The sequence below is a fragment of the Leptodactylus fuscus genome, chromosome 2 (genome assembly GCF_031893055.1).
Source record: "Leptodactylus fuscus isolate aLepFus1 chromosome 2, aLepFus1.hap2, whole genome shotgun sequence".
NCBI classification, from domain to species: Eukaryota; Metazoa; Chordata; class Amphibia; order Anura; family Leptodactylidae; genus Leptodactylus; species Leptodactylus fuscus.
The window spans coordinates 124,841,131-124,913,219 of NC_134266.1; the positions used below are offsets into that span (position 1 = coordinate 124,841,131).

Sequence of the window (72,089 nt, forward strand, 5' to 3'; positions counted from 1 at the left end):
AGAATGAGCATCTCACTTCTTTTTTTTCGAGAGACGGAAGAAATGGCTCCCGGAAAAAAGAACTGACCAGCTCCCATTGATTTCAATGGAAGCCGTCTTTTTGGTCAGGATTTTGAAGCTGATACAGCCTCAAAATCCTGACAAAAAAACTCCATTTGAACTTACCCCCAGTGTGTCAAGAGTGGGAGAAGAGGGTTGCATTGACAATCCAAAACAATGGGCAGCACTTTGAACACATTTTATAAGTGGTCAGAAATATGTAAATAACTCACGAAAGAATAAAGTTATGTTAAAACCAAGCACACCATTGTTTTTCATGTGAAATTCTCAACAAGTTTTATGTGTCACATGACCCTCTTCCCATTGAAAAAACTAAAGTTGGATCCAAAATGGCAGAGTTTAAAATGGCTGCCATGGTCACCACCCATCTTGAAAAGTTTTCCCCCTCCCATATGCTAATGTGCCACAAATAGTTAGTTGATATCACCGACCATTCCCATTTTTTTTAGGTGTATCTATATAAATATCCCACCCTGTACAGTGGAATATAGAGACAACATTTGCATTTAGCATGGTTGCATTTGAAACTACCTCTAATGGAGTCAGTAGTTAACGCCCTGTCCCGTTTAATGGTGGGCCTCAACCTACTAGGTGGCAAAATATTTGTCAGAGTTTGTACTCTCCCATAAGTAATGGTGGGACTTGACGGAAAGACTTTTTTTTTTTTTTTTAAGAATAGTACCGTTGAGGATAATCGGCCAATATTATTTTCTTAGATTTAGAAGGAACATCAGGCGGTACATCAGGCTCATACACCACTCTAGAGGACTCCTCTCCAGGCATTATAACAGACACATACACGGTCCTACCTTGATGAGAAAACCTCTAGACTAGGAGCTTTTTAAACTTGCTTGGTCCACCTGTATATCCAAGAGGGAAAGAGGTTGCAGAAGATTTGAAATTCCACTTCTGTTGGCGCCTTTCCTGATATCAACCGTGAGAGAGTCAAGCGCAAAATGTAAGTGACACCAGTCTGCATCCCAGCATAGAACACATGCTCTGGGTGGGAATGCAGGGGACACTACAGGCCAGGGAGCCTTTGAGGAAGGACTGAGGCCTACACCATTCATCTCCACTTTACCACTGGTGAAGGAGGAGACTGCACTTTCACGTATAGTGAGTCAATCTACATTTAAAACAAGGGATAACCAATAAATTTGATCACATTTGGGAACCATAGCTGGATATGCTGGTTTGACACCTTGATACTGGAGAGGGAACTGAGGGAATCCTTTGTTCCTCCAGGTTTTACCTTAAATATTGATATGAAACATAAAAAGAAAAAAAGAGGGCGGCACAGCTCTGTCTCAAAGATATTATATGCATCGTGGTAACATGTTTCCCCTTCTGATTAACTCTGTCCGGCCTAAAAAAGTGCCGGCTGACACGGTTTTCGGCGGTGCTCCAAAAACCCCAAGAGAAACAAGAGTAATAACATATGAGGGAAAAGAAGATGTAGGGGTGGGCACTCACCAATCAGTAGACGAACAATCTTCTTGATAAAAGTAGATCCTTTATTGGGTGCATACATAAAATTCAGGGAGGGAGTGACAGCATATTGGCAGAAAAACGGCAAGAGCCGTTTCGTGTCCAAGCAGACACTTTTTCAAGCCTAAAATGCAATTTTATCAAGAAGATTGTTTGTCTACTGATTGGTGAGTGCCCACCCCTACATCTTCTTTTCCCTCATATGATATGAAACATACTGTATGACAGTAAATTAGTTGCACCCTGCCTCTAATAGGAACATACAATGGACTTATGAGAAGACTACCTTGCCATACTCAACAGGTGATTTCTTTTCACAAAGCTTTCCTCCATCTTATTTGTTATTTTAGACTGGAGCTAAAGCTTCCATTTTGCTTTTAAGATAAAATAATCCTTTAATAGTCCTACAGTGGGAAAATTTCAGCATGTTACCACGGCATGGTAATACAGATACAGGATAATACACAGTAATATATTACAGACGTAGGCACAGATATGCTGAGAAGAGAAGATATACTAGTCCATAGCAGCTAAGGAACAGAAGAAGAAAGGAGGAAGACATCATAATCATTTAGTTTCCTGTATGGAGTGATCTTCGCTTGGTATGATGTAAATTATACAGCCTGGTCGCGGTTAGTAGGAAGGACCTCTGATAGCGCTCCTTCTCACACTTGGGGTGAAGCAGACGGTCACTTACAGTGCTGCCAAGTGCCATCAAGGTCTCATACATGGGGTGGGATTTGTTCTCCCACATGGAGGTCACCAAAGACAGTATCCTTCTGTCACCCACCACCTGTACTGGGTCCAGGGGGCTCCCCAGGACAGAGCTGGCCCTCCTAATCAGCCTGTCAAGTCTATTTCTGTCCCTGGTTGATATACTGCTCCCCCAGCAAGCCACACTGAAAAAGATGGATGAAGCAACCACAGAGTTGAAGAAGACCCTAAGAAGTGGCCCCTGGACTCCGAAGGCCCTCAGCCTCCTGAGCAGGTAGAGTCTGCTGTGGCCCTTTCTGTGCAACGCCTCCAGGTGATCAGCGCAGTCTAGTTTATTATTGAGGAGCACACCCAGATACTTATAGGTCCTGACTATCTCAATGCATGTCCCTTGGATCTCCACTGGGGTCGGAGCAACTCTCCATTTACTAAAGTCCACCACCATCTCCTTGGTCTTCCCAGCATTAATCCTGAGGTGGTTCTGCTGACATAATTCAACAAAGTCCCAGTTTAAGTCTCTGTATTCCCTATCGTCACCATCAGTGATAAGGCCTACTATAGCAGAGTCATCGGAGTACTTCTGTAAGTAACAGCTGGAGGAGTTGTGCCTAAAGTCAGCAGTGTACAGTGTGAAGAGAAAGGGGGCAAGAACTGCACCTTGTGGTGCCCCCGTACTACAGATCACAGTGTCAGACACATAGTCCCGGGCTGTCCCATACTGAGTAAACTGTCAGATGCAAACTCAGAATGCTGTCTGCACCTGCCACTGTTCTATTTTTCTGTTAGTTTTCTGATCCTATGATGGATGAGAACATAAAGTAAGTAAGGTTACAGCTTTGTCCCTTTCATACTCTATTCTTCTAGATCACACGCTGTTGCAACAAATCTGTAACCCTTTCATATACCAGTGGTATTCTAGTTATGAACACAAAGACAAAGAACTAGCAAATAGTTGGTTTATTTTGTATATCCACAATGACTGGACAGGTTTGAATTGCAATGAACATAAAGTGACCAAAAAAAAAAAAATAGAAAAAAAAAAAATATGTTTCCATTCTGAGAGTTAACATTTAATATGCTGGAAACCGGATTGGTCCACATGGAAGGCAAACAAACTGCGGCAGCATGAGAGCATGTTTTTTTTTTTTTAAATAAAAAAAACCCCTTGAGCTTTAAAACTGAAGAACAAGTCTTAAAATCATGTCTGTCAGAAGAAGGGATAAATACACTATTCACACAAAGTAGTACTAAAGGTGCTGAGTCGGCAGACGCTCTGGAGCACCTTGATATGTAAATGCATCAGACTTCTCAAATCTCCAGTTGAAGAAAGACTGTTGTAGAATCTAAATTTTTTATAACTCCACTTTAATAAGAATGCTCGGAAAAAGTAAAATATATATGCATGTTACTTTCTGTAATATTACTACTATTTGGAGTTTTGCCCAAGACTGGTTAACCAACATTCACTACGGAACAGCATTTTGGTCTAAATGACTTTTTGGAAGAAGAAAAAAAAAAAAAAAAAAAAAAAAAAACTTAAAAAAAAAAATTATGTACACATTCACAATATATAAAAAAAATCCCTACTGCATGTACTCCAACATGTGTTGGCTAAATACACTAGTTTGTGACACGCTAAACTGTGAATATTTAAAGGTGTTTTCTGGGCTAAGATATGTGATGACCTATCCTAAGGATAGGCCATCAATATCAGACCAGTGAGGGTCTGATAACTGACATCCCCACCAAACACCTCTTCTCAGCAGCATATACACATAGAATGAAGCATGAGGAAGACAGTGCAGCACCTACGCAGAAGAGTATTGAGTCATTGCAGCTTAGCTCCCAATAAAGGGATTGGCAGTAACCTGGTCTGGGCACTACACAGAACTGCACGGCCTGCTTCATGTTGCATTCACAAATGTATTAGCTGATGAGAGCAAGGGATTCATGGTGGTGCCAGGTGTAAGGCCTCCAGCGATATGATATTTGTGATCAATCTTGTCATTGATGTTTTTAGCCCAGAAAACCCCTTTAAAATAACAGTTTCACTTTGTTGAACTATATTCCAATGCCAACAGCCTCAGCTAAAGTAACCTTTAATTTAATTTAGCATTTCATCAACTTTATGCAAGAAGAGGGACAACCGACAAGCACGCTAAAAAAATAGAAATGCGAGACCTTACATGAGGGGGAAAATGGGATTGTTCTTTGTATTTCAGGTCCTTAAAAAACAGCTCCTTGTAGATGGAAACTGCCGTCGGGCTACATGTACATTTGCTTTACGTGAGCCAAATCTGCCATCACTTCTGCAGTCCATTTTCCTGGCAGAGCATGACCATCTATGAAGAAAGCACTGCACCCCAGTGCATTTATAAGACTCTGCCTCAACCAAATCACATGTTTTGTGGCGAGGAAGCATCATATCGTAACAGTCTCTGTCCTGAATATATTGGTAAAGGTTGCTCGTCTGTATTAAGAGTCTTAAGCTGGTAGCCAATAGCCCAAATGGTTTGCCACTGGTCCTTTAAGGTCATCTCTAGCCACAATGTTCAGTCTTTAGCTTTACGTATTCAAAGGTAGAGGACCAGGACTTCTGTAGAATGAAATCAGGTTTCTGAACACCATAGCAAACAGGTCTTTTATAAAGGATTTCTGAGATCCACTGAAGAATAGGCCAAGGAGCTGGAGGGGGTTAATGGCATAAAATAGGAAAGGAACCATTATTCACCTACTGAACCTCCAATCTTGCAGCACATTCACTTTGGTGCTCTGATGAACTTTGTTGTACAGAGAGTCCCTCTAGGTTTAGCAGGCTGCATTGGTCTCACGTGTAGATAGCATATCACTGTGGCAGCATAAAAATAAACTGAGTATCAGAGTGACAACACTGGAAGAGAGGGAGAGAAATCAATAGGAGACTAAGGCCAGAGCAAGTAGCCACCGGCAGCTAAATCTCTAATTCAGCAAGAAATGTTTTAATCCGGTCTGTGATTAATAGAAATTGAGAAAAATTCATTTTTCTGCTGCAGCTTCTTATGTTGAAGATGGGGACACATTAATAATCCTAAAAAAAAAAATATAAATAAAAATAAATTAAAGTCCCAACTTAATTTTATATACAAAAATAATCAAATAAATTAAACAGGGAGCACGAACAAGCACAAGCATGCACACATATGTATATAGGAATATCAAACAAGTTCAGTGAAGTCAACTCTGTGTGCAACTTGTGTTACTTCCCTATCTGTGAATGAGGTGGAATTTATATGGTTACCCCTCGTTCACATCTGCGTTGGTATTTTGTCCATGGGGACCCCCTTAAAGGGGTATTCCCATGTCGCATACTCACCAGTCTTCATTGTTGCAAAATCTTCTGTCTTCCTGCTTTGTTGCGTCATTGGTGGGCGGGGTTACATATGTAAAGCCAGCAGCGAGATGCCGCTGGCCCTGCGTGCACGCTCATAGACCAGTCTAGCCTTCACAATGCGAATACAGACCCGGCATGCTGGCTTCATGCAGGGCAGGAGCATAGCGATGTTGCAGGCATCTGTGCTGGTGTCTAACCCTCCTCGGCATCCGCCTCTCTATTACAGCGGATGCCGGGTCTGTATTAGCGGCCCCTTCCCCCCAAAGGGTAAACTGCCCCCCCCTCCAGGCTCGCTCCCATGCACTTAGCCCCTCCTCCCTCAGAGCAGCAGATACATCACTTGACTTATGACCAGATAAGTCAAGGGATGTGTCAAAAAAAACCAAAAAACGAATAAAGTGATATAGTGGACAAACAAAGCAGTTTTGCTGAAGCAGTGTATTTAGGAAAAGTCTTACATTCACATTAACAAGCAGTATAGATAGGATCCTTGTGATGGGACAACCCCTTTAGCGGAATACCAAATGCAATTGCAAGCGCTGTGCAGTAAAAGCACATTGACTCCATGGGGTCTGTGTGCTTGCCGAGTGCTGCCCGCACAAGTCATGTGGACAGGAAAGTAGATCGTGAACTACTTTCTGTCTGCATGTTCTGTGCAAAGATCTGGCAGCAAGCACATGGATCCATTATAGTCTGTGGAGTCCGTGTGCGATAGCTCTTCACCGGGGGCACGGAATGAGAAAGTCGAAAGTGCGCTTCCTAGAAAAGGCAACTCTGCACAAAGCAATCTGGTAACAAGTAGAAAAAAAAAAATCCAGGTTGATTTTAATACTTACTGATCGTGGCTTCTTGTTTAGCTTGAGGTCAATCCTGAAAAGAGAAAGGAAAATGAGTAAGAGGAAAGGCTAACTCAATAATAATAAAAAATAAAATAAATAAAAAAAGTGTCCCATCTGAAGGATGAATTAACATATGCCATCAACTAACTATTTATCAAGATGCCATTTGTAATTACAGTTGTACAAAAACAGAACAAAAAAAAAATAAATTATAGTTTAAAGCTTAAAAGGCAATGTGACTTAAATTTTTTTTTTTTTTATCCTGCCATTGCGAAGGGACAGTCACAAAAACATAACTTATTTGGTATAATCTGGCATTACTTTTAGAGCCCCTATGAAGCCACTTACACATGAGCAAGGAAGCGCGGGCGTCACTCTGTGCTGGATCGCGAGATATTGAGACTGAAAATAGAGTAGATGGTCTTCAACATACAGCAAATATAGAATTAAAGTTATACGGATAGATTTCATAAAGGTAATAAATATGCTTGAAGTTACTTTTTGTGACGGTGTCCCATGATATATTACAAAATAAGCGTAAACTGCATTACTTTTGTTGTATAATTAGTGTAAATCTTAAGTGTTATTCCAGTTATAAATTTTGCATAATTGAATAGTGCGTGTGAGTATAATAAACTCTGAAGATACAGATTTCTTTACTAAGATATATTACACACATAGTAGTCTATAAAGATGAGAGTTGGGTGATTGGGGGGGGGACGGATGACTTCTGTAAAAAACACAAAATATCTGTTACCCCCAACTTCTGCTACTGTGTGTGTGTCAGGTAACCTTCAGTGCTCAGAATGAGGAGTTATGTCAACTATATAGCTGCCAATTGCCTCTTACTCCCTTCTCCATAGATTTGGGTGAAAGCCTAGATACAGATCTCTATGTGAACAGTCTGACTGAAGAGGTGGAGGAGGGAAGCAGCCTGGAAGTATACCATCTTTACATTTACCCTCCTCTCATTTTAGGAAGGCTACAACAAGAATTTGAGTTAAGTTACTCTAAGTTACACTATGAGTTGACAGGGATTTGACGTTTGTACCTCTGTATAGACAAAACGGCAATCAGTAATAGCTGTAAGCAACGCCTACATAACATACATTTTAAGATCACTTGCAGTCCACTTAAAGGGTATCATTTTATAATTTGGGTTAAGTGTTAAACATGTCGTCAAAACTCTGTGTTGTGACTGCTAGAATTATTACACGTGAATGACTATGGAGGTGGCCTTTTGATTCGCTTCCCTGGTTTATTCCTTTTCTGGGTAGATGCAGATACAGTAGATTCTGCTACCTCAGTCAGTATCTATACAGAATGGGACTAAGCCAGAGATAGAACAGGGAAGGCAGTCATGCCTGGAAATCATATAGTTGCCATTTTCTTTCCTATGGAGAGTTCAAAATTTACACTCGGCCTATGGGAAGTAATGGGTAAGAACTGAAAGAGTTGCATGAATTAAAAACAAAGGTTTGTGGCATTTTATATTTTTGTTAAGTCAGCTCTTCAAATCTCCACTGATTTCCAGAATAATGAGACTACAGAAAACCTGAAGGGGGTCTTTGTGAATGATAGGATCCCTTTAACATTAGACACACTATTCTTTCTAGATACCACGTCGGAATAGCCTTAAGAAAGGCTATTCATCTCCTACCTTTCGTTGTCTTCTGCGTGCCGCCATTCACCTACAATCTCTGTTCTTGTCAGTATGCAAATTAGCTCTCTCACAGCACTGGGGGCAGGCCCTAACGCTCAGACAGCACTGGGGGCATCCCCAATGCTGCGAGAGAACTCTCTCCAGCGCCACCTCCATCTTCTTCAGCAGCATCATCTTCAGCCTCTTCTTCCAGCGGTGGCTTGTAATTTCTAGGCCTCGGGCAGAGCAGACTGCGCATGCCTACAGGCAACGAGAAAATGGCCGCTTGCACAGTATTCTGCCCAAGGCCTAGAAGTTACAAGCCACCGCCGGAAGAAGAGGCTGAAGATGACGCTGTTGAAGAAGATGGAGGCGGCGCTGGAAAGAGTTCTCTCGCAGTATTGGGGATGCCCCCAGTGCTGTCGGAGCGCTGGAGCCCGCCCCCAGTGCTGCGAGAGAGCTAATTTGCATACTGACAAGAACAGAGATTGTAGGTGAATGGCGGCACGGAGAAGACAACGAAAGGTAGGAGACAAATAGCCTTTCTTAAGGCTATTCTGACGTGACACCTAGAAAAAAATAGTGTGTGAATGATAGGATCCCTTTAAGGACACTTTTTTTTTTTTATGTAGTTAAAACCAAACCTAGATATGGATCATAAAGGGGAAAAAGCAAAAGTGGCAAATGGATCTTCCTTCTGAAGGCTCCAAACTGGATAGACCAGTCACACAAATATGCTTATAAGTAGTATCAGCCACTTTGCTCAGTAGCCAGCCATAATATGATATAATAGAGAGACTAACAGTAAGCAAGAATAAGTCTGTGCATCAGCCTGTGCGTTAGAACTGTGTCACTTATCCTAAAGGACACCTACTAAAATTCAAATTATTTGCATTCTAGAAATCAGTTGAATCCCATGCTTTGTCACATATAGGGGAATCTGCCTTCCTAATCTCCCATTCATTTCACTGCCAGTTAGGTACTTTTGCTGTAGCTGAACTTAGACCAAAAAAAAGGTATGACCTCTTCAGACTGGATCCTGCCATGGAAACCCCCTTTGAAATGAAAGGGGGGCTGAAAAAAAAAATTGCTTTTTTGCAGAGATTTTAGCAAATATTCATTAGCAACAGTGTGAAAAGGAGAACTGCTCAAAAAAATTTAGGCACAAGACTAGACACATTAAATTTGGAGACCCAACATAAGGCACTGTACAGATCAATTCTAAAAGCACGATTCAAGCATGCATTTAAAGACAGTACTAGCACATAATAAACAGTTTTCTAAACAAGATCAGTTGTACAGACTGAAGAATCACACTTACTCGAAGTCATAATCATACATGCCAGATGGACTGAGGGAAGCATTAAAGAGAAAAGAAAGCAATAGGAATTAATGCACCGATTAATGGAATTGTGTGATTAGCACAAAACAGAATGCTAATCTGAAAAACCAATCAAATGTGCTGGATTAGAAGAAAGGCGGATGTAAAGCAAAAATCTTCAAACAATGTAAGCAAACATGGTTGAAAGCGTTCCTAAAAACATTTAACCCTTTCAGGACCAAGCGTCGCTGATGCCCCAATGCTCAGGCCAAATTTAGCACTTTGGAATGCATTGTAATATCTTTACATATCTCAACTATTTTTACCATGTTTTTTTCTGGACACATAAAGCTTAAATATAAGTAGTATTCGTTAACAGAGTTGAATTTTTTTTTTTCGCTAGAAGTGGAAGAATGTTATAAAATGTGAAAAAAAAAAAACACAAAAAAAACAAATTTTGCTTCTGTTACTTAAAACAAAATGGTTTTTTACATATACTGTTGCATACAGACATATTAGGGGGCGTTCACACTACCGTCATTGTCCGACAGGTAGTGTCCGCTCCTAGTGTCCGTTCAGAATCTCACATGGACATTAGCAGCAGACACTAGCTGTGTCTGTGACACTTTTCATTCATTTAAATGGCGATCAGGTGCGTTCTAAAAAAATAAAAATAAAAAAATAAAAAAAAAGTTCTAAGTCACTCCTTTCCCTAGAATACATATAAAGGCGGGTTCACAGCACCTGATCTCAGTTATGCAGGTTTCCGTTTTCTGTCGGCAGAAGACAGAAACCGACATTCAGTGTCTGTCGGTGTGCGTCTTCTGCTGCCCATGGCAAAACCGTTTTTTTTTTTTCCCCGGACACAAAGTCCTGCATGTCAGACTAAAGAAAAAACTGTTTCGCTGCGGAGAGCAGAAGACGCTCACCGGCGGACACTTTTCAAACCCACGAATGTTTCTCGGGCAGGAAACGGAAAACTGCATAACGGAGATTGGGTATTGGTGTGAACCTGCCCTCAAAGTAGAAAATGACTGTGAAACACATACACATTAGGTATCCCTGTGTATGAAAGTGCCCGGTCTACTGAATATAGGGTACCTGCAGTTCTTCTATTCCGTCAGGAAGGGGTTAATAGGAGCACTGCAGATACCCTATATTCAGCCAGGCTGAATTCCAAGTGGGGGTAAAAAAAAAAAAAAACAGTCCTCAAGTTCAGGGAAGGGGCAGACAGACAACCAAAACACCCTCTCCCCTTCCCCAGCATCTACTGCACCCAAGAACTCGGCCATTTTAATTTTTGAAATTTTCCAGTAGCTGCTGCATTTCTCCCCTAGGCTTATACTCGAGTCAATAAGTTTTCCCAGTTTTTTGTGGTAAAATTAGGGGGGGTCGGCTTATACTCGAGTATATACGGTAATTAAAAAAAAAATTAAATACTCCAATACCAAAGGTTCTAGCCCCACCCCCGACAACAATACAATATAAAAATTACTGTAATGGAGAGGAAAAACTATTTTAAGGTTTTAGTAGCACTTTGTGCTATAAAGAAAAAAAAAAAAATCATTTTAGATATTTTTTATAATTTAAATAGATAATAAAAAGAGAAACTTGAAAAACCGACATGTTTTCCTTCCTCTTGTTTATATTTTCCTGGATAGAAATATAAAGCGAAAATAAAAACAAAAATAAAGCCCTATGTGTATTACTGAAAAAAAGAAAATTATTTCAATAACCCAAATGAGAAAGATATTATAGCACTCAAAACAGCACATACGATAAAAAAATGTTTCTGGCCCAGTAAGTGGTTAAACTGTTGAACTGTGCTGTGTTTCCTTATGCACATACAGAGAAAAGGTTCTTACTAAACATCCCATACTTCCTGGTAAGTAACACTTCGGCTGTATCAAAAGTGACTGTCACTCACATCAACAAGTCACAGGGCAGCTTTCATTGTTCAGAACAATACAAAATGACAACCAATCTGTGATGGTTACTATGGACAACTAAGACAGTTTTGATAAATCTGTCAAATAGTTTATGGGATGCTCACATGGCCTATTTTTGACAGTTACCAACCATATAAAGGACCGTACAAAATCAAAATTATATTTAAAAATTCATTGTGATCAGCAGATGTAGATGGAACAGCAGCAAATACATGGATGTAGACCAAAACACAAACAACGGACCAGGCTTATGGATACAAAATGGACAATATATTATAATCAAAATACACAGAAAAATTAATAATCGGGATGACAGAGGTAAGTATATTACAAAAAACATCTAGTTAATATGAAAATATCTCTTTAAATGACAAATACCAGATGTCATATATACAAAAGGTTCTCCAATAAAGATATATAAATAGTCACAAAATATTCATGACATATGCAGGCAAAAGATGCAGTCAAGAATAAACCAATTTAATATGGCTCAATTTAAATAACCAAATGACTACACTATGGTGTGTATAAATGCCAACACCCTGCTAGTACAAGACAAGTCCAAATCGCCACATATGTTTGATAGTGGAGAAACTATTCAAAAGTTTTTAACCCCTATATTAAACAAATCCCATTACCTGTGGACATCTTAAAGCCGTGTCCGTGCTGCTAGTGTCAAACCCTGTGGGCCGAACGCCTCGACGCGTTTCGCCTGGCGTCAGGCTTCCTCAGGAATTTATGTCATTTAAAGAGATATTTTCATATTAACTAGATGTTTTTTGTAATATACTTACCTCTATGTCATCCAGATTATTAATTTTTCTGTGTATTTTGATTATTGAGGAAACTGGTTTGTGTTCTATTTTTGACAGTTCACACAATCTTTGGGAAAATAAATAAAGGAATTTCTTTTTTGGTCTGAAAAGACCCAATCCGGAAATCTGGACTTTTTTTACATTTCAAAATAAAAACTCATCTGAATGCAGTCTCAGAAGTTGTGGTTCTGAAACAGTGAAAGGAAAAAACTTATACCTCTGTTCACACTACTGCTGTAGCATATAGTGCTAATCCTACCATACGAAGTGACAAAAGCAAAAACAACCCTGTGTTTTCTCAACGTGCCAGCCACATTGTTTAAGGGGCTCTATCACCAGATTTATGGGTTATGAGCTAAAGATATGCCTGAATAGCCTTTACAAATGGCTATTCAGGTTCTGCTATTAGTTTGTAAAAAGACCCCCCCCCACCGTTTTTGTTAATTACCTTGGTAATTGATATGTAAACTAGCTTGATCGTGCACAGTGGGCGTGTCATGCAACCCTTAACATCATAGCTTCTGGATGCCCACCGCTGCCTCCTAGCCCTGCTCCTCCTTCACGGTGGTTTCTATTGAAAGCATGCGCGTGCACAGTAGCGCTCCCTCCAACGTGCTACTGCACATGCTCTAGCTCGCAATGTTCTCTATGGGGAAAATGCACGAGCTTTCAATACAAATCTGGTGATAGAGCCCCTTTAATGTCTCGTACAGGGACCCATTTACTAACTTCCCATACAAATGTATTAACACGGGTCAGTGTATGGGGACCATGACCCTGGAGAAAAGCTCAGGAAACGTCCCATCCCTGTCTGTTTTGTAGCCTGGGCTCGTGGCAAGAATGAATGGAGAGCATAGGCAGCACACCATTGTCAGTCATACAAAGTTGGCTAGAACATTTTGCACTAGCGTCATCCTATCTATTGTTCTGGACATTTACAGAACCAAAATAAATAAGCAGACTATGGCAATGTCAGATCTATTTGGGTGTCCGTTCTCTTAGGCTAAAACAGGCAGACAAAAATCAGACCTGCACGACTTTCATCTGGCAATTTTGGACAGACATAACATCGACACAAGTGTAAATGTAGATTTATGCAAATATAATATATATATATATATATATATATATATATATCTTAGCTGTACAATTAATTAAATTCAAAGCAACTTAAAGGCTTAACTTCCCCTTCAAAAAATTTTTTGAGGGTCTTTTAGTTTCCGATTTTCACACTTCAGATCAGAGATCGCGAGCCATTTGCTTATCCAGCATAGGCTATCCACTGCTGTAGAGCATATCCATCCCCTTAATGATAACGTCCAATGCCTGCCTCTGCTAGGCTACAGTGACTCATTATTTAAAGATGGTGGGTGGCACTACCCCCCCCCCCCTCCCCCCCAGGAGCCTGGAACCTAAGTACTCAAAGTCTGCCACTTCCAGAACATTATTTCTCAGACATGGCATGTATCCCTTTACACTGCTTTGCGTACCCCAGGGGTACACATACCACAGGTTGAGAACCACTGAATTACAGGTAAGTGTATCAGAGGCCTTTTTTATTACCAACCACGCACATTTAGAAAGCAGCCAGGTTTTGGCCACTGGATATAATCGCGTGAAAGCAAACAATGAGACCTGCAAACATGCGAGTTATAGTAAAGTATATGAGAAAGTTGTAATGCCTTTCATACAAATAGTTTCTCCTTTACAAGGAAAAACTGTTGCTTTAGCTGGACTCTTCAGTGACACCTCTGTCTTCTCCCCCCCCCCCCCCCCCAGAGTACTCTTCTATGGACGAGTACTATCAGGAGGAGAGGGTGCGTTCCTCACCGCTCTCACAGTACAGCGCTATAGATGCTACTGTGAGGAGCTGTTCCTGATTGACTGTCAGAAACTCTCTTCTGACAGTGTAGAGCTACAGTACCGGCACTGAGCTATTCACCGGGGCACAGAATGGGAAAGCTGATAGTGTGCTGAATTCAGCGCACTGTCAGCTTTCTAGCAGTATATAAAACCGTATGTGCCCCAGTAGGTGAAAGGTCCTCTTTAACCCCTTAAGGATGCAGGGTACTTTGAAAAATGTTTGGGTCAGTGAATACCACAGATACCAGTGTGTCATCCGTGCAGTTTATACTGACCCATAGGGTCCACTCACATGGAGGAAAATGGGGAGGAATTTGATGTGGAATTTTCCACGCTGAAAATAAAGCCTCCCATTGATTTCAATGGATTACGCTAGCCAGCACCCACATCAAATTCCTCACCATTTTCCTCCGTGTGAATGGACCCATAGACTGAACATGGGTGTGCACATATAGCCTGAAAACCAAGTCATTGATGACTATTTACTGGTAACCATCTTTAGACCTTCATAGTACAATTTAGTTTGGCCAGAAAGGAGTAAAACATATCTATATTGCATATAGCATATTTGCTATATTTTCAAATGTGGCCAAAGATTTAAAAATAAATAAAAATAATTAAATAAGTAAACATGAACATAATTCTTTGGCCAACCTGTGCCTATTTTTGTTCTTGCGTTTCTTATGACTGCTATGATGCCCTCCAGAGTTGGTTGATGAGGCGGCTTTCTGAGGCTTGACACCAGACAGGGAGCCATCTAGATCTTCTGCATCATCTTGGCTTGGCTCATTTTCTTGATTCTGAAAGTCTGGGGAGTTGTCACTTTCTGTTCCACTGCCTGGTTCTCCTGGAGTAGAGAACAAGAAACTTTGACCGCTTTAGGTTATTGTAAAGATGCCATATCTCTAAGACTAAGTCTCACACAGGTTATTTTTTTTTACTGTAATTAAAGAGAACTGGATTAAGGCCATGCAGTTTTAAGGTATATAAAAATTGCCTATTGAACACAATGAAAAGTCATAGAGGACACTATAGTACTACACTTGGGACTGCAGCAATGAAAGATGGAGAAACCACTGCAGCTTCCAGTATGGAAACAATGCCTGGGCATACCGCTCCATTCATTTGAAGGGGATCCACCAAAGAGCTGCAATGGGCTATCTTTGGCAGACCCCATTCAAATAAATGGAGAAGTATGCGCTGTACGACCAGGCAGCCTGAAAAGAAACGTCCCTAAAGCACTTTTCAGCTAATACGCATAAGGGTGAACACTGATTTTCAAGAAAATGGGAACTGCAATGCAGAATAAGATCTGTGGAACATATAGAAACAGCTCTAGAAGGTACTGTCATTAGTTTGATATAAATTGTCCTGCTGACACACTCCCTATAAGTGGCTAACTCCATTTAAAGGGGGTCAGTCAGCACAAAATATTACATTAACCTAATCACAGTACCCTGTAGGGCTTCTAAGACAGTTTGCAAATATGGCTTTGTATATTTACATGGATTTTCTCAGCAATGGAGAAGCGGTTAGGAATTACAAATGAAGTGAAACAGGGCTTTTGGGCATGTAATCTGCAGCTTAGGCTTCTGTCAGAGCTGCAGATGAATGCCACAGGATGAAAGACAGCCTTCCCTCTTCCGATTTGGCTAGTGCAGTACTGAGAGTACTGAGCATGACTGTCTGCTTCAGAGAGCCACACTGCAGAAGCACCAAGCTCTGACCTGATGGTTGATGTAGACTTCCTGAACCTGAAGAGAGAAACGAATGAGGATGGAAGGCTGTCATTCATTCGGTGGTAATCTGCAGCACTGACAGAAGCCCAAGCCGCAGATTACATCCTACTAAAGCCCTTTTTCACTTAATTTGGATATTTATAAAAAAATGTTTTCTCAGCAGTGGAGCAACAAAGAAGGAGAATAAGAAATAAGAAAGGAATAGTTGTTTCAGAAGCCCTACCAGGTACTGTGATTAATGTCATATTTAGTGCTAAGTCTCCATTTAAGTGTGAAAAAAAAAATAAAATACCTTGACAGTTTTAAAAAGGAGGAAAAAAAAAAAAAAAAAAAAAAAAAAGTAGAACAAGTAACATGCAAAGGAAGCCTAAAACAGAACAGTGGAAACGTAGGTTTTACTGAAAAGATCACAGAATAAAGGTTGACTGTAGATAAACTCACGTTTGTCAATCATTGAATCTTGCACTCCAGCCAACGCACTTACTGCCTGAAACGTAAAAAAAAAACAAACAAAAAAAAAAAACACGTCACATGTATATGCATTGTATTTTTGGAAGACAATACCCATTATAAGTAGTAGCTATTCCCATGGTTCTTAAAAGATTGATTCATTATATTATGATGGTCTCTACTGCTGATTTTTATACAACAAAAATGTCTGGTATATAAAGTGACTACATTAAAGGTCCATTTACAAAACAGTGTCCATGCAGAGAACCATGGCCTGCATATTGGCCATAGTTCCCAGCCTATTTAAATATGGCCTCCGAGTCTCTTTTGTATTATACTGATCGCAGGCATTAACGCCTCTGCTGCCTCAGTCAAAGCTGACTGAGGCGCCACTTTGCTGGCCCCTGAAGCAAGATCTGGGGCAGGCTTCCCTTTGCTAGCCGGGAGCCTATTGAAGGCTTATCTGCCATACATTTGTATGGCAAGTTGCTTTATGCAGCCTGTGATACAAATACCAATATTTTGCAGTGCATAGTAATGCATTGCATTAGTGATCAAAAAAAAAAAAAAAGTTTGCGTCAGAATATGCCAACTTTTACAAAAATTTTTTTGCAATGTTTTAGATTTTAGAATCTGTGCCTATTGAAGGATGCAATATATTTAAGCTAGAGCAAATGGCTAAAGGTCCTCCTTAAAGGGGTTGTCCCATCACAAGGATCCTATCTATACTGCTAGTTTATTTGGATTTAAGACTTTTCCTAAATGCATTGCTTTATCAAAACTGCTTTGTTTGGCCACTATCTTAATGTATTCACTTCATTGTTTACACTGGGAGCAGCTCTGAGCTGTTTGTGTCTGATAAGTAGCAGAGAGCTCCAGGATTTCTGAGCTCTTATCAGTCGGTTTAATTGAATTTGGCTGATAAGGGCTGAGATAGGGAGTCTGTTACCTCTGTATGTAATGCAAACTGACTCAAATCCAGCTCTGCTACATCAGCTTCAACTGTGGTAATTCATTTACAACCAATCCCATGCAAGTGAAACCCCGCCCACCTATGTGCCGAGAAAAGGAGGAAGTGAAGAGAGCACAACAGCCTGCAGGTTAGTGAACAAGCGTCATGGGAATACCCCTTTAAAGATAATCCTATGAAAGAGCAGAAATATATAAATATATATACGCACCGCTGCAGAGGTGACTGAAGATTTACTAAATAGTCTTTCTGCTTCTTTAAATTTTCTATTCCTTCTGTCATTTTTACTGTTCGAATTCCTTAAAGAAAAAAAAATATATGCAAGGTAAGTTTTAAATTTATATGGATGTCATTTTTACATATTTACTAAAGAACCTCCACTTGAATCCACTATCTAAATAAACTGTACTCCAAGTAATAAATAAATGGCGTAAAATTTAACTTTTATTAGATACTATTAAAACAATATCCCCGGGTATATAAATAAATAAAGTGTTAAACTCACTGCATAACCCTTTGTAATAAAGTCTTTGTATAAAGATGACTTAATATCCCACTCCTAAATTCAGAAGCCAAGGGTCTGCTTTACTGATCCAGAAATAATAGTCTCGCCCCTGGACCAATAACCAATAGACAAATGTCTTATTCGTGTTTAATATTCAAAAGGAAACAGACATTAGCATGCCGTCCATAAAGTAGCAGAAATGGGCTAAATGGGCCTTACCTTACGGTCTGTCACTCAACTGAGCAACCTTTTATTTTTTTGCTGTTCAGTTTAAGAGACGAGTTACCTTTATTCTATGGGTCAGTACAATTACGGCGATACTCAGTTTAAATTTTTTTTTATATATGTTACTAATTTTGCAAAACAAAAATACACTTGAGGAAAAGTCAACTGTTTTTTCATCACTCTTAGAGATGAGCGAACACTATTCGAAACGGCCAATTCGAATAGCATGCACCCATAGAAATGAATGGAAGCGGCCGACACACCGACTTTGCCGGCAACCGGCCGCTTAACCCCCTGCGTGCCAGCTGTGTCCATTCATTCCTATGGGTGCGTACTATTCGAAACGGCAATTTCGAATAGTGTTCGCTCATCTCTAATCACTATCTTATGAGAGGTAACTTTTTTTTGTTTAAAGTTTTCTGAGGGTTTATTTTTTTTAGTTTTGAGTTGCACTTTTTATTGGTAACGTTTTGGGGTACATATAAATTTTTTATTACTTTATACCATATTTTGTAATGCAAGATGACAAGTCATTACTTCTGGCGTATTTTTTAATCGTTAAGTAATGTTTAATTTTACTGTACGGGATATGGAGATACCAAAAGTATCGTTTTTATTAATTTTTAGTTTTCTTTTAACATAACTCATTTTAAATAAGCTCATTTTTTGGGCCTTATTGATTATTTTTATTTTTATTCTTCCTTGTTACATTTTTTTTTGCTGCCCCACTAGGGAACTTGAACACGCAATCTTCTGGTTCAGTATGATACACTACAATACTCAGGTAGTTGCCGTTGTATATAGGAAGTCAGCCTATGCAGACACTCAGTAGGATCAACCAGAGTCACTGATCAGACACTGGGCTGCTCAAAATAGGTATTGCACCCCCCCCCCTCCAACTCGCTGCTGGGGTACTAATGGGGGAAACTAAGCTGTGGCATCCAAGGTGTTAAAAATGAGATTGAAGTTCAGCGCAGAATAGAGCAGGTGTTAGCTGTAAAATGCAGTACAAAAAACAATACAAGAATACAGCCCATGGATAACAGCTTACTTTTGGTTTGTTAAGTAGCGGTCCCAGCCTCTGATAATATTTCCATACATCTGTGTATCTTCCAGATAACTTCCTTCAAATGCATAGATCTGCCGTTCTAAATTTGCAAGGGTTTCCTAGAAAAAAAACAAAGAGAAAAGTTTATTCAAACAAATAAAAGTCAGTCTACTTCTCATGCTTACAAACAGATGGAATTATAAAGTTCTTTTCTTACTGGACAGATGTGAACTTAACCTTATGTGTGTGGATTTCATCCAATTTGTACACTTAGTTTTCCCAGATACCTGAAATCTAGGGCAACTACCTATGCATCTTATAACATAGGCCCACTTCACATCTACGTTCAGAGAGTCCTCCTGGTAACCTATCTGCATAAAGCAGTTACCTAAGGAAACCCGTGGACCCCACAGACTATAATGGTGTCTGTGGGGTTTCGGCACGAAAAATGAAGAGAGAAAAGTGCTGCAAGATGATAACGTTGGCTCCTGACAAGCGAACAGGCTGGACAAAAGAAACAGGAGGCGTGTTGAAAATACACATAGGTGGCATTGCGGGGGCGGATGAATCTGTGCTCTGTCTTTCCACTGATGTTGTGGGGGACTCTAATTGATATCCATATCAGCTCTGGACCAGGAACATCATTGCCGGTCAGCACCTTCACTTTGTGACGTGCGCCGGATGCCCACACAAGCACAATAGAGCGGCTGACCGGCACAAGCAACTGTGCAGGTGCCACCCTGAAGCATATTCTACTGTGCGAGGGGCTCAAAATTCCTGCTGGCAGCCCTGTAATGATATGCAAAAGTGAATGCCATATTACAGTCAAAGGAGAAGGTTATTAAATTGAGTGAGAACTGAGCATACTCGGTCGGGAGTCTCGCGCCATAGACGCCGCGTCGGATTCAGCCGTGGAATCCGCATCAAGATTGGGCAGCTCGCTTCTTTTTTCCGTGAGTGGGAAAGAACCACTAGGGGAACAAAGAAGTGAACGGGTCCCTCTGAAGTCAAGGGGAGGAGATTTTTTTGGAGACTGATTCTGAGGCGAAATCCGAATCAAATTCCAGTCCAAAAAAACTCCAGGTGAACTCAGCCTTAAGGGTATTCTGACGTGGGTTTAGCGCAAAAGGGGATTCTAATGATAGAATCCCATTAAACAGATCAGGGTTTAGGGATTTTTTGGGAACCCCTAACACTAGCATCTTCCTTTTTATTATAAATCAGGGCTCGTTCACATCTGCGCCCGGTCTCCGTTCTGCAGGTTTCTGTTTCCTGCACAAAACAGAGCAGGAGACGGAAACCTGCAGGACTCCTTCATACCCATTCATTTGAATGGGTTTGAAAGATGTCCAGCCGTGAGCGGCGGTGAGCGTTTTATGCTCTCCACCGCAAAACCGTTTTTTTTTTTTTTTTTTAAATCGCAGTACTCTGTGTCCGATTTTAAAAAACCGGTTTTGCGGCGGAGAGCATAAAACGCTCACCGCCGCACCCGCTCTGACAGCTTTCCGTCTTCTGCATGCAGAAGACTGAATGCTGAGAACGGAGACCCGAACGCTAGTGTGAACCTAGCATCAGGCTGTAACAATCTCCTTACCAATAGAGATGAGCGAGTACTGTTCGGATCAGCCGATCCGAACAGCACACTCCATAGAAATGAATGGATGCACCTGGTACTTCCGCTTTGATGGCGGCCGGCCGCTTAACCTCCCGCGTGCCGGCTACGTCCATTCATTTCTATGCGAGCGTGCTGTTCGGATCTGCTGATCCGAACAGTACTCGCTCATCTCTACTTAGCAACACCTAGTTGTTAGGGCGGGTCAACATCTTCGCCCCGATCTCCGCTTTCAAGTTTCCGTCTTCTGCCCGAGAAACTGGACAGGAGACGGAAACTGGCGGGCACTTTTCAAACCGATTGATTTGAATAGGTTTGCAAAGTGTCCGCCCGTGAGAATCTTCTGCCTCTCCGCAGCGAAACTGTTTTTTTTTTAACCGGACGCAAAGTCGGACATACAGGAATTTGTGTCCGGTTAAAAAAAAAAAAAAAAAAGACGGTTTCGCCACAGAGACTAGAAGACGCTCACAGGCGGACACTGACCGCCGCATTCCCATCTCCTGTTAGGGTTTCTCAAGCAGGAGACGGAAACCCAAAGCGGAGACCAGGCACAGGTGTTACCCCATTATTAGGGAAGGTCTGTGCACAATTTAGTGAATATGTTGAGCTGAAGCATTTACATGGCCGGGGGGAGATGGTCACATCTTCAGTTTTACACCACCTATGATAAAATGGCTCTGGAATCACAAGAAAGCTGCACAGCCAGACATACTAAACTCCCCCACAAGAATTAGCTTTATTAGACAATTGGCATGGATGACAAAGCTCAGAAACAAATCTCCGTAAACGAGCATATATCGTCCCCCTCCCCCCTCGTAGTCGCGCAGCCCAGCTACCAGGGATAACTCCCGGCCCTGCCCCCTACATACATTTCTCTTTCCCGCCACTACCGTCATCCTATTTATAGCACTATACGTCCGATCAGAGCTATGATAACGTAACATACGGCGCAGTCGCTGTGCTATCCTAGGAGGGGGCGGAACACAGACAACGTAAGATCTCCCATATGGTCTCCTCAACGCACACAGCGAGCGCGATTCACGCACCACAGATACGTCACCAAACACACGCAACAATGAGGTTAATCACCGTAGTTACGCTATTTGCGTAGTTCAATGGTAAAAACGCAGGGTTGTATGAGATATGAGCGAGAGGCTTCAATGAGGCGCTCCCGGTGATGTAGGAGAAGAGAGGTGATCGGTTTTACCGCTAGTTCTTGTTTTCTCTTCACTAGCTCGGCTAGTTCTCGGCGCGTATCTGGGATCTGTGGTGCCGCGGCCTTGTTATGCATCGCCATGATGGAGTGCGAGGAAGGAAGGAGGGACAAGGGGAGGCGGCGGCCACGAGCGAATATATAAGCCTGGCCCACCTGCCATGCTTTACCATACGCGACTGTTGCGAGTTGTAGAGGGAGCTATTCTAACAAATCCCCGCATTTATTACTACTCGTTAGATCCTCCATTCATGGTGTATTGTGTAGGATGTAAGCCCTGTGTGGAAATAAACTTTCGAAACAGCGACTTCCAGAGCAGCCATTCAGATCACTGCTTTCATTGTCAGTCCTGGGCTGCGAAGTATGATAGCTGGAGTCTGATTGGCTGCTGAGTCCGACCAGCTTCAGACTCTGTTTATCACTTAGGTTTCAGAAGTTTGGAAACCACAGTGTCCAAATGTTGGGCTGAGCTGACAATGTCAGGCTAGGTTCACACTTGCTCTCCGTCTTATGCCTGAGAAACTGGACAGGAGACAGAAACCGGCAGTCAGTTTTCAAACCCATTAATTGGAATAGGTTTACAAAGTGTCCACCCGTGAGCGTTTTGTGGTCTCCGTGGTGAAACCGTTTTTTTTTATTTCACTGGATACAAAGTTGAACATGCAGGGACTTTGTGTCCGGTTAAAAAAAAAAAAAAAACGGTTTCGCCGCAGAGACCACAAAACACGGGCGGATACTGACTGCTGAGTTTCCGACTCCTGTCAGCAGAAGACAGAAACCTAAGGGCCCGTTCAAAGGGGCACAGAGGGGGCGGATTATGGCACATAATCCACGTCATAATCTGCCCCCTCACAATGGTGGTCTATGGAGACCGCTGGCGTAAAAAAGAACATGTTGCTGTTAGTGGAAAAAAGAAGTGAGCTGTCCTTTCTTCAGGCGGATTCTGCGGCTCGTTAAAGCTCGGGGGAAACCGTGGCAGGCGGGTTTTGACCCGAGAGTGACCCCTCAGTATAAAGTATTTCTCCTGGTGCACCCACAGTTTAATGTCCCCCTCTAGCTGCCCCAGTTTAAGGGGGACATTAAATTGGGGCAGCTGAAGAGGGACATTAAACTGTGGGATTAGTTAGTAGGGGACATTAAACTGGGGCAACAGTTGCCCTCAGTTTAATGTCCCTCTCTAGTTGCCCACAGTTTAAAGGGATTCTACCACTAAAACACATTTTATTCTAGTTAACACGTCGGAATAGCCTTTAAAAAGGCTATTCGTCTCCTACCTGTGGTAGTGCTCTCCGCCGCGCCGTTCGTTCAAAATACCGGTTTGTACCGGTATGCTAATTAGTTCTCTCTCAGCGATGGGGGCGTCCCCATTGCAGCTCGAAAACCGACCGCAGCGCCGCCTCTCTGGTCTTCGGTGTCCTCCCCTTGCTTCTTCAGCGTCTGTCGGACGCCTGCGCAGTACGCTCTGTTCGGCGAAGATTGCCGAACGTACTGCGCATGCGTGAAATTGCGGTCCCAGCCATAGTGCGGGCACCGCAATTTCGCGCATGCGCAGTATGTTCGGCAATCTTCGCCGAACGCAGCGTACTGTGCAGGCGTCCGACAGACGCTGAAGAAGCAAGGGGAGGATACAGAAGACCATAGAGGCGGCGCTGCGGTCAGTTTTCGAGCTGCAATGGGGACGCCCCCATCGCTGCTCCTGCGATGGGGACGCCCTCATCGCTGCGAGAGAACTAATTAGCATACCGGTACAAACCGGTATTTTGAACGAACGGCGCGGCGGAGAGCACTTCCACAGGTAGGAGACGAATAGCCTTTTCAAAGGCTATTCCGACGTGTTAACTAGAAAAAAATGTGTTTTAGTGGTAGAATCCCTTTAATGTTCTCTAGTTGTCACCAGTTTATTGTCCTCCTCCAGTTAGCCCTCCCTCCCTCCCGGTTTAATGCCTCCTCCATCTGCCTCTGGTTTAATGTCCTTCTTGATCTGCCCGCACAGTTTAATGCCCCCTTTATCTGCCCCCACAGTTTATTGTCTACCCTGCATCTGCCCCCACAGGCTTCAGGCCTATATGGCATGTGGTCTGGGATATTACCATACAAGCCCAAAGCCTGCTAGGATTAACACCGGATCCAGGCAAGGTGAGTAACATTGTTTATTATGTTCCCTCACCTCCCTTGGGGCTCCGGGGGGCTCCCCACACATCCTATAGCAGAAGGGGAAGTGGAAGCCGGCCATAAGCAGGCCCGGCGAGGTAGGTAAATAGGCCGCTACCTCCTGGGGATACTCCAGCAGGTAGAGGCCCATTAAATAAAAAAACAAAAGTATTTACTTACCTACCTTTTGATCCCTTGCCGCTGCTGCTCCCGCGCCGCCTCAACTTCACCTGGCAAACCAAGCTGCTCGGTTTGTTTTTAGAGAGGCCCTGTCCTTGGCTAGTTTAAAAAAAAAAAGTCCCATGGCCACCGCCCCTCCGAAAGTGCCGCCTGAGGCAGCTGCCTCACCTCGCCTCTGTGTCTAGGGCCCACCAGTGGAATAGTTTCTAGGGGCCCACCACCAGAACCCTCTGTCAGACTGAAGGCCCACCCAATAGCTTTCTGCTAATAGTCTACACCATGGCTCCTTGACTGAAATTTGACATATGTGCTGAGTGTCTGACGTTACTGAGTATGTTCCCAGAATAGTCATCCCCTATAGTACAGTGCAGGCCACAGTAGCCCCATGAGTGGTTTGTGCATAGTACTGCATGGAGAATGTCACTGCCATGGAGCACTATACAGTATGTATGTGCGAGATTATAGTGAAGGAGCTCTGATGTAAGCAGAGCACCCAGACCTGCCAGCAGGAATTTTTAGCTCCCCTACCCCAACATAGTATAAATGTTCCCCACATGGTATATAATGCTCCACACAGTATAATGTGCTCCCCAGACCCCTCCACAGTATATTATGCTCCCCAGAGTTTGCCCCACCACAATGTAATACTCCACAGTCGCCCCAACACAGTATAATATGCTCTCCACAGTCCTCCCTAGTATAATGCTCCACAGCGGCCCCACAGAGTATTATTAGGACTATGCGGCAGGTGCGGCCAAGGTATCAGCTGTGTTAACCATTTTAATCGGTTTATCTAGTACTGGTTCTTACTTCGGCTCTGAACTACATCTGCTATCCTAACAGTGCCACAGTGAATTTACATATAATTAGACCCACTTTAAGCCCCACCCACTTTCACATTGACTCCACATACTCCAATCCATGTCTCTTTGTATCCTCTCACATTATAACTCCCTCATAGTGGCCCTGATCTGGCATACCTCCACAGTTTAAGGTCTGTCTCCGGCTGTCCCCACAGTATAAAGTCCTCCTCCAGTTGCCCCCACAGTTTAATGTCACCCTCTAGTTGCCCCCATAGTATAATAATAAGAAAAACAAACAGGGGACAAGACTAATGAAGAAAAAACATGGGAATATTAGTGACAGAAAACTTCATTTTAGCAATTAGTGCCAGGCAGTTTCTGCTAAAGCAAATAAAATCATGGGCTAAATAAATACAACAAGGTTATCGTTTTGTCTTTATACAAATCTAGTCAGGCCACATATACACTCACCGGCCACTTTATTAGGTACACCTGTCCAACTGCTCGTTAACACTTAATTTCTAATCAGCCAATCACATGGCGGCAACTCAGTGCATTTAGGCATGTAGACATGGTCAAGACAATCTCCTGCAGTTCAAACCGAGCATCAGTATGGGGAAGAAAGGTGATTTGAGTGCCTTTGAACGTGACATGGTTGTTGGTGCCAGAAGGGCTGGTCTGAGTATTTCAGAAACTGCTGATCTACTGGGATTTTCACGCACAACCATCTCTAGGGTTTACAGAGAATGGTCCGAAAAAGAAAAAACATCCAGTGAGCGGCAGTTCTGTGGGCGGAAATGCGTTGTTGATGCCAGAGGTCAGAGGAGAATGGCCAGACTGGTTCGAGCTGATAGAAAGGCAACAGTGACTCAAATAGCCACCCGTTACAACCAAGGTAGCCAGAAGAGCATCTCTGAACGCACAGTACGTCGAACTTTGAGGCAGATGGGCTACAGCAGCAGAAGACCACACCGGGTGCCACTCCTTCCAGCTAAGAACAGGAAACTGAGGCTACAATTTGCACAAGCTCATCGAAATTGGACAATTGAAGATTGGAAAAACGTTGCCTGGTCTGATGAGTCTCGATTTCTGCTGCGACATTCGGATGGTATGGTCAGAATTTGGCGTCAACAACATGAAAGCATGGATCCATCCTGCCTTGTATCAACGGTTCAGGCTGGTGGTGGTGGTGTCATGGTGTGGGGAATATTTTCTTGGCACTCTTTGGGCCCCTTGGTACCAATTGAGCATCGTTGCAACGCCAAAGCCTACCTGAGTATTGTTGCTGACCATGTCCATCCCTTTATGACCACAATGTACCCAACATCTGATGGCTACTTTCAGCAGGATAATGCGCCATGTCATAAAGCTGGAATCATCTCAGACTGGTTTCTTGAACATGACAATGAGTTCACTGTACTCCAATGGCCTCCACAGTCACCAGATCTCAATCCAATAGAGCATCTTTGGGATGTGGTGGAACGGGAGATTCGCATCATGGATGTGCAGCCGACAAATCTGCGGCAACTGTGTGATGCCATCATGTCAATATGGACCAAAATCTCTGAGGAATGCTTCCAGCACCTTGTTGAATCTATGCCACGAAGAATTGAGGCAGTTCTGAAGGCAAAAGGGGGTCCAACCCGTTACTAGCATGGTGTACCTAATAAAGTGGCCGGTGAGTGTAGAATACTGTGCATGATTTTGGGTAAATAGTAAAGAAGAACAGAAACGGGTGCAGAGAAGGGTGACCAGGGTAATTAAAGACAGGTTATTGGGGGGGGGCACACGGTGGCTCAGTGGTTAGCCCTGCAGCACCAGAGTCCCTGTGCTCAAATCCCGCCAAGGGCATAAAACCATCTGCAAGGAGTTTGTATGTTTTCCCCGTGTTTGCATGGATTTCCATCCCATATTCCAAAGACTTACTGATAGGGGAAAAAATGTACATTGTGAGCTCTATGTGGGGCTCACAATCTACATTTAAAAAAAAAAAACACAGGTTATCAAATTTAGGATTGTTCAATTTGGATAAAAGACGTCATAGTGGCAGGGGCAACACGGGGGCTCAGTGGTTAGCACTGCAGCCTTGCAGCGCTGGAGTCCTGGCGTTCAAATCCCACCAAGGGCAAAAAAACATCTGCAAGGAGTTTGTATGTTCTCCACATGTTTGCATGGATTTCCATCCCATATTCCAAAGACATACTGATAGGGGAATATGTACATTGTGAGCTCTATGTGGGGCTCACATAGTGAGCCAGGAGCCCCATAAAAGATATCATAGTGGCAACCCAATTACAATGAACAAGTATATGACTGTACCGCAGGGCCAGCATCAGCACCTGGCTTATCTGGGCAAGTGGTGGGTCCCAAGCTCCTGAGGGGGCCCACTTGTCAGTGGCATAACGCTATGGGGCCCTGGCCACCATGATAGCGGTTGGAGAATGTTTGGTTCCCCGACTGTTATGCATACTGCTAATAGAAAAGGGCCTGGCCATCGTTGGGCCCCTTTCCAATAGATGCTAGCCCAGGGGAGGTGACTAAAAATGTTTAATCAATTTCTCTGAGCCTCTATTATCATTCTGTCCACCTCAAATTCATCTTTACTTTCCAATGTCTGAACAGGTTGTATCTACATGTATGTAATGAAATGTATTACAGTCCACTCCAGTAAGTCTCCCTCAGCAAAAAAAATGCCCAAGTTTGTTTGTTTTTTTGCTGCAGCGTGCATGAGTTACTCCAAAACGGACCCACTGGGGCTCTGTTGCCCAAGGTCCTACACAAACCTGGAGCTGGCCCTGATGGACCACATAGAGATCTTTCCAATGATCTCTATACCAAGGCCTGTAACCATGACAAGGTTACTATGTGCAAGCTCTATGTGCATGACAAGCTCTATGTGTATAGGACAAAAGGTACAAGAGTCGTAGGCTGGGTTTCTTTACAGTGAGGTCTTATTCACATGTCTGCATCTGCATCTTTTAGTTTTTATTTTCTACATTTTGAATGCTTCCAGGTCAATGAAAAAAGACAAATGACACATACTTTCATTGATGTCAGCATCAGTGTGAAAAAAAAAGCCTGGCTTTTTTCAAAAAACATCTGAATAAACACATTGAAATGAATGGCCATGTATGGAGTTCCCAAAAAATGCAGACATTGGAATAAGGCCTAAGAACAGTGAGACTATAGAACTCCCTGCCACAAGTTGTAGGGATGACTAATAACTTGGATGTAGGGTTGAGCCGATCTTGACTTTTCAGGATCGATTTTAAAATCCGATTTCCGATCATTTTTCATTCGAACCTGATCTCGATCCCAATGCAAGTCAATGGGATTTTTTTTATTAATCGGAGATCGGATTTTAAAAGCAATCCTATTCACTATATAGCATGGAATCTAAGAATTGTTAGAATCCACGCTGTGTAGTGAATCACTAAAGTAGCCAGAGGATTTTTTTTTTAAATTCTCTGGCTACTTATTCCCCCCCCTGGTGTCCACTTACCTCCAGAGATGGCTGGTCCTGTGCCCCGTGCCTTCATTCTTCGCCACACTGCTGCTCCACGCTGCTTTTCTTCCTTCGCTGCCCCCTCCCTGCCAGGTTAGGAGAGTGTGGGTGGGTACTGGGAGGGGAGACGTCACGGAGCAGCCATCTCTAGAGGTACGTAGCTGCTAGAGATGTTTAGTTTAGCCTTCCATTCGAATGAATGGAGGCAGCCGGCGCACAGGGGGTTAAGGCTGTGTGTCGGCTGCTTCCATTCATTTCTATGGAACTGCAGCGGAGCCTTCACATTGAATATACAGCGTATACTCAGTGTGAAGGCTAAGCAAAGCATTGTGGGAAAAATCACCGATCTCGATCCCACATAAAAAGATCGTGTTCGGAATTCCGATGGCGATCGTGAAATTTTCTCGATGGCCGATCGGAATCCGATCTTTTCCGAACACGATCGATCAACCCTACTTGGATGCCTTTCTTGAGAGTAACAATCTCACAGGTTATAGGAAGTAAATGTTAGGTATCTCAATGTGTGTAATGATACTGGGGCCTGTCATGCTTTTCAATGCAGCGCTGCTCACAGTTGGCGCTTTAAGGTTACTACATCTACAAGTGAAACTCTGGCTGGGTCTGCAGCCAGTCAGATCTTGGAATGAAACAGATTGCTTCCTCATTTTCCAATCTTCGTAAGAACGTTGTGCAAATGCAGTTTTTCTCTACTTCCACCCCAAACTTCTTTTTTCAGCTTTCTAGTACATTGTATGGAATATTAAATAAAACCATTACAAAGTACAATTTGGCTCTGAACTGTGAACAGAAAAGTAAAAAAAGTTATGATTTCTGGACGGCATTGAGTCAGAAATGAAAACTGAAAAATGACTACGGCGGTTGAGGGGTTAAGAGGCAATTTCATTACACTAGAATATTTGGGATAGGATGTTGATCGAGGGACTTGGTCCAATTGCCAATTTGGAGTTGAGAAGGAATTTTTTCCTCATATGGGGTAATTGGCATCAATTTTGTGAGGGCTTATGCCTTTCACTCAATATACATAACCTTACATTTGTCTACATTAACGTCTAGGCGATGAGCGCTGTACTATTTTGGTGCAGCTGCCTGGGTCTTGTAGCAACATGCCATAATAGTACGGCACAACACTCAGGGTGTCCCTAGCTTCAATGACCTCTATAGGATTCCTGCTGTCTATGACAGCAGACAATCCTAGCACCATTATTTTCTATATTTTTGTTTTGGTTTTTACCCAAACTGGTTTATTGTTTTAATCCTAGCACCATGTCTGATCCGCCAATATCAGATCCAACGATCTGTGCCGGCAGATTATGTAAAGAACAGCAGTGATTGGTTATATACATATTAAAAAATAATATATATTTTTTTTTTTACTTTTTCTTTTCACTGCAGTTTTTTTTAAAAAAAATCTCTGTGCCACCACAGAGCTCCGTTCAGTGACCTAGGCTACTCATCAGGCCTCTGTTCAATTTTTTTTTTTTTTTTACAGAGTATTTTTTTTTTCCTTAATAATCAAAATTTTTGTTAGATTTAGTTAGAATGGCTACAATTATAGCTAGAAGTCTTTATCTATAGTAACATTTTAGACAGCTTTGAGGACAGGGATTTTTTTTTTACTGTAGTACACACTCATACCATCTTGTTTTGTTTTTCCTGCAGTGCTGAGTTCCAACTTCCAATAAAGGTTCAATAAATAAAGTTTCTATACAAGTGTAAAAACGCAACACATACACAAAATGTCCCAAAGATGATATTCAACAAAAGAGGTATATGCCTTAGGGTAAGTTGGCTCTGCCAGCAGGCCTCGGGCAGAGCCAACTTCACATGCGCGCGGCCATTTTTTTGTGGCCGCTTACGTGAGCATGCGCAGTACACTTCTGTAGATTTTTGGCCACCCGCATGTGAAGTCAGCTCCGAGGCCTGCTGGCAGAGCCGACTTGCGCATGCGTTTAATTTTGACCCACTGCGCGCCGGAGGAAGGTGGTGAAGAGGCCGATGCTGACGAAGATGGAGGCGGCGCTGGAGAGAGTTCTCTGGCAGCACTGGGGACGCCCCCAGTGCTGTTTGAGCGCTGAGGCCCACCCCCAGTGCTGCAAGAGAACTCATTTGCATACCAACAAAAATCAGGATTTCAAGCGAACAGCAGCATGGAGAAGACATCTAAAGGTAGGAGAAGAATAGCCTTTCTTATGGCTATTCCGACGTGTTAGAAAAAAAGCGTTTGAATGATAGGATCCCTTTAATAAACACCCTCTGTTTCCTATCAATAAACCAGTTGTTCAGCCAAACGCATATATTTTATCCCAGTCCCAACATTCTCATTTTGCATACCAACCTTTTATGTGGTACAGTATCACTTCTACTTTGTGACTAATATTATTACTCTAATATATAATAATTTAATATATAATTTTACTTATCTGCAACATTATGCTGATGTTTGTTTTTTTAAATGATTTTTATATGTATGAATTACCATATTTTTTGGGCTATAAGACGCCCTGGACTATAAGATGCACCTAGGTTTTAGAGGAGAAAAATAGGGGAAAAAAAATTTCAAGCAAAAAAAGGTAAAATATTTAATATATGGGAGTGACCCTGCAGCTGTATGGGGATGATAGGGCGTTTTTTTTGTGGGGCCAGATGTACTTTTTAGTTATACCATTTTGGGAAATGTCTATTGCTGAGATCACCTTTTATTTAAATCAGAGGCAAAACGGTGAGAAAAACCCAGCGGTTTAGCACTTTTGATTTTGACATTCACTGTACAGGAAAAATATTAGTAGACCGGACATTTTCGGACACAGGAATACCTAATGTATATGTGTTTCACAGTGATGTTATACTTTTATATGTATTCTAGGGAAAGGAGGTGAACTTTTAATTATTTTATTTTTTGTTAAAGGGCTCTATTAGCAAAATCATGCTGATAGAGCCCCACATATGCGTGAATAGCCTTTAAAAAGGCTATACAGGCACCGTAAAAGTTACATTAAACTACCCTCCCGTTTTAAAATAATAACCTAAAAAAGAATGTGCTCTACTTACGGATCGTGCACGCTGGGCGGGCATTCAGGGTGTGTCTTCATCTTCTTCCACGCCTCTTCTTCCTCCGATGTCTTCGGGTCCCATCCTCCTCCGGCGCTCGCTCGCGGACACTGATAAAAAAAAAAAAAATAGCTTGGGCGCATGCGCAGTCAGCATGATTTTGCTGATAGAGCCCCTTTAAAGGGGTTGTCCCACGTCGCATACTCACCAGTCTTCGTTTCTGTGAATTCTTCTGTCTTCCGGCTTTGTCTCGTCATTGGTGGGCGGGGTCACATATGCAAAGCCAAGCGGCAAGATGCCGCTGGCCCTGCGTGCACGCTCATAGACCAGTCTAGCCTTCACAGTGCAAATACAGACCGGACAGGCTAGTTGATATACATATTCAGTTTTTAATGATGAGTTGTGTTATATGGAAGTGTGCTGCTAAGTTGTACTAGCAAATTACTGAAGATTGGGATCTAGTCTTGTATAAGGATTTGTGTGATCGCTGGTACTGTATTTTTTATGTTGAGAAGTAGATATTATATGAACTGTAGAATACAGCCATGTGAAGATAGTCTTGGTCTTACAAAAGATTGCCTTTATTGCCTGCAGCCTGGCACTGGAACAGCACACATTTTTAAAGGGAATCAGTACCTGTGAAAATGCTGTTTAATTTGCAGCCAACAGATTATTGCTCAGAGGGAGCCGAGCTAGTTCATGTCTAGTTTTTTTTAAGGAAAAATTTCAGTATAAGTTGTCATTTATCCATTTATTTTTCTGTTCTTTCTATGCTTAGAAGCAACAGAGTCCAGTTAGTGGTCCTAACAGTGATTGTCAACCGTCTCTGTATGCGCAGTAATAGAGGGAAGAATGTCATTTGTTGTTAGGACTGCCCACTGGAATCTATTGCATAGAAAGAACAGAAAAATAAATGAATAAATGTGTTATTCCTTAAAGCAGTAAAGCTGAACAGAAACTATCACAATCAAAACATTTGCCACACACCAGTACTTTTCTATATCCGTCCTGTATGGTCATTGGGGGAGAGAAAAAGTGGATTCTCCTGTACTCACTGATTTATTAATCTCCTATGTCACTTTTGTAGTGTTAAAAAACTAAAGCTTAAAACCCTGGCATTTTCACTCTGCCCTTGCATTTTCAAAAAGGTTGCATGTCAACAGCAGGCTAGAGATTGGGCCATTGGTCTTTGCAGATTTTGTGGTTTATGCCAGAACTCTGGTGTAATTGATGCATGGAATATATGTCATCTATGAACTCGCATAGATTTCAGCTGCATATTTGGCCATCAGAGGTTTCCTCAGATTAGAGATATTCACATCTCAAGGAACTTTTTGCAATGCTGCTTTGTTTGCCTGCTATGTGAAATTATTTCTCCCATTGTTTACACAGCGTTTCCATAACTCCAGTCCTGTGTGATAAGTAGGATAACTCATTGCTCTCTTTATTATCTACAGCTGTGTAGGACAATGTGTTCAGCTAATTGCAGTTTGCTTATAAAGCACTGTCTGTTATCTCTCTATGTAAACAAACAGAGTCTGATCTCGAGAAGCATATGCATATCATCTGATCTGCATTTATATTAGACTTCTAGTAATCATAAGTATTGTGATACTTCATAGTGCCTGTTCAGCAAGCTGGGAGGGGAGGAGACAATACAGGAAGTAACAAGAGACAGCAGGCAAATCTGGGGTTTAAAATAAGGGTTTAAAATAAGATTAGCGATGCCTGAATAGCCTTTTTAAAGGCTATTCACGCATATGTGGGGCTTATACAGTAACATTTTGCTGACAGAGCCCCTTTAAAAATGCAGGCTCTACCTGCCAATTTATCGAGAAGTAAAGATTCCAGATACAACATGTTGAGGAGGAAAGAATATAATTCATAATGAGCAGAAATAGAGTTACTCCTTATGTACAAATGTGGCATCTAATGCTGAAGAAGATACACTTTAAATTAACTATTTGGCATCAAAACTAAGTTTAATGCCAGTATGCGATACATACTGAGTCACATGTGTGGCATTATAAATGGAGGAAAAATAATGTACCACAAACAATACACAGTTACAAATTTACAAAATAAAAACAGCCATGTTTTACAAAGAAGTGTTTCAGAGACACTGTTCAATTACACCTGAGGATTGGAAAATGAATGCACGCCAATGCCACTAGATCTGAATGATCTTAATGAGATAGTAAAAAGTCTTAAGAGGCAATGGTGTAGGCCTCCAGGCCAGACCTGATATTACTGTTCCAACTGACAAATAGATACAGGATAAGCTTGGTTAGCCATTTGTCTCCTCATCCTCCACATCATCATCATCATCCTCCTCCTCGTCATCATCCTCCTTTTTGTCCACCTCTGAAGTATCTGACGATTCATGTAAAACAACATATTCCCTGCTGCTGAAGCCAAATTTCAGTACGTCTTTTTCTTTCAGTTCATAGTACCGCTGTGGCTCAATTCTTTGGTTGTTCAGGTAAGTGCCATTGCCAGAGCCAAGATCAATGATGTAGGGTCTGACCCGTCTGCCTATTGTTCCATCAGTGCGGGTAAACTCCACCATCCTAGAGTTGGGGGGAAAAAAAGGAAATTTTGTAAGCATCTTTATTTGTCCTAAGATTTCCTTAAAGTATGGCTTGGCACTTATTCAATTTAAATTAACTGCCTATTTCCAAGATTTACAAATGTTCCCATTGGAGATAAAGCCTAAAGCAATTTTCTGCTATTCCTTGAACCAGAAACACAATGTAACTTGAATATAAGATCTGGAAATTCCACAAGTATGTGTAAACAGTATGGCGGTATGTTGTCCCAGTGACATCACACATGTCCCTAGGCTCAGCTTTCTGACAATGCTACTAACCAAAGAAAACTACCAAAAATAACAAAAGAATTGGCTGGTGCAATTCTAAACTGTTAAATATTGCTTTACAAAATGAAGAGGTATATATTACAATTACCTGTACTGCAAGACAGCATGTTGTTTGGAGCAAGAAGGATGATCTATAGGTATATCTGCAATCCGTCTTTGTCTGCCCAGAAGGTATGCACTTTGTCTATGGATGTACATGACTGGAAGGGCCTCATCATTCTTAAAAGGATACAGTCGCCAACGTTTCTTTGGGATGCGAGATTCAGGTGGCTCACTGTACTTTATTACCACACCTCGGAAAGTATTTGTGTCTTCAAGTAACGCTCCAGAAAGTTCAAAGTTTGGTACTTCTTTCTTATTACTGGTAGTTTCAGAGTTATCTTCTTGCTCTCCTTCTTGTTCTTCTCGTTGCCTTTTTTCTCTCCTCCTGTCATTGTGGAATTCCCTTTCTGCTCGCTGTTCTCTTAAATTGCTCTCATCGTGCTCCCTCTCTCTGTTACGGGATGGGTTGTAACGGCTTCTATCAGTTTGGTCTCTATGTCTGTTCCTCCTGGTTTCTTCTTCCCTATTTGCAGGCTGCCGGTCATCTTGGGATCTGTACGAGTGCTCATCCCTTTCCTTTAGAAACATTAATTCCAAAAAAAAAGTATATGGTCAGCAATACTTTACTATAAAATCACTACAAATATACAAGAAAGTGTTCAAAAAACTAAAGCTAGCATCTAAGTACTATGTAAGAAATAATGTGCTGCATTTTCCCTGCTGTGGGAAACTCCACAGACAGATGGAAAAGTATAAGAAACCTTTATGCACATTAGCTACTTGGTAACCGGTTTCAATTCCTCTTGTCAATGGAGTATATCCCTGAACAGTCTAACACAGATAGTGAATACAAGTAGAGATGAGCGAGTACTGTTCGGATCAGCCGATCCGAACAGCACGCTCACATAGAAATGAATGGACGTAGCCAGCACACGGGGGTTAAGCGGCCGGCCGCCATCAAAGCGGAAGTACCAGGTGCATCCATTCATTTCTATGGAGCGTGCTGTGCGGATCGGCTGATCCGAACAGTACTCGCTCATCTCTAAATACAAGTCAAACACATCAGGAGAGGTGACAGGTCTGCTTTATATACATGTGTTACACGCCTATGAATAAATGTGTACTTAAAGGGTACTTGTCAGGATTATTTTTTTTTTCGACCATAAATTTGCTCTACCATGTGCAGGATGAAGTAATGATCTTTCCATTTTCTATAATCTGTTATAGCAAAGTGAAGTTATAAATGTTTGAAAGCACAAAAAACCCCATATAAAATTAACCCAAGTAGTCGCAGGAAACAAGAGCAGCTTGAGCCTAGTCACACTGTCCCCTCACTCATCATGCCCAGGACAGAAAGATTACAGCGCGGCACTATAGGAAAGGGAATTACTTCCTGCACATGATGGGACCAGTTTATGTTATATTAGTTGGAGTCTGCCTCAACAATGCAAATCTTCAATGTACCTTCTTTATTTTTACAGGAAGGTGTGGTGGACTTCTACTCTCACTTCTGTGCCTCCTAATCCTTGGAGATCTGCTTCGTTTGATAGATGACTTTTTCCGTTTCCCTGGTGACCTACACATAAAATAAATGTTTACTTCCTAAAAGGAAATGATATTAAAAGGGCTAAGAATGAAGCTAATTAAATACAAACTAATAGCAATAGACTAATGTGTGCTGTTCCGTAAAGGGGTGTTCAAGATGCAGCACCGCTCTGATTTGAGTAAAAGGAGCAGCGCAGAAGTTTCCCACAAAAACCCTCAGACCCCACAGACTGCAATGGAGTCCACCGGGTTTCCGCCTGAAAAGCGTAGTGCTTTTCTCTCTGCAAACGGAGAGGGAAACAAAATCCCTGAAAAGAGAGTGAGCGCTGTTTTGAACCCAGCTTTAACCATCCCTTTTACTTGAATAGGAATGGTTTTGCACACTCTGCAGTCCACTAACAGCTTCAGGCACCCAAAGGTTGCTGGAACAGATGATCTGCGTGGGATCCGGGTGACAGACATTAACAAGTTACATACTGATGAACTAGATTTGGGGCTAGAAAACCCCTTTATAAGGCTATTTCAGCACTGTATTGTGTATTGTACAGGAGTGAGAAGAGGCCCCGTATAGCTGATTGGTATGAGGACCAACAGTGGCTCACGCTGCTATTTAAGGACTATCCTAAGGACAGGCATTAAAATCCTACGTACTTGTTATGCATTATGGAAAAAATAATCAATATACTTTTATTTTGCATTTCACTGCCTTTCCACAACACTTATGCTGCTGTTCCATCCTCTCCTTTCTTTCTTCCCTGGTTGTGCAATACTTGACATGTAAATCCAGTCATGTGACTAGAGTGCACTATAGCAACTGCACATACACCGTATGTGGACAATGTCAGAAATGACACATTCTACATTCAGAAATAAAAGTAGAGGAACAGCACCTCACAATAGTTTTCCTACTTAAACATAAAACAACAAACTACTACGATTCATGCGAATCCCATGCCCACTTGGCGGAAACAAAAATAATTGCAGCGTGGACACGCTGCAATTTCTAAAACTGTCGCGGTTTGGAAAATCGTAGCATGTCAATTATATCTACGGAAACGCTGGCGGCTTTCCTGTAGATATAATTCTAACAGAAAGTCTGCGGAGGAAAACACTGTGAACTTTCTGTTCAAAGCGCTTAGCGTCAGACAAAACTTTCTGGTGTTCTGCTACTTTTACTGCCAGAGACATCACTGAGGTGAATGGGAGTTTGGTGATAGAATGTATGGAATAATCTGCTCTGTAGAACAGCCGATTGCCAGCATTCAGCTCCCTCACAATCTAATATCGGCCACCTATTCCTGCCATCAATACCCAAACTTGGGCGTTGCAAAACGATGCCTTATAGTAAAACAAAACAAAGAGGCCCGCTGCCAAATTTCTAAGGATCCATTTTAGCGGCTAAGCCTCTATAGACATTACTGTATACAGCACACTACACTACATTGTGATACTACTTAGTCAGGAGCAACCTCCAGGAAACTAGCGGCATAACTAGAGCTCCTGAGCAGTGCGGTTATAATGGTGTAAGGTGAGTATACACCTGTGTACCCGCCTACACAGCCCGTACCTGCTCCTTCTCCGGGCCGCGGGTGAGTCCCCGTCGGAATGCTCCAAGTTTGGACTGTACCGTTTCCGGTGACGTCTGTTCGGGCTGCCTCTCTCCTCCTTCACGGCCACGGTGTCCGGGCTGTGCGGCCTCCTCTTCTTGTGTCTCCCCTCTTCTCCAACCTCCTTCATCGTTCTACAAGCCTTACTCTACTCCACCTGCTGCAGGCGGCCTCGGCTACGACGCCGGAAACTGCGGAGGTTGCTGGGAGTTCTAGCTTCCGGGACTGCCGCTGACTTCCGGCTGTGAAACGTGAGTACTCGCTAGAAAATGTTTTACTAGAAAACCGTTCTACTCCTTAAAAGTGTGCGGTACCGTTACTGAACCGCAGGAACTTGGAGGTATACCGTACGGGACAACGCCTGACAATGCAGGGTTTGCTTGTCCTTGTAAGATTCAATAAAGTTTGTTGATTGATGACGCAGAGGGGAGTGTTTGCAATCCAAAGTATGAGGCACCTCTTCTTAGCCGGGATGTCCTGTGTGCTTGCTTAGTGCGCTCTTAGATTACGCAGTATTACACGGGTGTGTTCACATGCTACAGATTTGTTGTTTTCTGCGACTAGATAGTTGAGCTTTCAAAAGCCACGTGCTGCCCGGCATAACCATATTATTATTATTGGTTATATATATAGCACCATTAATTCCATGGTGCTTTACATTTGGGGGTTTACATACAGTACACAAAATATACAGGTAGATACAATACTAATAGAGATGAGCGAACAGCGTTCGATCGAGTACATGTTCGATCAGATATCAGGCTGTTCGAGATGTTTGATTCCAGTCGAACACCAGGTGGCAAACTCACTAATAATTTGATTCCCCTCCCACCTTCCCTGGCGCTTTTTTTGCACTAATAACTGCACAGGGAAGGTGGGACAGGAACTACGACAACGGAGGCATCAAAAAAAGTAATTGGCTGGCTAAATCAGGTGACTTCCAATTTATATGAATAGTGGATTTAATATCTGGTTCATATGAGACTGTGAACTATGTGACTGTGAGACAGGGATATATGTACTGAGCAGGGTTAGCTAAGGATTACCTTTATTTAGGTGGGAATGTCACTCACACAGCTCTTTGGGGCTCTATCTGGTCAGGATTCCTGTCAGCTTGCGATATGCGGGAGCTGACTTTATCCCATGGGAATGCATTGACCAGCGTGGATTGGCCGAATGCCATACAGAGTACAGCATTCGGCCAATCAACGCTGGTTCTGCCGGAGGCTCATCTGTGACGAGGCGGAGTCTAAGATCGGACCAGAATGGAGACTGCTGTGAACCGATCTTAGACTCCGCCTCCTCCGGCAGAACCAGAGTTGATTGGCCAAATGCTGTACTCTGTATGGCATTCGGCCAATCAACACTGGTCAATGCATTCCTATGCCGAGATGTAGCAGTGCTGGCCGTGTGCTCAGCTCCACTGCACCGGAGATGCAGCCGAGCTAAGCGCACAGCCAGCACTACTACATCGTAGATGTGAACCCCTGTTGCACACTCAGCTCTGCTGCATCAGAGATGTAGCAGAGCTGAATGTGCGCTGAACCCCGCTGCACAGTCAGCCCTGCTGCATCAGAGATGTGCTGAACCCTGCTGCAGACTCAGCTCTGCTGCATCAGGGATGCGCTGAACCCTGCTGCAGACTCAGCTCTGCTGCATGAGAAATGCGCTGAACCGTGCTGCGGACTCAGCTCTGCTGCAAGAGAGATGCGCTGAACCCTGCTGCACACTCAGCTCTGCTGCATCAGAGATGCGCTGAACCCTGCTGCACACTCAGCTCTGCTGCATCACAGCATGTGCTAGGTCACGTGTGGTGTAGACACAGGAACAGCTACAGACACAGGTTTGCTCCCGTGCACTTAGCCCCTCCTCCCTCCCCCTGAGAGCAGGCAGCTACGTCACTTGACATTTGCAGATAATCCCGAGGGCCATAGAAACGCAGTGTCAACAATGAAGGGAATAAATTAATAGTAGAATCCTTTTTAAGGGGTTTACCCAAAAGATAGGGAAAAGATACAGTTTAGTGATCATATGAATATGGGTGATTGTACCTCTGTCTGAACAAAGCAGCAGGTACATCACTAAATGTTCCTTGAGCATTGCTTCTGCCAACTCTATATATAAATCCAGAGATAACGGTATCCTTACATCAACAAAGAGCTCTGTGCTGGAATGATGCTAGTTTCAGTGCTATTAGAGTGACATCAACATCCTGAGTAACTCAATACACTGGGCTGATTTAAAAGTTAAAAGGATTGTGCATTTTTACCTAGACAACCCCTTTAAGAGCGGGTTCACATCTGCGCCCTGATCTCCGCTTTCAGGTTTCTGTCGTCACGAGACGGAAACCTAGCAGACCATGTCTGCCCGTGAGTGTATTGTGGTCTCCCCGGCAATACTGTTTTGTTTTTTTAACTGGGCACAAAGTCCTGCATCTTCGACTTTGTGTCCGATTAAATTAAAAAAAAAAAAAACGTTTCGCCGCGGAGACCACAAAATGCTCTCGGGGCAGACACTTTGTGCCGGGTTTGAAAAGTGACTGCCGGTTACCGTCTCCTGTCCAGTATCTTGGGCAGAAGACGGAAACCTGAAAGCGGAGACGGGGCGCAGATGTGAACCAGCCCTAATTCAATTTTTTTTTTTCTTAATAATGAAGATTTATTGCACGTTATTTTTTTGACTAAGTTTTGAGGCATGTTTATTTTAAAGAGGACCTTTCACCATTTTGCCTATAGGCAGTTCTATACACTGCCGGAAAGCAGTGCTGTGAGAGCCGGGAGGAACTCCCCCCTCCCTCCCTGATAATGCTCGTCTATGGACGAGTACTGCGAGCAGAGGGAGGGGGCGTTCCTCCCGGCTCTCACAGCACAGCGCGATTAGCTGTGCTGTGAAGAAGGACGTCTCTGGCTAACTGTCAGAAACGCCCTTCTGACCATAGAAGAGCTACGGTACCGGACCGTAAGCTCTTCACACCGGGCCCACATCGGGAAAGCCGACAGTGCACTGAATTCAGTGCACTGTCAGCTTTCCGGCAGTATATAGAACTGCCTATAGGCAAAATGGTGAAAGGTCCTCTTTAAAGGGGTAATACATTTTTTAATATTGATGGTTTATCCTTAGGATAGGACATCAATATTAGATCTGCAAGGGTCTGACACCCAGGCCCTTCGTAGCTCAGCAGCTTCAGGACAGCGTGGCTCCCAGTAATGAGCTGCTCACTTTAAGTATGGCTTTAAGTACTGCAGTGGTACCCCCTTTCCTATTTTTGGGATGTATGCTCTTGTCTGACATCACCCTTCTGACAGTACAGAGCCTAAATAGCATATCAGAACTAACATGCCAAACTAAAAGTATTGATTTCTTGGGAACAGTGGGGGCTACAAAAAAAGTTGCAGCTTTGCTAGAATCACTGGATAAAGACCTATTCACTGATCTAAGGTGCTGGACTTGTTAGAGGTGGTGACTGGTCCCCTTTAACCCCTTCCCTCTCTGTTGTACTATTACGTTGCGCTAAGCTTCTAGTTAACATTCAGCGCTGTGATAGTAAGTACAGAAGCTGTACCTGCGACATTACATCCTGCTCTTGGAATCTGACAATGGAAATCATGAACTTCATCATATTTATGGACCCACTGTTCTCCAAACTGCTTCCTGCAACTTCCCACCTGTGACGCCATTTTTTCTTTGATCGTTATAATTACTATATCAATTACGAAGGACTTCCTAGATGAGTCCTATTACAGGATTTTTTTTTTTCTTTTTCATATTTTTTTTGCATCTCTAGGTCAGTAATAAATGGACAGCACATGAATGGCATTCTTATGCTGTCCATGATGGAGTCCATGGCCCACAAAACAGACCAGAAAAGAGCATGTCTTTGTTCTTTTCCTACAGATTGTTGGTCCTTAAAAAACGAATAGTGGGAATAAGCCCTTACTGGTATAGTAGGAACATGCTACTTATAATTGCAATTATAAACTGCTGGCAGTACACCAATTAAGAAAAAAGTGCCCTATATACACAGCTTCAGACCTTATTCATACTTCTGGGATTGTAAAGCAAAACCAGAAATAGGAGCGACACAAGTAACAGGAGTGGCACCACAGCCCCATGCACTGTATATCGCAGTGGTTTACGTGACCTGCTTAGTTAAATAGGAACAGTGCTGCACGTACCGCCAATCCACTAGCAGAGTCTATATAAAATAAATAAAAATAAATACGGTAAATGACGTGTACATGGGCCCAAACGAAATGTTGATTTTTTAATGCTATCAGTGCTATTCATTAAAAAAAAAGGAGGGCATCAGATGACAAAAATAGTCATGTACATAGACCCTTTTGCTGTGCTTTTCATTGATAATACAGTCATTTACTATTGGTAACTGGGCAAAGGTGAGCTATACTTGAAAGCATCTGATGTTGGTGTATATGGTGTATGTTCTCTTTCAATAATATGTATTATTTTGCATGTTTCCATCTTAGCATGCCAGAAGATACAGCCCTGACTTCCGTCCAGCAGTCTCTTAGACGTTGCTTTGATACTATAGAGCAGCAACAGGAAGAATGGGACCGAACTCTACTGGATTGCCAACCCTTAGTGAGCTCTCTCAGTAACCTGGCTGAGCAGCTGCAGTCTTGTCAGAAAGTTGCCTTTTCAAAGACCCCTCTCAGTTCCTTTACTGATCTACAGGATCGACTTAAGTTTAAACTTGAGGAAGCAGTAGCCCTGGCTCTTGAGAAGTTAAATGAAAAAATGTAGGTTTTAAGTTTCCGTATTTTCATATCTAATTTACAATAACACTGTTCTTGGTATTGCCATTCATTTGAATGGGACTGAGCTTACAGCTGATCCATAGTAGTGTGCCCATCGGTCTGCTATTGATGACCTATCCTAGATATAAGTTATCAGTATTTAAGACCCTTTTAAAAAGTGAAATTCCCTTAAAGAGGACCTTATACATCCTTGGGCACATGTGATGTAATACACCGCTAGGAAGCCGACAGTGTGCTGAATTCAGCACACTATCAGCTTTCCCGTTCTGTGCCCCCGCTGAAGAGCTATCGCTGCTGTTACCGTAGCTCTTCAGTGTCAGAAGGGTGTTCCTGGCATTCCCCTCCTCACAGTAGCATCTATTGCGCTATGGGAGGCGGTGTTCCTTACCACCTAGCAATGGCGGGTGGTAAGGAACCCCCTACTCCTGATAGTACTCGTCCATAGACTAGTACGAGGGGGGGGGGGGGCATTCCTCAGCGTCAACACTGGGTGGTGAGGAACACCCCCTCTCACAGTACAGTGCAATAGACGCTACCGTGAGGAGGAGCGTTCCTGACTGACTGTCATAAACACCCTTCTGACAGTGAAGAGCTACGGTATCGGCACCAATAGCTCTTCACCGGGGGCACAGAACAGGAAAGACTATAGTACACTGAGTTCAGCGCACTATCGGCTTTCACCACATGTACCCGAGAACATTTAAGTTAACCAGTATGCTAATTAGGTACATATCATTAACAGATGATCAAAATATAGTAGAAAAGATATAATGGAAGATGTAGAGTTTTATTATCGGATGCAGCTGAATAAATTAATTCTTGCATTAATCTGCTTTACTTTTTTATAACTTGAAAATGAAGTCAATTATGATACATTGCCATGAGAGGACCGCTGCTTCCATATATGGGACATAGTGGAGAGTTGCAATCTAAAGGAGCCTCCAGAGATCATGACTTGCATCAGCAGATTCTTTCTTATGAAGCATGTGGGCAGTGGTCCATGTCATGGGGAGTCAACACTTTACTATATTGAATCTTCAATACTATTCTATTTACTGTGTAGTTCAACGTTTAGTTTCTATTTCTTGTATTCACAGTATTTTTTTTTAATTTCTTTATTGAGGTAAGATGTATGCAATATCATATGGTTTGGTTATTTTTGCAGGTGTGTACTCCAAAGAGTTAGGGACTCTGTGAGTCACCAGGTAGGAGCCATCCTCTATGTTTATGAGGTGAACGCAGACAGGCTTAACCTTGAAGCAACCCTGGAACGCACTCCACACATCCCTTCTATAGCCGACATGTTAGAGTGGCTGCAAGACACAGAAAAATATTACAGAAATCAGTATCCTTTCTAAGTGCTAAGCTTGTGGTTTAAAAAGGACCTTTCACTACCTACACCAACTCCAGTTCTTCGCTTCTATTTATAGATGTTGTTCCCTGTTTCCGCCACAGCTGGAATTTTTTCTCTAGCCCGCACTGTTCCTGAGAAATCATTGAAGTTAGTTTTGGTGTCTGATATGTTATTTGGGCTTTTTACTGTTAAGGAGCAATGTCAGGAAGGAGCAAGTAAGCACAAAGGTGGATGGTGTCAGAGCTCAAAATCACACCCCTTGCCTGCTCCTATCCACCTGAGAGTCTAACTAGCCTAAGAGACACTAAAACTAACTAACTGTACTGATTGCTTGGGAATGGACAGAGATAGAGAAAAAAATTTAACTGCACAGGATCAGTGGAGCAGCACCTATTAAATATTCAAAGAGGTGGTGGAAGCTCCCCCTAAAAGGAAATTTGTGCATACGTTTTATCATTTGAAATTAACTCATTTCACCTGTTGCACTGATAACATCTTCTGATGTATCTCTATGACAATGTAAACGGTTTGTGTGCTCATGTAGGATTATTAAGCTGTAATATGAATATGGAGGTTGAGCTCAAATCACAGTGTCAGTACAGATATTTGTAGTGTCATTATTGACTGTGGAATAGAGGAGTATCCAGATGATCTTCTACGGTCACCAGTGATTTGTATTTTGGCAGTTTTATTGTGATATAATAATAATAATAATAATAACAGCCTGGAGAGATCAGCCACTGAAGACAAGCAGATATGATCCTTACATGTTCACCTTATGATCAACATGGTCTGGTTCTCCTGTTTTGGATTAAAAAAAAAGACTAGAAAATTGAGCAATTTAGATAGAAGTCCCTTAACTATGATACAGATACCTACAAAGGAAACTACTTCTGAATGTGCAGTCTAATCGATTGTCAGAGATGAAGAATTTAAATAATTCTTGGCAAATATTAAATGATAAATCTTCAAAGCAACATTCTGTGGCAGGTATAATCCAAGTGATTGAAATACAAATATAGATATGCAGAGTTAACCCAAACTTCTGGAATTGGTTAAACTGTTGCAGCATGATATTTTACCACAGAAAACAATGAAAAGCAATTGAAAGTTTTTTCAATAACTTCATTGTTTTTGTCTTTTGTGATAAGATATCACACTGTAGCAGTATTGGCTTTACAACACTAGAAAGGGCTTAAAGGGAGTCTATCATTGCTCCAAATCATTTTTTCAACCACATTGGAATAGCCTTTTATAAAGGCTATTCTACTCCTACCTTTTTTTTCTTTTGTGATCACTGCCGTTTTGAATTATTAAATTGAAATTATTTATGCAAATTATGCTCAGGATGCACAGGGGGCATCCCTGTAACGCCTTTACTCACACCCCCTGGTTCTTCAAGACATCTCACATTCGTTGAATTTTGATCCAAATGAACAGAGCGTTGGCTTGCTTATGCAGCGAAGAGGACATCTTGAAAAACCAGGGGGCGTAAGTAACAGTCACCGGAGGCGGCGTAACGGGGATGATGATGCTGTGCTCCCTGAGCATCATTTGCATGAAGGAATAAAACATAATTATGGTAATCAAAAACAGTGGTGAACACAAAAGAAAAAAGGTAGATGTAGAATAGCTTTTATAAAGGCTCTTCCAATGCGGGTTCAGTGAAAAATGGGTTGGAACAATGATAGACTCCCTTTAACTGAGTAGCAGGAGACTTGTATTTACCTGGAAGTCCAGATTATAGGCTGAAATCCTACTCTTAGGTATAATGAAAATAACAATGTTGTCATTTGCTCTATAGCTGTGCTTTTAAAGAGGACCTTTCATCACCTCAACCAATTCAAGTTCGTAGAATCTATTAATAGGCGGTGCTCCACTGATTTCAGCATAGTTGGATTTTTTTCTCTAACCTTTACCATTCCCAAGCAACAAGTATGGCTAGTTTTGGTGTCTGATTTGTTAATTAAAAGGGCTATTCACTTTCTCATTGCTTCAGTGCCTCCCTGCATGGTCCAGCCACATGTGACCGTTGAGCCTAAATAGCATATAAGACACCAAAACTAACAGCATTGATTGCTCAGGAACAGTGGTGGTTACAGAAAAAATTCCAGCCACAGCGGAATCAGTGGAGCAAAAGCTATTAAATGATGTTAAAAGCTGGAATTAAGGGTGGTGAAAGGCACTCTTTTGGACAAATTTAAGTTACTTTAAAAATATAAGGGAATGACGCTTCAGAAAAAAACTGTTTTTATTTTTTGTCAATATAATGAATTATTAATTATAACTATTAAATCCCCTTTCCCTTCCCCAAAAAGTAAGAATCAATGTCCAAAATGTTTTCCATTACCTACGTCCCTCCACTCTAATTTTTGGGCATGCGGGATCCACCTGCATCTGTACAACTTAGACCACAAACACTATTTGACCCTTCAGATGTACCAACTTGTAAACCCCATAAGCATAATTTGTAAACTAATCGAATCCAACACTTTAATTATAAATGTACCATTATTTGGTTACTTTGCTTCTCGCCATCCTTTTTTTCTGTTGTACTCTACAGATTGTAATAATTTCTTTGTCTGCCTACAGATATGTTGCTAAATGTAGTAGTCTTCCGAGAAGCCACATGCTAAAAAAATTGACACAGAATCTACATTTCAAGTACAATGAAACATCGGCAGTTCCAGCAGCCTGGGTCATAACATCAAGAACAGCTTGTCACAGAAGCGCAGTTATATTGCTTCCTGACCTATCAATATACAGTATATATTGTGCGAAGGTGACAGGCAAGGTGCTGGAATCTCGCTATATCTTCTACAGGTTTTCAATTTATGTGTGGTCCAGTGCAGGTCATAAGTAGGCCTCAGCTTCGGTTGTGTGAGTCCTTGGCTCATTACTGAGCCAGAAAAAGGCTGCAGATTCTGCACTCCAAGGCAGATCCAGAGAGTGAAAGGAGGTGGCTGGATCTGTCCTGAAACACTCAGTCCGGTGAGACAATATTGTGCTTGTTTTGTTTGTGTGGCTGGCAGTAAGCAACATGTATAGTTAGGATAACATTTCTGCTTGGTTAGTCGCTCAGACGAGCAGGATTTTTTTTTTTTTTTGCCTGAAGTTAAGGTTGTATTTTGCTTTGCTCATTTTGTGCCTAAAGTAAAGGTTTTATTTATTTTCCTGTTTTTTTTCTAAATAAACCTGTTTGCTGTATATTTTGTGTCCCTGTTTTTGACTGTTTGTGTCCACACTATTGCTTTTCCTGAGCTAACTTCCCCACAATATAGTTGAGTATATACCACATATACCAAAATTATCTAACTCAGGTATATTGTGCTCAGGAGATGGGGAAGGGGTATCATCTTCCTCTCCAGCTAGGACCTCTAACAGAAAAGTGTCACACTCGTCATGCACTTTGGGCGTAAGAGGGGTTTCCACATTTGGCTTAGAGGTTTTTCCCCCTCAAATCTGAGAACAAAGGGAAATCATGTCCCAAGATCACACTATATGTAATGTTTTTCACAACACCCACTTCATAATAGACAGATCCTAATATAGTCTCTATTTTGATATTGTCCATGGGGTAATTCTTGGTATCCCTATGGATGCAAAGTACACTCATATGATTGTCTGGGATAAAGTGCCCAGCTATCAAGCTGGCATGCACTAAAGTCACCAAGCTACCAGAATCAAGCAAAAACCTGGACAGGATAGTCATTCACCACAATATTGCAGACCTGAGGCTCAGTCTCTAGTCCCGGAGCCGCAGCACAGACAGGTTCTGCAAATAGGGATTGATACCAACCAGCGTCACACTCCACTGGCTTGGAAGTGAAAGGGCAATGGGCAGCAATATGTCTCTGCTCATTGCTTCTCCAGCACTGTACAAGCCCTGGTTTCTCCAGCAGAGAGTCTCTTTTGGGGCTAGTGGAGTGCTTAGAAGACACCTCAAGGAATTTAGCAAGGGGTATAGTGATCATTTTGACCCCACAACTGTTTCACAAATTTTATTTACAATGTCACATTAATCCCAATTTTTGTTGAAGGATTAAAGGAGAAAAAGCTCCCCACAGTTTGTTAAATTGCTCTTGAACATGGCGAAACCCCATATGTGGTCATAATCTGCTGTGTGAGTACATGATAGGGATTGGAAGGAAAAGAGCGCTTTTTGGCTTTTGAGTGGCAGATTTTGCTAGAATAGTTTTCGGGTTCCAAGTTGCATTTGCAGATCCCCTAGAACACAATACAATGGAAACCTCCAAAGAGTGACCCCATATTGGAGACTACACCACGCACAGAACATATCCAGGGGCATAGTGAGCATTTTGAGCCCACAGCTGCTTTACAAATTTTATTAACATTGAGATGCCAAAATGAAAAGTTACTAAAATGTCACTTTGTTTTTCATTGTCACAAGGGGTTAAAGGAGAAAAAGCACCACAAAGTTTGATTAAAAAAAATAAATTTCTCCTGAACATGGCAATACCCCAATATGTGATCATAAATTGCTGTATGGCGTGAGAAGGCTACTGGTAAAATTCTTGAAGGTCGCTATATCTCCCCCAGACTTCTCACTTATTTGTGGTGAGGATTCAGATGTTTTTAAACAAAACCTTAGCTGTGAGAAGGTTTTTCCTGTTAACCTCTTCTTGTCCTGCTAGGGAGGAGCCTTCTTGCACAGGTGGGAGCTGGGTCTGATTAAAGGCCTATAAGGGTAAGTTCACACTGGGTTTTTTGTATCGGAACCTGAGGCGGAGGCTCAGGTTCCGATCCAAAAGCCGGGTAGCCGCGACTGAAATCCGGTGCACTGCACTGGCATCCAGCCGCGCACTCTGCTCCGGATTAGGCCCAGTGAATGGACCTAGTCCAGAGGAGGGAGTGTCTTCAGGCCGAATCGCAAGGCAAAACAGCCTTAAGAATGAGCACCTCGCTTCTTTTTCCGGTTGCCGGCACAAGCTCCTGAGCGGTTCCCATTGATTTCAATGGGAGCCTTCTTTTTGGTTAGGATTTTGAGGCGGATACGGCCTCACAATCCTTACCAAAGAACTCCATGTGAACTTACCCTTAAAGTTGACAAGACTGCAGTCCTAGGCAGTTCCTGGGAGAGAGAGTAGGTGCTGAGTCCTGGCCTTCCCTGTGAATACTAGTGAAACTCCAGTGTGAACTGCTGCCAATATTCTGCCTGAATTGTGTCCGTGTGGCTGGAGCAAGCCACATATATAGCTAGGAATTTACCTGTTTAGTTAGCCGCTGAGCTGAGCAGGTGTTTCTGTTGCTGTTTTGCCTCAAGGTCTTGGGTTTTTTCTGCCAGTTTTTCTCAAAATAAATGCACAGGGTAATACCCTGTTTATACCTGCAGTTTGTGTCTGTTTCTAACTGTCTGGGTCCGCTGTTGCTACCACTGAGCCAATCCTCTCACAATGGATACATGGTGGGGCTCAGAATGGAAAGCTCGATTTCATTTTCATTCTTAGCTATTGGAGTATAGATTTAGAGGAACTATTTTTTTGCAGAGCACCAGACGTGCCAATGTGTAAGCTGTGCAGAGTACATTGGGAACACCAAATTCCCTACTATTTTCCCACTAGCTCCTATGTTTGGGGGGTCAGTCTAGGGTCATTTCTAATGTCTTTTCCTTTGTAAATTATAAATTGGGAATGGGAGAAAAGACTGTAGGGAAATCCCTTAGATGCCGTAGTCATGATTGATCATGGCATCTCAGGGGGTAACACCCGCAATTGGACCTTAGCTCCAGTCCCAGGTGTTATCCGCAGGAGTCAGCTGTTACTTACAATTGACACCCGCTGTTGATGTCAATCGCTCAGCTTCTGAGTGGGTGACATTACTATTATGTAGAGATGAGCGAGTACTATTCGAAACGGCAGTTTCGAATAGCACGCACTCTTAGCAATGAAAGGATCCGGCCGGCACGCAGACGGGTCCGGTGTCCTGCCGCTTAACCCCCTGCGTGCCGGCTGCGTCCATTCATTCCTATGGGTGCGTGCTATGCGAAACTGCCGTTTCGAATAGTACTCACTCATCTGTACTATTATGGAATGATACATTATGGTGCAGGAAGATGAAACATTTCATGATGTTACTACGTCATTTTGTGTGAATGAGTTAATGTCAGTCACTTGATGATTAAAAGACAGATACAGATGGAGTCCCATCTGTCTGGTGTCCATCTACATTCACTTCTATGTAAAAAAATATGACAGAAGCTTTCTTCTGTCATGTTTTTTTACTTTTCTGATGGAAGAAAATGTCCTACATTCAGGACTTTGTCTTCCATTACAAAAGTAAAGAAACATGACATAAGAAAGTGTCTGTCATGTTTTTTACATTATATTCAATGGAATCGGAAACAGTAGGGGCTCCATCTGTGTCATTTACTCTACTAACCTTAATGTCTGTTTTTATCATCTTATGGCTTGTGAAAGCATCGCTGTAATAGTGGTTGTGTGACAATACCCCAACATGAAAATCTGAAAAAAGAAAAAAAATGTCTGCAGTTTACAAGCAGTCCAGCAGGGGATGCTATTGCACTGTTTTACAATAATTGTGTGTTTATCTACACAGAGATACCGAAACATATTCTGTTTATGTTTTTATGACTATTCATTGCGTTATGTTGTATTCTTAAAAGCGACTCCTGGTCTAGTCTAGGCTTGAACTGTGTAAAATGTAGAAGGTCGATCTGCCACAGACTATCACAAAGTGCAACATGGTTTGTGAGCAAAAAAATTTCCCAATATTACCCATTAATAAGGTAATGCTACAAAAAAATACTTAAGCTGAAATTTTTGATTCTGTAGAAATTCCCAGGTAAGCCAGATAAAGTCCATACTGTTTTCTTCATATGTTTCTGCCTAAATGAAGAATTTTACATGATTGAGAGGATACTAAAGGTCACTATCTCCTATTGTTTACACTTCTATAAAATAGGCAATCATGCATGCATAACAAAATCCTCCTTTCTTGTATATAAAGATATGTTCAGAATTGCATTTCGTAATCTGCGCCCAGACCTGGTATGTTACTTACCCTTACCCTTACTGTGTCTTACATTGGTTGTCCCAGTGGGGCAACCACATCATTAAATAAATCTGGTGCAACAATATTTCTAATCTGCATGGAACTTCATAATAAAAATGGGAGACTTTTGGGAGTGTGGTCTTTAGCGTAGTCTCAGAAAGGATGTCACTCACAGGATAGTAGATGTCTAGCTGTTTACGTCCGCAAAAAGTGCAGAATGACTTCATAGGCTATATGTTAGTGTAATGCCAGGCACACAACTAACATGTTACTGACTCCTTTTTATCAGATTGTTTGTGCTGTTTGCTCCAGCAACAATTTTATGATGTGATTCTTGAAGAACTTTTAATGTGATGAAATGTCTGGGGAATGTAATCTGCAGCATGCAGTCTTTCCAGATACATAAATCATAACTTCTGTTTTCACCCAATTTCCTCAAAGTATGCTGTCAGCACCCATTTCTATGCATATTTCTACTCCTATATCACGGCATACACTGTCATTCTGCAGTGCATAAAGACTGACAGCAGCCCTTCACTGCTAATGTATTTCAAATAAGTGTCTTAGCTGGCGTTGACAAACTTTGGCAGTGTGTTTTTCTTTGACTACCCCTTTATTAAAGGGGTTGTCCCATCTCAAGGATCCTATCTACACTGGTAGCTTATGTAAATTGAAGACTTTTCCTAAATATATTGCTTTAGAAATTCAGTTTTCTTCTCCTGCTATGTGACCTTATTCCTCCCATTGTATACACTGCGTTGCTATAATCACGGACCTGGGAGATAGGACAAGTGACATCACTTACTGCTCTTGCCAGCAGGACAGTCATTCAGCTAATTGCAGTTTTCTGATAACGACAAGTCTGTTATCTCTCTATGTAAACACACAGATAACACTGAGTCCATTCTGTACAAGCATCTGCATATTATCTGATCTGTATAAGTGTTGTGAGACTTCTCGGCCGTTTAGCAAGAGGGAAGGGAAGTAAGGTGAAATACAAGAAGTGAGATGAAAAGACTGCAGCCAGACTGCTGAAATGCTGAGATGGGAAAACCCCTTTAATGATATACTGTAGCTTCTATACTTGTTAAGTCAAGGGAAACTTGGCATCCAAAAGGCCTTACACAAGAACATTTAGGAATCCATACTATAAACAGCGTTTTGTATGGTTCAGCATGGCACAACTAGCTTTGCAAACTTACTTTAGCAGACCTAAAGAGTGAACGCATCAGAATGATGCACATTTTGGACCCAGGAGTAGGGTTGTGCCGATCTTATTTCAGGATCGTTTTTAAAATCCGCTTTCCGATCATTTTCCATCCAAACCCGATCCCAATTCTGATCCTAATGCAAGTCAATGGGATTTTTTAATGATTGAAAATCAGATTTTAAAAACTATCCTGTTCACTACACAGTGTGGAGTCTAAAAATTGAAGGCTTAAATTTTTGGACTCCACGCTTTGTAGTGATTAAAAAATCCCCCAACTACTTAGTTCCCCCCCACTTACCTGCACAGAATCGCTGCCACTCCACGTTGTTCTCGCTCCTCTTCTCTCTAATTCATATGCCTGCAGAGCGCCGTGTGCACCCCCGTCTCCCAGGCTAGTGTTACTGATGCTGGGAGTAGGCGGGGCTTGTTGTGACTTTGGAGGGTGTGGGCGGGTACATCACGTATCCCCTCCCAGTACCTGCCCACACAGGACGTGCCGATACATCCTGTCAGAACACAGCTATTGCACGAGATCGTGCAATTGCTGAAGCTAGGAGCCGGCTGTAACTTCAGCCGGAGCTCCCAGAGAGAAGACAGGGAAGGTTTATTCCTGTCCCTGCCTTCTCGATCGCTGTGCATACAGCGCTCAATGAGCGCTGTATACACACCTATGGGCGCCGCCATGATGCGGCCGCCCTCTGACCCAGGGGTCACGTGATCCGCCGGGATCAGTGTTTTGCAAGAGCTGCTCTGGGTCCTACAGGACCCAGATCAGCTCTGTATACTGTGTATACCATGTGCAGGAGGCTGTATTCCTCCTACAACTGGGGCTAAATGTACCAGCCCCAGTTGCAGGGGAAAGCAGTCTCCCTAACAAAGAAATAAGTGTTCCCAAAGGTCTCTTATGATCTTATGGGGACACATCTGAAAAAAAAAATATAAAAAAATTAATAAAAAGGTTTTTTTAAAAATTTTTAAATAAAATAATTTTAAAAATAAGTAAAATAATAAGTAAAATAATGCGCCAATAAAATTCCGTTATTAAAGGTTATAGCCCCAGCCCTGACGACACCACATAAAATAAAAATTACTGTAATGGAGAGGAAAAACTATTTTCTAAAGTTCTTCAGTGGCACATTGTGTTATTAAATAATAAAAAAAAAGAAAGTGAAAACGAGACACAATTTCCCTCCTATTTTGTTTATATTTTCCCGGATATAACATTTTTTTTAAAACATATTCGAAAATAAAAACATCATAAAAATAAAGCCCTATGTGTCCCCGAAAAAAAGACGTGGAAATTAGTTGAATGAGATGTATTAGAAAAATGTTACAGCCCTCTAAACCGCACATACAAAATAAACCAAAAATGTGTCTGGTCCTGGACCACAAATTGGCCCGGTACTGAAGTGGTTAAAATATGTGGTCAAAGATTTCTATGCTCTTTTCACAAAAAAGTCGAAAAGTTGTTTTCCATTCTCAAAATGAATTGAATCAACGCGTATAGCCTTAGCACAAAAAAACTAAACTGCCTTTTGGATATATTTCCAGTAAAGGCAGAAATATATACATTAAAAAAAAAATCAAAGCATTTACAGCTATATAAATATGACTTTGAGAACATTTTATTATCAAACACTCCCAAATGTAAACTGGTGCTTTTTAATGTTCACTTTACTAATTAAAAATTGTGTATTTTTAATAAAAGCCTTTTGTTTAAATCCCTTTGTTTAGAATAAGGCTGCAGTGAAGTGAATGTGAACTTAGATGCCTTGACTGACATTTTATTTCTGTGATTTATAAAAGAATTAATTCCAGACATTACAATAGCGTTTTAGGCCTAATACTCAATACTCACAAAATGTGTATAACCAGGGCAATGTACTGTAAAGCCGAGCAAGTCCTTTTAATCCATTTGCCTAAGGGTGGACTGTTTTTTTGCAGTATGTGGATGACATTCCAGTTTACCGGATCCAAGGGTACAATATGATGGCTGTTTCCAATAATTTTATTAAAAGGAGAAATTTGGAGACATAACATTGTCTGTGTTGAATAACATAACTTAATGTTTTACTGAACAGTTATAAAAAATAAGATGACAACAAACAATAATTGCAAGTAGATTTGACGGAGATTTATTATAGGAAAGTTAATTTTAGTCAACTGAAGGTCATTTATGTTCTCAAAGGCGAGTAACATAAAATACCGTATTTTATTGTAAGTTCTAAATAATTTTATATCATTAACCCCCTTTCGTTTTTCCCTCCTCACATTTCAAGAGCCATAACTTTTTCATTTTTCAGTTCACAGAGTCACATGATGGCTTATTGTTTGCGGGACAAATTGTACTTTGTAATGGCACCATTCAATATGCTGTGCAATGTACTGGGAAGCTGGAAAAAAATTCAAATTTGCGCCATTTTCTTATGGGTTTAATTTTTACAGCGTTCACTGTTTGGTACAAATGACATGTTACCTGTGTTCTACGTGTCAGTACGAACGCGGTGATACCAAATTTATATAGTATTTGAAATGTTTTGATACTTTTAAAAAAATGATAAACTTTGCAAAATAGAAAAAAAAAATTGTGTCATCATGTTCTAACACCTGTAACTTTTTCATATTTCCATGTATGGAGCTGGTTGTGGTGTCTTTTTATGCGGGACAAGATGACGTTTCTATTGATACCATTTGGGGAAAGATCTGATGGTTTGATCACTTTTTATTCAATTTTTTATAGGAGGCAAAGTGTTGAGAAAAACGCTATTTGGCTATTTTTATTTTTTTTGCCACTACGTTGTTCGCAGTACGGGATAAATGTTTTAATATTCTAATAGTTCGGGCATTTTGGAGCACGGGGATACCTAATATGTTTATGTTTAATGTTCTTTAATTACTTTTATAGCTAATCTAGGGAAAGGGGGTGATTTGAACTTTTATATATATATTTTTTTTTAATACTTTTAAAAACTTTTTTTTTTCTTCTGTTACATTTATGATCAGACCCCTTAGGTACCTTGAAACCAAGGGGGTCTGATCGCTCATACTATTCACTGCAATACTACAGTATTGCAGTGAATAGCAAAATCGCAGCACTTCTATTAGACGATGCCTCTGGCATCGTCTAATAGATCTCGGGCAGAGACAAGCCTGGAAGCCTTCAATAGGCTTCCGGCTGTCATAGCAACCGATCACCGCCCTCATGTGACGTTCAGGAGGGCGGCGATCGGCGAAACATGAATAAAGATGAATAAAGAACTAATTTACATACCGGTAAAAACCGGTATTTCTAAGGAATGGCGCGGCGGAGATCACATCTAAAGGTAAGAGACGAATAGCCTTTCTAAAGGCTATTCCGACATGTTATCCACAGAAAAATGGTTTTTAATGGTAGAATCCCTTTAAGTTACCCTGTATGAGAAATTATGCGTCACCACAAGGTCTGTTTACATGTGTGCAATACATACTTTTTTTTAATCTACACAGTTTCATAATGAAAAAGTAAACCGTGTAACAAAAGTATTATATAAAGTGTGACAAAGTAATATTTGGTTATTTGGGGCCTAACTATCTCAAAAGTGTATTGTAACATGAATTGGGATTTTTTTTTTTTTTACAGATTGTGATTAACAGATTGCTGCTGTTCAGCAGTGCAAGGTACTACTACTACTACTACTAATAATAATAATAATATATTTTATGACATTCTTTTGTTTATTTATTTTAGTTTTTGGCCAATTGGGTAATTTGGATCTGAAGAGTTTAAAACAAATTGAAACTTTAATTTCACCTTATGGCGCTCCTCCATCTCTCAGGGATGGTGAATGACAAGTTGTGTATGCATGCTCAGGGAAGCAACTAATCCTTAGGGATCAAGGCATCATAGTAGCAGCAAAGTGAATAGGATTTGAACAAATTCCATCCACACACTGTAATATTACAGTAATCAAATGTTTGTGTAAAAACAACAACAAAATTATGTAATTTGAGCCTAATTTCATCTCTAATAACTAGGTCATATTCATCATCCTTTAAGTGATTTTTATAGATTTGAAACTGTATAGTTTTGGCAATTTTTTTAAAAAAGTAGCCATTGCCAGCATGGCAGAGAGAGAGAGAGAGCTTTTGCCTTCCTTTATCTATTAAGTCTGCAAAAATCTCCCCAATATTGAATAAACTGGAGAGGGGGATAGCTCTGGTGATGTCATATGCAGGAAGTATGCTTATGACATTACAGTAATTTGCTAGTAAAATAAAATAGGAAAGAAAGGGAAATTACAGAGTGCTACTGGACGACAGGAATAAAATAGCGGCGATGAGCATACGTTAAAGAGCGTTTATTGGTTCCAAGGCTACACGTTTCAACACCGAACTGGTGTCTTCATCACTTCATCAGGCCAATAGTAGGTAGTCCAAATCATCCTGAGAACCAAAAAAAAAAGTTGTAGGATGGTGTATGGGTAAGAGCTGCAACTGGCCAATTGGGCTTCCAGCTAGAGCCTTGCACTCCCCCATCATGGGCAACAGGTCATCTCCTTTTTGCTTTTATTAATTTGCTAATAAAATATATTACAAAATGTATTAATGACACAAATACTGACAGAAAATAAAAAGTTTTCTGAAAGTTTAGTTCCGCTTTAAATGGAAAACACACTGTGTTAACACAACTAAAGTGTTTCCACTGATTTTCACATTACAATTCAAGACACCCCAAAATGCTTTAAGTTATGAAACTTTTATTTTTTAGTTGCTCTTAAAGATAATGAAGAAAAGTGGTCAAAAAATCTTAACAGTCATGTGAATTGAGCAGAGGGACTCAACTAGCATACAATCGGACTACTGGCTATCTTGCTCTTGTTGCATTAGTTAAGAAGTACTGGAGAAAATGAATTCAAGTAAACACAAGGAGACTATGATAACTTGACTTTGTGGACAGAGCTTTCCTTTCTGAGAAGCATATTGGATCTGCCCTTTAGAAATATTACATTTGTCTATAAAAATGTCATGTTTTTCTATGTTTTCAAGTAAGCAATCTGTGATGCATGATGTTACTCATTCATAGCAATTGCATACTTGTAATGTGTTATTCTTGCTTGGACGTAAAACAATTTGGGACAAAAGAACTTGGCTTCAAGCGATATCTGGTAGATTATACTTTGGGTCTATAACTGAACCACGCACACTCCTTCATTTTCAACTGTTCTGTTTCAACTCACTCATGCCTCTTAAATAATTTAAAGGGTGTAGTTCTACTCTGGGGCATATGTAGTTTAATGTATAATTGCTCTCATTTGGTTAGATGAAATCTGAGCCTTCCACCTGTTTATAATATAGTATATGTATGGTGATCTCCCATAGAGAGTTTTAGTTTCATGGAATGAAGTGGGAATCTTTCATGTTTCTGTTGATCTTTTCAGATTTGGATAAAAAAATAAATTGCTCAGTAATATTTCACTATAATAAAGTTGTGAGTACATAAGTAACAGATATTGAGGTACATTCTCACTTGTATTTTCCTCATACTTCTGAGAAGATGACAGGCAAAGTGCTGGAACACACTACATCAGCCCCAGATTTCTGACCTATGTGTGGTCCAGGGCGGGTCTGGGATAGGCTTCAGCCCAGATGTGGGTCATAGAATCATTACTGGCCCATAAAGGCTGAAGAACGTGCACTTCAGTACAGATCCAGGGAGAGAGAGGAGGTGTCTGGGTCTGTCCTGTTACTCTGAGTCTGGTGAGACTGTGTCATGCTTGTTGGTTTGGTCTTGTGACTGTTAGTAAGCCGTACATATAGTTAGTTTATTATTACTATTTAGATAGTTGCTCAGACGAGCAGGATTTTGTTTCTTATCGTTTTATCAGAAGTTAAGGTTGTATTTTATTTTGCTCATTTTGTGCCTGAAGTCAAGGTTTATTTATTTTGCTGTTTTTTTTCTAAATAAACCTGTTTCCTGCATATTTTGTGTCCCTCACTTTGACTGTTTGGGTCTGCACCACTGCTGCTACCAAGCTGCCTTCCCCATATACTGCATACAATGAATGATAAATAAATTGAACGTCAGGATAATGTTGTTTTCCTCAGGACTGACCACTGGTGGCTGTTTCATTGTAAATAACTTGTGTTGCACCTTTACACTTGACCACTGACACTATTCCCTAAACTTTGCCTTTTACCAAGATGATCAATGCCGTTGCTAACAGAAGATGTTGGAACACATTTGCTAATACTGTCTAATATTTAGTGTAAATTTAGACTGAGCAGATTACAGTTGTGCCAAATTTGGCCCAAATTGAGCCAACAATTGTCTAATTTTGTAAATCTCTCCCATTTTTCTTCCTTTTTTAGCCTACTTTAGATATCAGTGACTTATCTTATGCCCCTTGTGAACTATCCTAGCCAGATTGTTTTTGCTCTTTAGCTAGATTTGATTGTACCTATACCGATTTTTCATTTTGCTTTGTTCATTTCTTACAGGCCAGTGGATTTAAGCAGTATCTGACTAGTGTTGCATCACTAGATCTTTCTGCAGTCCTGTCTGAAATTCCTGAATGTAGGAGTAGATCCAAACTCTTAGTTTGTCATTACATTTACTCTGTACTGAAGAGATCTGTCCTAATCTCTTAGACAGGTCCGGTATAGAGCCTGTGGGGCAGATAGCGAGTCACAGTTAATCAGTTAATCTCAACGACAATAAATGAGTGCAAATACCTATACAAAGGTAGGTGAGCAGACCAAGAGACCTGGTCAAAATACCCAGAAATTCAGATCAAGTACCACTCAGAGAGAAAGAACGAACATGTCGGGGTCAGAACGACAAGTCCAGTCAGGCTAAGTGACATTGACGAGCTGAAGTGAGAAAAGTTGAGATAGGTAGGATAGGCCAGAATTGGGCTAAGCTAAGTCCGAGCTAAATAAGTCAAGGCAAGTCAGGTCAAGTCAGAACAAATTAAATCAAGGTGAAATAAGTTAAAACACACCAACTCTTAGGTTCTATGGCCACCTAAGGACATATGGTTGTAGAGTAATATATCACTTAGCTACTCTTATCTTACTCCTGAACCCCTTTTTATTTACCACCAAATGCCTTCCAGCACACAAGCGGAGATGATGAGACCTTGGTCATCTCGTAACCTTTTTCGCCTGGGTGACCTGGCAGACAGATCCCTTGATGCACCACATTCTTCCATTTAACACTCTACAATTGTGTTATAGGCTACCCCTCCCAACGGCTTTCTATTATAGACAGATCCTACATTTCAACTTCTCCATCATAGGTATTCCTTTGCATATATGGACCTGGTACTCCGGGACTCCTCTCTGATATCTATAGTAGGGACATATATTTTACCTCACTCTCCAGCGCCACCTCCATCTTCTTCAGGAACGTCATCTTCCTGTGTCTTCTTCCGGCGCAGGCTTTGAAACTTGTAGGCCTCGGGCAGATCCGTCTGTGCATGCCCACAGGCCGCAAGTAAATGGCCGCTTACTTACTGTGTAAGCGGCCATTTTTCTTGTGGCCGCGGGCTTGCGCAGTAGGCTCTGCCCGAGGCCCGAGGCCTACAAGTTTCAAAGCCTGCACCGGAAGAAGACACAGGAAGACGATGTTCCTGAAGAAGATGGAGGCGGCGCTGAAGAGTTCTCTGGTAGCATTGGGGACGCCCCCAGTGCTGTTTGAGTGCTGGGGTCCACCCCCAGTGCTGCAAGAGAACTCATTTGCATACCGGTGAAAAACGGTATTTCTACAGAACGGCGGCACGGAGAAGACATCTAAAGGTAGGAGATGAATAGCCTTTCTTAAGGCTGTTCCGACGTGTTAGGGACAAAAAAATGTATTCTCAATGATAGGATCCCTTTAAATTGAATCCCACAATCCCAGATGTATGCTGAAGTTGTCATTCCCCAGGTGGTTCCCTATACACATCTGTTGAACTTGTCCTCTTATTAGGGTGCATTCACACTGAGTAAACGCTAGCTTATTCTGAACGTAAAACACGTTCAGAATAAGCGGCGTCTAAAGCAGCTCCATTCATTTCTATGGGAGCGGGGATACGAGCGCTCCCCATAGAAATGAATGGGCTGCTTCTTTCACTCCGTGCAGTCCCATTGAAGTGAATGGGGAGTGCTGGCGTGTACGCTCCGGCATGAGCAGAGCTAGCCGTATACGCCGGCACTCCCCATTCACTTCAATGGGACTGCACGGAGTGAAAGAAGCAGCTCATTCATTTCTATGGGGAGCGCTCGTATCCCCGCTCCCATAGAAATGAATGGAGCTGCTTTAGACGCCGCTTATTCTGAACGTGTTTTACGTTCAGAATAAGCTAGCGTTTACTCAGTGTGAATGCACCCTTACTCTGTTATGGGATGAGGTCCTATTGCTTCACCGAGAAATCTTTGAGCGAGATTAAGCTCAATATGGGGAAAAATGCTTCCAAGCTACTACTCCATATCCTCAAAGCCACGATGCACCTTATAGCATTGCAGTGGAGGAGGACGGTCCATCCATCTTTACTATGCTCAAGAATTAAAGACTTGTATTTCCTGGAGTGCCTCACGACCACTATCCACAGACAAATTCCTGGTGGTGTGGTCAGCCTGGGATTTATAGTGTAGCATTTGTTCACTGATATCTCTTCAATGACAGTAGTATTGTTCATAACTATTTTATTGTACTGTTAAACTGTCCCACTTCTCTCCACCTACCTATTTTTTTCCCGGCCTCTGATTTTACCCCCTTTTACTCTTATTTCTCCTTTCCCCTTTTACTGGTTATGTTATTATTATTATTTATTTTTTTTAAACCTTTTAATAAAAATAAAGTTTGTTAAAATAATTAAAAATCTCTTGAAAGCCGGACAAAGTAAAAATGAATAATATAGCTCTGTATTTGTTAATTCTAAAATAAATGAACCTCCGATTTCTAGTGTTCACACAAGTGCATGTATAACATGGAGGCACACATCCTACAGCTACTGTGGAAATGTCGGTGTTATCTACAAATAATAATATCTACAAATATTGTTGCAAGAATGGCCCTCCTACTTGTCTAGATTAGAAAATAGTTTAAGCTGAGCAAACACTTGTGGCTATCATCATTTTATCATATTGGAACTGAATTAAGTTTCCTAACCTATACTCCTAACATCTTTTGAAACACCATCTCTAGGTATCAGGATTTTCCTGACTGTTGTCATGAAGCTGCATTGGGGACCCCCAGTGAATAACTCATCTAATGGGTTATTTCAGTTTACTGTTATTGATAATCTATAATCAGGGTGGGGGGGGTCCAACACCCGGGACATTCTGCTGATCAGCTGTTTGAAGATATTGCGACGCTACTGTGAGCACAGTAATTCCATCACTATTTACATTGCATGCCATCTGTTTTACAGCAGCCGAGCAATGTTATTACAGGCTGTAATTATGTTGTACGGTCACTATAAAACAGATGGCTTCTGGTGTAAATAACAAGTGCCGGGGTCCCTTCAAACAGGTGTCCAGGGTGTTGTACCCACCGATCTCTTATTGATGACCTACCCTGAGTGTAAGTCATCAAGACCAAGTAACTGGAATGCCTCTTTAACGCCTTGGGGACATGGCCTCATTTTACAAAACTGAGGTGTCACTTTATGTAGCAATGACTTTGAGACGGTATCCTGGAATAGTTTTCATGTGCCATGCATCATTTACAGTGCCCCTAGAGTAACAATACAATGGAAACCTCTCAAATGTGATCCCATATTGGAAACTACGCCCAGACAGAATTTATCAAGGGGTATAATGAGAATTTTGTGTACCCAATGTACTTCTGGCCAACTTACTTATTTACTTCTGTGAAACTAATGATCTCTTCATAAATTCCTTAAAGAGGTTGTCCAGGATACAATTTTTGATTATTATTTTTTTAATACTTAGACTTGGGGAGTTAAAAAAATAAAAACATAATCACCTGACACCAGTGCTCCAGTGTCTACCAATGTGGTCTGGCCGTGCAGCTCCGTTTTTTTTATTCCAGCAAAAGTCCCCTGCCGCTCATGACTGCTGAGACCAATAAGCAGCATCAGCGAAGGACATGGGATATCACTACCTGTGACCTACCTGGGCCTCAGCAGAAGGAACAAGGAACGTTACAGCTGGCGAGGACTTCCAGCCTAATTAAAATAAAATAAATTAGGCTGGACAACCTCTTTAAGGAGTATGATTTTCAAAATGGGATCTCTTTTTGTGGGTTTCCACTGTACTGGCACCTTAGGAGCTCTGTAAACATGACATGATGTCCAAAAACCAGATCTAAATTTGAAAGCCTGAGTCCTGATTTTTGCCCAAACAGCAGTTTATGCCAAGATATATGACATTAAGTGAGGTATGCTGGGTACAACAATGTCATATGTGGGTATAAGCTGCTGTTTGGACACACAACTGGGTACAGAATGAAAGAAGTGCTATTTGGTTTTTGGATGCTGTGCCACCTTTGCAGAGTTCTTGAATTGCCAGTAAAAGTGGAATTTCCTTACAAGTGACCATTTTGGAAACTACACTCCTTAAAGCTCAGGCGGAAGCATAGCTTCTTTGGTTGCAGATTTTGCTGCGGTTTTTTGAGCCAAAGCCAAGAGTGGATTGAGCCAGAGGTAGAAGTGTAAGAACTTCCTATATAGTTCCCATTCCTGCTGTAGCCATTCTTGGCTTTGGCTCAAAAAACCGCAACAAAATCTGCAACAAAAGAAGCTGTGTTTCTGCAATGTGGGGCCTCAGCCTTAGAAAGTTATTGAGGGTTGCATAAGCATTTTACCCTGCACATGTTGCATTAATTTATTTTCCAGAATTTAATACGCCATATACTGAGCAAAGTGAAAATTACAGCTACACATTAATTTCTAAAAATTAAAATAATGCAACATTCTGGGAGTTGTGACAGGACCAGGGGAAAAGTTGTAGAAGGAGTGTACATCTCCCAGGTTCCTGTCATATATGATCTAAATGCAGCTGAGGAAAGCTATGTTCTTGGCTGGAGGGTTTTACCAAAACCCTGGAAAAAGGTCTGGCTGCTGGTGATGGTGGAATTGGGCGTGTCTCTACTCCATTCAGCCACTCCAGGCTTTTAGATGCGTGGGGTTAATTCCTGTGTTCCTGAAGTATGTATAAAAGGGCAGAGATCCCACAGGTATACGGCTCTCTCTGCTCCTGGGAAACCAAGTGTGACTTAACTTGCTGTACTTTGTGTTTAGGGAGCTATGCAGAAGGCCCAGCTCTCATAGTTAGGATACCTGTTGTTGAAGGTAGAAGCCGGATGGCTAGGATTTATTTTTGTATTTTTTTTTGTTTTGTCTGCACCACTTTTAATAAAACTAGTTGCGGCCAGTTGCACCATATTCTGCTGGACTGTTATTTTTGTGCCAAAAGTGCTTGTCTATCTGAGGAGACGACGATCCATGAGCTAATCCCGTTAAAAATGGTGGAGGCTGTGCTGGCACAAAAATCCAGCAAATTGTATGTCATGGGTTGTCTGTGGCTCCTGCAAAGCCAAACCCTGCAAGCATGGAGGAAGTGGTGAAACAGCTGATCCAGGCTAACATTCAGCTGCAACAGACAAATGTGAACCAGCGTGAGACCAATGCCAACCAACAGGAGACCAACCGTCTGCTTATAGAGTCCACGCAAGCGGCCTACAGAGAACAGCAGGCGATTGATTAAAGTCTGCTGGAGCAGATAAAGCTGCTGGAGGAAAAGCCTCAAGTCCAGGCGTCAAGTGTCACTCCTGAAGTCATTTGGGGGTTTTCACTGTGCTGGTACCTCAGGGGTTCTACAAATGTGGTATGGTGCCTGAAACCAATTCCATCAGAATCTCCCCTCCAAAAAGCTCAATGGTGTTCTTTCCCTGCTGTGTGCAACACAGAAATTTACATCCACTTGTGAGGATTTCCATAGTCAGTAGAAATTGCTTATCAAATTGTAGGGTGCATTTTATTTTTCTTTAACCCCTTGTAAAAATGAAAAAGCATTTTATAGATAAGAATGTAATTTTCAATTTTCAAGCCCAATTCTGTGAAAGAAAATGTTCACTATAGCCCTTGGTAAATTCCTGGAGGGCTCTAGTTTCCAAAATGGATTACTTTTAGAGAGGTTTCTACTGTTTTAGCACCTCAGAGACTTTTTCTCCTTTAACACTGTGTAGAAATTTTGGGACTAAAGCGGCATTTTATCTGAAAATAAGTAATTTTTCCCTTATTTCTCATTTTACTTTCAGGTGCAAGGGGGACCTTGTGGGAACACCACACTAGTCATATCTCTCTGCGGGCACAGTGTTCTGCAAGAGAGCATCTTACTGGTTACCCAGTCCCCATACGCTGCAACGGCAGCAGGAATACCAGTGACCCCGCTACTGTGTGAGAGGTCCACCAAAGGGGTGACCCTGCGGCGCCTGAACATGGCGAATCAGGGGTAAGTACATGAAGAGTCTGCGACCCCACACCCCCAGGCCTACTAACTTTCCAATTTTTTCCTTCAGAGGGCCCATATTCAGGCACCCAGCTTCTTTTATTGGCCTCCGGCTGCTGTCCGCACCAGGAGTGCTTCTCTGTGGACTCCAATTGAGTCCTCAGCTTCTCTGGGGATGCTCCTGTCTCGGGCATCCAAGGCTTCTAGCCTCTCAATGATCCGAGGGACAGAGGTTGGATTCTCGCACCAAAGTGGCCTTCGTAGCAGCTGGCTTCTACCTGCGGCCTTCCTTTCTTGCTTTTTCATCAGCAAAGTATGCATTTCCTAGACCAAATAGCTCCAGAAGGGTCTTTCCCATGAATCCTCCTTTCAGGACAACCAGCTGCTCATCTCTCAAATCCAAAACATTTCCAAGTACCTGTTCGAAGCTTCCCTGGAAGAAAATTGCCGTTCTGCTAAGGCGGCCACCAACACTGTGACAGTCTGCCGCACTGTTTGGATCTGTTCTTGAAATACTGAATCCACCTCTAACTATGCGGTCATGGTCTCTTCTTTCTCTTGAGACGAACAGGGTCAGCTTTTTGGTAAGGCCTAGACAAATTAATCTCTGAGGCTATAAGAGGAAGAAGCCCTCTCTTCCCCCACAGGCATCCTATGCGCCTCCACTTTTGTGGCTCCATTTCTTGACTTCATTGCCAAGGACAATCTTCCCGGGGCTCACACTCCAAGAATCCCTTCCTTCTATCCCAGGCCTGCCTGGCAGTCCTGCACCAAGTCCTCCAGGCCTTCCTCTTCCAATGGAAGGACTCCCCAAACGGATTACTGACGCAGATGTGAACCAGGCCTCACAGTGATAATCCCTGAGCCAGCATGCTGCCCCAGGCAGCAAATGAATCACCAGGGCATGTTAGCTATACCAAATGTTTGATACTTTTTGTTTCAGCATAAACCTCTTTTGACATTCACATCTATGTTATATCTGACCTTAACAAATATATATTACGTTATATAAATGAAAAACATCATTCCAAAATGTTAGACCACTCATCCTCATACCATTCACAATCTACCAAAATATACCTTCTCTGGGGGTGCTTTGTAGGGCAGCCATACACACAATCATCACTGGAATGACACATCTGGATTAAACATGTTTTGTTTGCCTTTGTATCATGTGGTTTCCCTGCTGTGTAATATGCAGTTTTTACTCCAATGACAGCTGCAGGTAATTTTCATAAATCATATGGTACAGAATAGAGTTCTGTGTATGAATTTGTAAAGTGTATGTACTCTTTCTCTCTCTGTTACAAGTGTCATAGAATTTAATGCAGGCAGATTTGTGATTGAACCCAGGTACTAGCTGAATGTAATGCATTTGACATAATAGGGAGGGACTTTAATGCAGAAGTACGTTTCCTCTAGGAAATAAATAAGAAGTATGAATTTAATGATGGCCTACACTGTTAACTGCGGTGTCTTGTGGCATATATAAATTGTATAACATTCCCTGATACAGGGCGGCTTTAACCATAGGGCCAGCAGTGCAGGGCAGTGGGTCCGAGCTGCCCCACTGTCCTGCAGTGGGTCCGAGCTACCCCAACTTGGAAGCCAGTAATGAAATAGGTAGCTGTCCTCTCCCTGCTTCATCACCTGGTCGCTGTCTTTGCTCCCGGTGTCCTGGGAGGAGAAGGCACAATGTAGTGACGTCACTTACATCGCGCCTGTTACTCCTTAAAGACTCCGGGACCAGAGAGAGGAGTGAACGGGGAAAGGTGAGTATTACAGTTTTTTTTCTTTTTCTCTGATATATACAGCGGGGGACATGAAACTGTGGAAGCAACCTGGGGGGGGGGGGGCTGCATGATACTATGGGGACAACCTGTGTGGGAGGGCTTGATACTATGGGAGCAACCTAGGGTGAGGGCATAATATGGGAGGGGTCTGGACATGACATTATGGGAGTAACTGGGAGTTGGAGGGACATGATACTGTGGGCACAAACTAAGGGGGGTATGTCAGTGTGGGGGGACATGCTACTGTGGGGGAAACCTGGGGTGATAACATGATACAGGGTGGGGGTCTGGGCATGACATTACGGGGGCAACCTGGGGGTGAGGGGACATGATGCTGTGGGGGCAATCTGGGGCTAGGACATCATACTCTGGGGGCAACCTGAGGGAGGCATGTCAGTGTGGAGGGATATGATACTGTTGGGGCAAACTTGGGTGAGGACAGGATATTGTGGGAGCAACCAGAGTGGGACTTGTCAATGTTTGGGGACATGATACTGTGGGGGCAACCTCAAGGGGGCATGACATGGTGGGGACAACTTGTGGAGGATGGGAGTTGCACGGTGGGAGCAGCCATGGACATGAGGGGACATGAATTTGTGGGGGCAACCTAGAGGGGGACCTTATAAAGGGAATATTGTATGGGGCCACTAGGGAGCCATTGTACTGTATGAGAGCCATTCAGGGATGCTATACTATGTGGGGGCCATTAAGGGAGCATTATAATTTCAGGTCAGGTATTTCTAGGTGGTGGAGATGTGAGGGGGGCACAAATGTGTTAAAACGGCCCTGCCCTGGTATTTATGGCATGCAGACCCAGGATTCCAGTGTTACCTTATAGTTATAGATGACAATATAGTTAGTTATTAGAGATGAGCGAGTAGTATTCGATCGCATAGGTATTCGATCGAATACTACGGTGTTCAAAATACTCATACTCGATTGAACACTACTAGCTGTTCGAAGTTAGGATTCAATGCAGAACCAGCGTTGATTGGCAGAATGCTATACATTGCCAATCAACGCAGGTTCTTCTCTTACCTTTAGAAGTCTTCTCCCTGCACAGTGTTCCCGCGTCCTCTTCTGGCTCTGAATTCATTCTGCTTAGGCATCGGGCCTGGGCAGAGCCGACTGCGCATGCCCACGCATGCGCAGTCAGCTCTGCCTAGGCCCGATACCTAGCAGAGTGAATTCAAGGCCGGAAGAGCACGTGGGGACGCTGTGCAGGGAGAAGAATCCAGCCCGACCCTCACTCATAGACTTGGTAAGTAGAATTTGATCGAATGTTGCCTACCCCTGAAACGAGCATTTCCCCCCATAGACTATAATGGGGTTCGAAACCTGTTCGAACAGTGTGCGGCTGTTCGAATCAGATTTCGAACCTCGAACATTTTAGTGTTCGCTCATCTCTATTAGTTATAGATAACAATACAAATTTGCTGATGTACAGTACTTGGTCATATATTAAAATTTCCTTTTCTAGTCATATTTATAGATAGGCCCTTCTGAACGGGGTATGCAGATTGTTATACAATAACCAGCAGTAAATATACTACAATAATACTGTGGCATTCATAGTGTACTAGTAGAAGGACCCGGCTTTGCATGAGAGCTTCTATTGGCTGATAAGGGACATGACAGCATGTGTATGGCAGTTAAAACATATATGAAAGAATTGCAGGCTTCTATTGGCTAATGCAGGTCATTTTTTTGGGAATACTGCATCTCATGAATGGTGCGTCCTAGAGAGCTGAGGTCTAAAACCTTCCCAGAACATCTGATGCACCTGTGTGCCAAATTTGGTGAAGATCGGTCCAGTTGTTTGGTCGTGCATAAAGAACAGACAGACAGAAACTCATTTTTATATATATGTTTCCGGCAATGTATGAAAAGCAGGCATTCTATAGAATGCCCGGCGTTTTTAGGCAATGTAAGAAATGGGAGAATCATTACATACTTTCCCTAGGAATTGTATAGAATACCTAGGCATTCTATAGAATGACAAATGCTATTTAGGCAAAGAATGAAAAACAATAATAGAATGAGAGTACCTTTCTGCTGGTGTTTTTTTCTGGTAAGAAGGTTCCGAAAGGAGGATGTACAGTTCAATATCATGACGTGTAATGGTAAGGAGGATGTACAGTTCAATATCATGACGTGTAATGGTAAGGTGGATGTACAGTTCAATATCATGACGTGTAATGGTGTTTTGTATTTGGTTGAAAGTTCTTTCAATATTCTATTATGTCCTCCGTGTCCAATATCCAAATGAGCTTTATGAAATACATGAAATAACTAGATAGTACTAAAGCCTTCTTTAACAGGATAAATGAGTTTACTTTTGTTTTCTAGAATCATCACATCATAGCGATTCAGCAACCAATAGTCCCTGGGTTCCTTCTTAGTAGTCATTTTGGCTTTTTGGACATCATTGATTAACTTCTGATAAGTAGTTTTGCTTAAGAAAATACTGGTTTTGGCAGCATTCACTTGAATTTTGGACAGTTCATCATCGAATTGTTGTTTCATGTCCTTCTCCAACACTACAGCTTGCTCTTCCTCCTCCATTTTCATAGACACTCACGAACAACCAACTAATTCTAAGCCTGAGGCGACCATTGTGGTATCGCGCGCGGGTTAAAAGTCTTTATCTAAGCCTGAGGTGACCATCATATTGCGTGCGTGGCAGGTTCAAAGTCACATGCCTTGCCGGAACAAATCGCGATCGGAGATGCTATTTCATACTTTGCCGCTTTCTCATTTGACATTCTATAGAAATTTGAAATGATGAATCGTTTCATACATTGCCGGCTAGTTTTCGGCATTATATACAATGCCTAAGCATTCTATAATGCTGATAATATATATAAGAGATAGAGTGGTTAGTACTATACTGTGAAAAGCCTGTGATGTTTTCTGAAGTCAAGAATTACACAGTTCTCACTGATATAGTAGAGACTGAGAGGCGCTTTTTGTTCTCTGCTCCAGCTATTTCATACATTAGAACTTCCTTTTCATTCATTAAATTCTGTGCTCATTGTGTACAGCTATAGGGTAGTTCTACACAGTGATTGACAGCTTGTGTGTGCATATAGGGTACAGCTGTCACTGAGTAAGCATGCCTACTTGATTCCTAAGCCTTGACTGAGCAATTGAAATTTAAAAAAACATTACAAGTTAAGTTATACTGGAAGATCTTTGCAAGCCTAAAGATGTAGCATTGTTTACCTTGACTTTCTGCACTGTGATAGCTTTCTGTGCCTTGATATCCTATATCAGAAGACAACAAAAGCCATTGGAAACCTACCCAGCTATAAACAACACTTACATGGACTAAAAATGAATCCAACATTGCAATGTTTATAGCTGTTGGTTAGAACCAATATTGGATGGAATGTCTCTAAGATACGTTCGGCTTGATTTACTTATATAACAATATGGTATGCTGGTAGAAAACGATTTTTGACTAAATCTAGTTATTCTAATTGAACTTTCGTTTGAGAGTTCAAATAGAACAAGCTGTTCTCAGTCAGCTCATAGCCTCTAAATATAATTGCTTGTTGAACTAAGGATGAATACAATTATTAGGAATGTTTAACCCCTTGACAACATGTATCATAATACGGCACAGCCACCAAGAGTTTAGTCCAATCGGCAATAACAGTACAACATAATGGCACCCACTCGGAAGCTGAGTGGGTAATGTAGAACAGGTATGAGCTGTAACATAGAGTTGACACCCTACTCTAATTCCCGTAGTTGGAGCTGAGCCCTGATAGTGGGTGTTAAGTTATCCTCTTAGATGCTTCGGACCCCACAGCTGTGTGGACAAAATGTTCACTATACTCAATAACTTCCTTGAGCGCTGTAGTTTCCAAATTGGGGTAATTTGTTGGGGTTTCCACTGTTCTTGTACCTCGGGCACTCTGCAAATGCATAAAGGCGCCTGTAACCATTACAGCAAAATCTCCCCTTCAAAATCCCAGTGGCACTCATTTCCTTTAGCACCCTGTCATATGTCCAAATAGCAGTTTCCATACATTTGTAATATTGTCTGGGCTTGGAAAAAAATTGCATAACAAATTGTTGGATGTATTTTCTCCTACAACCCCTTGTGAATCTGTACATTTTAGAGGTGAATGAACAGATTAACTATGAGATGCATTTTCTCCTATAACCCCTTGTGAATGTGAACACTTTAGGGGTAAATTAACATATATATTTTTAAATTAAATGTCTAAATTTCACTTCCATTTTGTTTTAATTTCTGGGAAATGCTTAAAGTATACCTCCAATTATAAAACCACCTTTAATAAATTTATAGCACATGGGACTGAGAAACTTTGTAATGTATCTTATTCAGGAAATCTGTTTCCTTCTTCACTTATCAGGCCACCCTAGTCTGTATCTTCACTCAGACTGTTTATTTACATAGTGACCATATCTGTATACAACTCACACACATAACTCCATTAAGAAGGGAGTGAGATGAGGCTGTTAATTGATTTATTGACTTGTTCAGTGCACTAGTAGATCCTTATCTTAAGTATAGTTATATTAAAAGAGCTGCCTGAGTCACAGAGTATCAGAATATAACAGCTGCAGCCTTCCCCTCCCCTCTCCATAGATCTGATATGTAAAATTAACTTAGCTTGATAAATGGAGAAGGAAACATATTTCTTAAATAAGATATAATACAATATTTTCATTTATGAAAAGTTTTTATAATTGAAGGTAGACTTTAAAGGATGAACAATCTTGCTGTTTCCAATTATTTGAGGAGTGCAGTTTTGAAAATGGGGTTCTAATATGTAAGTCTTTAACACCCCCTCAGAACTGAAGTGGTCTCTAAAAAAATGGGTTTGGGATTTCTGTTAGGCTTGTACGCCTTTTAACGTACAAAATAAGGGCAATTAAAAAATTAGATTATGGTAAATTTCCATATTGATTCCGAATTCCCTAATAGGACATATCAGAATGGTTTAGCCTATAATGTTCAATGCAGTGGCGTAACTAGGAATGGCGGGGCCCCGTGGCGAACTTTTGACATGGCCCCCCCCCATCCCAACTGACGCCGAAGACCTCGACCGACCCCCTCCTCCGCACTCTATTATGTACCTTATTTGCCCCTGCACACAGTATTAACCCCAATAGTGTCCCCTGCACACAGTATTAACCCCAATAGTGTTCCCTGCACACAGTATTAACCCCAATAGTGTCCCCTGCACACAGAATTAACCCCAATAGTGTCCCCTGCACACAGTATTAACCCCAATAGTGTCTCCTGCACACAGTATTAACCCCAATAGTGTCCCCTGCACACAGTATTAACCCCAATAGTGTCCCCTGCACACAGTATTAACCCCAATAGTGTCTCCTGCACACATTATTAACCCCAATAGTGTCCCCTGCACACAGTATTAACCCCAATAGTGGCCCCTGCACACAGTATTAACCCCAATAGTGTCCCTTGCACACAGTATTAACCCCAATAGTGGCCCCTGCACACAGTATTAACCCCAATAGTGTCCCTTGCACACAGTATTAACCCCAATAGTGGCCCCTGCACACAGTATTAACCCCAATAGTGTCCCTTGCACACACTATTAACCCCAATAGTGGCCCCTGCACACACTATTAACCCCAATAGTGGCCCCTGCACACAGTATTAACCCCAATAGTGGCCCCTGCATATAGTATTAACTACAATAGTGGCCCCTGCGCACAGTATTATATCCCTCTGTGGACACCCATAAACAATTATTATACTCTGGGGTCTTTTCAGACCCCAGAGTATAATAATCGGAGACGCGGGGAATAAAAACCTTAAAAAAAAAAAAAACACTGTTGCTTCTTACCTGTTCCCCGGCTCCTGTGCTGTCCTCCTGTG

The 72,089-nt window shown here is 41.8% G+C and overlaps 3 protein-coding genes across 6 annotated transcripts; 1 reads left to right on the plus strand and 2 right to left on the minus strand.

Moving 5' to 3' along the window:
* Positions 1 to 5,042: 5,042 nt before the first annotated feature.
* Positions 5,043 to 21,933, minus strand: MEAF6 (MYST/Esa1 associated factor 6). 4 transcript variants are annotated; one of them, XR_012715057.1, is made up of 9 exons: positions 21,818 to 21,933; positions 19,002 to 19,117; positions 17,432 to 17,519; positions 16,242 to 16,287; positions 14,716 to 14,908; positions 9,435 to 9,464; positions 6,820 to 6,873; positions 6,469 to 6,502; positions 5,043 to 5,329 (listed from the first exon to the last, which is right to left on the minus strand). XR_012715057.1 is itself a non-coding variant. In XM_075264457.1 (8 exons), the coding sequence occupies exons 1-8, from the start codon at positions 21,905 to 21,907 to the stop codon at positions 5,321 to 5,323; spliced, it is 606 nt and encodes a 201-aa protein (XP_075120558.1). In that variant the 5' UTR covers positions 21,908 to 21,933; the 3' UTR covers positions 5,043 to 5,320. The 4 variants fall into 4 exon arrangements, 2 of the variants coding, with proteins under 2 accessions (XP_075120558.1, XP_075120559.1); XR_012715058.1 differs by lacking the exon at positions 9,435 to 9,464; XM_075264457.1 differs by lacking the exon at positions 6,820 to 6,873.
* Positions 21,934 to 33,392: 11,459 nt separating this feature from the next.
* SNIP1 (Smad nuclear interacting protein 1) lies at positions 33,393 to 37,840 on the minus strand. The gene is made up of 4 exons (XM_075264567.1): positions 37,564 to 37,840; positions 35,916 to 36,027; positions 34,498 to 35,027; positions 33,393 to 34,101 (listed from the first exon to the last, which is right to left on the minus strand). The coding sequence occupies exons 1-4, from the start codon at positions 37,731 to 37,733 to the stop codon at positions 33,819 to 33,821; spliced, it is 1,095 nt and encodes a 364-aa protein (XP_075120668.1). The 5' UTR covers positions 37,734 to 37,840; the 3' UTR covers positions 33,393 to 33,818.
* AIRIM (AFG2 interacting ribosome maturation factor) lies at positions 37,796 to 46,931 on the plus strand. Its single transcript, XM_075264583.1, has 5 exons — positions 37,796 to 37,854; positions 42,088 to 42,360; positions 43,544 to 43,723; positions 44,604 to 44,722; positions 46,325 to 46,931. Exons 2-5 carry the CDS (start codon positions 42,089 to 42,091, stop codon positions 46,366 to 46,368), a joined length of 615 nt encoding a protein of 204 aa, XP_075120684.1. The 5' UTR covers positions 37,796 to 37,854; position 42,088; the 3' UTR covers positions 46,369 to 46,931.
* The last annotated feature ends 25,158 nt before the right edge of the window (positions 46,932 to 72,089 follow it).

Bases quoted from the DNA above. Each gene is read 5' to 3' on its own strand.
- MEAF6 (XM_075264457.1), bottom strand. From the start codon at position 21,907: ATGGCGATGCATAACAAGGCCGCGGCACCACAGATCCCAGATACGCGC. The intron at 16,288-17,431 runs GTGCGTATATAT...TTTACGTTTCAG, and splicing joins CTTCAGTCACCTCTGCAGCG to GCAGTAAGTGCGTTGGCTGG. The intron at 14,909-16,241 runs GTGAGTTTATCT...TCTCTACTCCAG, and splicing joins AGATTCAATGATTGACAAAC to GAGAACCAGGCAGTGGAACA.
- SNIP1 (XM_075264567.1), bottom strand. From the start codon at position 37,733: ATGAAGGAGGTTGGAGAAGAGGGGAGACACAAGAAGAGGAGGCCGCAC. The intron at 36,028-37,563 runs GTACGGGCTGTG...TTTTATGTGTAG, and splicing joins GCGGCCCGGAGAAGGAGCAG to GTCACCAGGGAAACGGAAAA. The intron at 34,102-34,497 runs GTAATTGTAATA...CCCCAACTCTAG, and splicing joins CATGCTGTCTTGCAGTACAG to GATGGTGGAGTTTACCCGCA.
- AIRIM (XM_075264583.1), top strand. From the start codon at position 42,089: ATGCCAGAAGATACAGCCCTGACTTCCGTCCAGCAGTCTCTTAGACGT. The intron at 43,724-44,603 runs GTATCCTTTCTA...ACTATGATACAG, and splicing joins GAAAAATATTACAGAAATCA to ATACCTACAAAGGAAACTAC. The intron at 44,723-46,324 runs GTATAATCCAAG...GTCTGCCTACAG, and splicing joins AAAGCAACATTCTGTGGCAG to ATATGTTGCTAAATGTAGTA.